Genomic DNA, 72,089 nt, shown 5'->3' with positions numbered 1-72,089 from the left:
TGCTGTGTGATTAACCATAATATTGAGATATTTAGTTAATTGTACCTGGCTAATTTGTGTTTCGAATGTTGTAGGTAACCATTTGCTTGTAATTATTAAACTATCAGCTATGTGACTTCCTGCACGGTTCCACTTATTTTGTATCATTTCCATCTGTATCCCATTCATTATTCCCATTCCAGTTCCTGCAGCTCCCAGAACTGTATCATACCATTCTCGGCAATACCTACATTCTGGTAGCTGGGGAAAAGTTACATTAAATTTGATTTTTGTTTTCTGTTGTGATACCGAAACATTTATGCAAGATCTAGGAATAGGAGTTAATACAGAGGATTCGAAGATGGTGGGTAGAGCGTCTTCTATTTTTATATTGAAACCATAATGTTGCCATTGTATATATCCTCCTGTTGTGTTTTCCCATTTCCTTACTAGTACAAAATACCATTCGTAGTAATGATATTGTGTTATACTCTTATCCTGATTTACCCATCTAAGATCAGTACTATTTTCATGAACTGTTACATTGATACCCGGAGTCCATGTATAAACAAACATTTGAAAACATTCAAGCATTATTATCATAGAAGAATCTTCATTCTGTTTCTCTCGGTTCAAGACTCTTTTTGCAGTGTGATGCGTGGATCCAGGCTGCTTTTCCTTCCAATTTCACTGAAGTGGCTGTAGTCAAAAGCACTTGATAAGGACCTTCAAATCTAGGTTCCAATGTCTTTCTGGTGTGTTTCTTAACATATACATAATCTCCTGGTAGCAGTGTATGTGTACCTGCTATTGAGTTAGGGTCTGGAAGAGAAGAATACACACTTTTGTGGATCTTAGTTAGACGTTGTAATTGTATCACATATGCAGTCAAACTATCACATTGCAATTGCATACTCTGTGGAAAGTATAGACCTAATCTAGGTGCATTCCCAAAAAGTATTTCATATGGGGATAATCCTGTTTTCCCTGTTGGAGTGTATCTTATAGAGAACAAAGCCAAAGGCAGGCATTCTGGCCATGGCTTGTTTAACTCTTGCATGGCTTTTTGTATTTTCAACTTTATTATCCCATTTACTCTTTCCACTGATCCTGAACTCTGTGGATGATAAGGGTTTGGAAACTTTGTTGAACCCCTAACATGGTCATCACATTCTGCATGATTTCTCCTGTAAAGTGTATCCCCCTATCTGATTCTATTGTTTCAGGAAGACCAAACCTAGGTATTAACTCAGTAATCAGTTTCTTGGCTGTGACTTTTGCTGTAGCTGATTTTACTGGATAACTTTCGGGCCAACCTGAAAATAAATCGATACACACGAGGACAAATTCAAAGGGGCCGCTCTTAGGCATTTGTATGTAGTCAATTTGCAGTCTCTGGAAGGGGTATTGGGCCCGAACCTGGTGTTTCCGTGGGGTTTTTACTCTCTGTCCTGGGTTATTCAGGAGACAGATTTGGCAGGCTGCACAGTAGTTTCTTGCAGTACTACTGAATCCAGGGGCGAGCCATCCTTGGTTCACAATCCTATACATGGAATTGGAACTGACGTGTGTGGGTAGGTGAACTGCCGCTGCCATTGCTGGGTACAGAGAGGCAGGCAGGCATACTTTGCCCCCTTCCCTCCATACACTGTCAAGGTCTGGTGCTGCTCCCATCCTGACCCACTTATCTTTCTCGCTCTCCCCTGCTTGCTCCTGTAATTTACTCAGCTGCTGCCATGTTGGTTCTGGGATACTCACCTCTACCGCTGCTAAGGTCTCAGGGCTTCCTTCCCCTAGAGCTGCCTGTTTTGCAGTCAAATCTGCAAATGCATTTCCTTTTGCCTCAATTGTTTTTGCGCTCGTGTGTGCCGCTATCTTCATAATGGACACTCGTTTAACCTTTTTGAAGATTGTTCAGAACTCTCTTAATCCCTTCTCCATGTTTTACAGGTGTACTTGCTGCTGTCAGATAACCTCTAGCCTTCCATATATGGCCATAATCGTGCGCTACGCCATAAACGTAGGCAGAGTCAGTGTAAATATTCCCTTCTCGTCCTTTTAAGTATTCTAGGGCTTGTTCTAAAGCTTTTAATTCTGCTTCTTGTGCTGACATGTGGGCTGTTAAGAGCTGTGTTTCAATCACCTGTGTCAGTCACTACAGCATACCCTGTGTGATATTTACCCTTGTCATCAGCAAACCTACTACCATCTATGTACAAAGTGTGCTCAGCATTTAAGATTGGTGTATCTGTAACATGTACCTTTAAGAAAAAAAAATGTACTCTGTCTTAATTATCACCAGATGTTCCTTCTAACTAGAATGATGCTATTGTAGGGATGTTTAACCCTTTCAACTCTGAAAATACACTATATATGAATGTAAAAAATGATGTGTAAAAAAATATCTCATCTTGATATAATAAACATGTCCTGTCACATAAAAATTATATATAAAAACTGCAACATATCTGATGGATAAATTATTTCATCAGTAGTCAAAAAAACTAAAAAGTCCATTGTTTTTAGAATGTCCTCTCTTATCAGAGGTTCTCGAGAATTTTTTTTTTTTCTTCCTCTTCTTCTTCCTTATTAGCACTATTATTCCCCCTTGCCAAATCTGGTGACTGAAGAGGCAAAAAGGTAGCCAAATTTAAAGTTGTACAGCGCTGAAAAGTAACATTTGGAGGTAATAGTAAAGTACACTGTAACCTTAGTTGCCTAGCCATTGAAATGTGTTTGGGCTGTACCTGAGACAAGATTGCATGTATCTCATGTGTGGTGTGCACTACAACTGGATTGTCTAGAACAATTTCTGATGACTTATCTAGGATTATCGACACCGCTGCTACCGCCTGTACACAAGACGGTGAACCTCTGGACACTGGATCTAATGCTGCTGAAAAGTAAGCAATAGGTCTTTGTTTTACATGTGCCTGTGTCAAAACACCTGTGGCGTGTCCAGTGATTTCAGCAATGTACAAATAAAATATCTTGGTGTAATCTGGAATATCGATAGCCAGGGCAGAAATCAACAACTTTTTCAAAGTGACAAACGACTCATAAGCTACTTCTGTAAGCATATACGGTACAATTTTCAAACAATCGTATAATGGCTGCATCAAAGCGCTAGCATGTGGTATCCATTGTCTACAATATGACACAATACCTAAAAACATATGCAATTGTTTGAAATTCCGTGGGGGTAACATTCCCTTTATCACTTGAACCCTCTCCTCAGTGAGATGTCTCGTACCCTGTGATATACAATGTCCCAAAAAGATAACTTTTTCTGACACACTTGCAACTTTTCTTATTAACCTTGCAACCTTTTTCTGCCAAAAATCGCAACAAATTAAGGGTGGTATGCAGGCTTTCAGTCTTTCACTTATCTGTGGAATTAATCCTTCCATAAACTGTCTATTGAAGGCTCAGATCGTGACTGGCAGCTCTAAATCCATTCTCTCATCTGCCATCATACTTTCCATAGATAAGTAAAATTCTGATACAGTCTGTCCTGGCATTTGTTTCATGAGTGATATTGACCCTCTCTCCTGTTGTTTTGCCTGAGAGAAAGCTTCTAATCTAGCAATAAAAGGAGCCCTTGAGTCTATGTGTCTGACCTCCTGTCTCTAAATTGCCATCCCCCCTCAGCTCGGTCTGCAGGTCGGTCATAAACTAGTTAAACAGGGTCAGAGTCATTTTATGTCTGCATAAATCCTCCCCATCCTGCCAGGTTGCTTCATGTGTATTCATTAACTGTGTCACAAAAAAAAAATCTACAGAAAGCAGCTGGCTTTGCTATACAAAACCCATCCTCTACCCTCAATTTCAGGATATATCTTGTGTAGTTTACGTACTATGTCAGTATATGGGGGTGGGATGGCTGAACTAAGATTATTTAAAATTTCAACATTTTTTTTTTTTTTTTTATTCTTCTGTCTTTCATATCCCAACCATCACAATCTGAATTATATTTCCACCCCTCTTCTTTTGCTCTATTTGAGACCTTAATTAAGCATTGAACCTGACGCATCCATTGCTTCTCTAACACCTCTCCTTGTCTGTCCCTTTTTATTTCACTCCATACATCCAGGTCTAAACCCGCTGCTCCTTTCACCTTAAATTTACGAAGGACATCCTTTAAGTCCTACGCTTCATCTTTCCCATAGATGTTCTTAATTATCTGTGGCACCGTATAATGCACCACAATTCCCTGACGGGGTTTCGTGTTCTGCTGGCCCATTCTGACAGTCCGTGCCTAGGTAGCGTGTGGGACACTTAGTGTACAGTACTAAATACTAAAAAAGCTACACTAGTTCCTCGTTGCCTTCCTCCTAGGGTGCCAGAATACTAAAAACCTCTCCAGGATGAGATTTCTGAAATCGAATTACTTTATATGCTAGCCAACTCACAAATATTATGACCAGAATGGCAGCTACACATATACAAGCATTCCTTTAAGTGACCAGGTATCCGACTAGATCTCCGGGCTTATGGAGACCTCATTCCCCCTATATCTGGGATCCCTCTCATACACTCTTATCCCTGCTTTATGGAGCAGACAGGGCTTATACTTTCAACCCGTCTATGGTTTATGAATTAAATTGAATATCAAACTTAAGCGGCAGACCCCCAAAGTCCTCTTGCGAGGTTAAGGACGCATTCTACTGCTCATTGGGATGATATTCTTTCAATTCATACCAACCTAGGCAAGGCTCATTCACTTTCTCAACAAGACAGACAGAAAACAAAACAACAATTAATTCCAGCAATATAAACCACAATATGCAGTAATTCTAGACTCACCACTACAGAGGCTGGTGTTTTAAAACCAGGAGAACCGTAACTGACAGAACGGATAGGCACAAATCAGGGGAGCACAGAATATAAGAAAAATAAAGCTTTTTCTTACCTGCGCAGGTTTTCAATCTGTGGTTCCCGGAATGCCTGACCTTTTGTTCCGTCAGTCCAATTCATCCACCTCTTGAAGTGTCATCGGTGTGTCCCTGTTCGGGCGCCAGAAATGTTAAGTGCAGTTTTCAACTTAACTGCTTCTAGTTTATATTGCTTTGCCAAATTTAGCTCTATTAAAGAAGTAAGACACAGAATCAGAAAGTTTCTGTATATCAGCTCTGAGCCTTAAAGGTCCCGTACTATCAACTGAACCTGTCGGCTCTTTATTGGGGCTTTTTATAAGGCTGGTTACACAAGCATCAGTTTGAGCAAATTTCCATATAAGGTAACAAGCAGTATAATTTCAACATACATGACGCTAGACTTACACATCTGGAAAAACTTAAGCTACGTCTTACAACTGACACGCACACATTATGTAGAAAAATGAAAAACAACTTAAGTAGAACTCCAACCTATTATTTCCAACCTTATCACTGTCCATTGTGCCGAGGGGGGGGGCATTCCATCGTTTTTTCACTGTGATAATTTAGATGTTCCCGGCTGCATTCTATTATTCAGCTAAGATATGGACATCATTAAGGTCTTTCAATTATTCTCCAATAGGAAAGGACACCTCCTGGATTCAGATGGTTTTATTAAAGCTCCTTCAGTGAAAGCTCTGAGTAATACTCAGCGATGGTTTGTACAGGCAGATCGTTTCCTGTGATGAGGTGTCTGCTCCGGATTAGTGACACACTTAGCAGCCCTGATGGATTATTTCTGCAATTAGAGTGGAAAGCTGGATCTTCAGATGGCCCGGCATGTGTATATGTAATATATACTAATCACATAAAAGAAGAGCGGCTTACAGCCCAATGAATTTACACTTCCTTCAACCAGCCAGTCATACGAAGAGAACGGGCCCAGACCACTAATCTGGCTGTTGTGGCTTTTACCAGAAGGAGGGCTGTCTGAGAATATTTCTGCTGCTAATCTGCAGTCAGACCTGTTTAATAGCTTAACCCAGGGTTGCTGATAAGGGGGTACCATCGGTCCTCCTGTACGGGGCCCAGGCAGCAGGAGGAATCGAATCCTGGAAAGAAAGGGGTGACTGGTACAGCAGGGGGAAAATTACAGGAACTGATCCCCTGTATGCCTCTCCCTGCAGCAGCTGAAAGCTGGCTTCTCCTCCTCTCCCTCCTGCTGGCTTTCAGCTGTTGCAGGGAGAGGCATACTGGGGATCGGTTCCTATAATTGCCCCCCCTCCGCACTGATCACCCCCTCCTGTCCACGATCAGTTGTGTCGGCAATTCTCCTTTACTTGCTTCAGGCTGCCATCCTGCACACACCATACAATCCATACTAGGAGGTGAATTTATTAGAGCCAGGAGGCATTGTTCCACTTCTGAGAGCTTTACCCGGGAGTGCCAGCTGATTGTTAGTAGATTTAGGGAATGTGGGTATAAAAACTGGTATATTGACAGGGGCAGACAGATAGCCTAGACCAGTGGTCTCCAAACTGCATCCCAGGGGCAGGATGTGGCCCATTGCTTGATTTTATCTGGCCCTTGGGGCATTATTTCCCCCACTGTCAGCAACAGTGGGGCATAGTTCCTGCCTCTGACACTGACGATGGGGCACTAGCCCATTGACACCAACAATGGAACACTATGCTTCCCATTGATACCAATGATGGGGCACTTTTTCTTCCACTGATACCAATGATGGGGCACTATTCCTTCCACTGACACCAATGATGGGGCACTATTCCTCCCACTGACACCAATGATGGGGCACTATTCCTCCCACTGACACCAATGATGGGGCACTATTTCTCACACTGACACCAATGATGGGGCACTATTCCTCCCACTGACACCAATGATGGGGCACTATTCCTCCTATTGACACCAATGATGGGGTACTATTTCTCCCACTGACACCAATGATGGGGAACTATTTTTCCCACTGACACCAATGATGGGGCACTATTCCTCCTATTGACACCAATGATGGGACACTATTCCTCCCACTGACACCAATGATGGGACACTATTTCCCCCACTGACACCAATGATGGGACACTATTTCCCCCACTGACACTAATGATGGGGCACTGGGGAGCTGGGAGCGGGGCTATGCAATGGAGCATGAGGGGACAAGTGCCTTGATTTTCTCCCTGGATCTGCAATCTAGCCTATATATTTTCCAACATTTCTCGTAATGAGATTCCTCTTGAGGTTGTCAAGAGTGAACACAGTAGTCATATCCATTCCTCCATTTTGACAATTAGGGCCTTGAGTTTTTGTGGCCATTCATCTCATGAGACAGGAGCCAATTCCCCTTGGCACATATGCAGGCCGTGGCTGCAAACAGGACAACTAATAGGGGAAGCTTGAGAACCTGACCTGCTCCAGGATGATCTCTACCTTGTGGAGTGTGAGAAGGCACTTTACTAAGAACATCGATGCCAAAATCTGGAACAAGTTTACGTCATTTCTCAGTAGGGTGAGATATTGATACTACTGCACCTCCAGTGACCGCTGCTCTGGACTTCTGGTAGACCAGATTAGACATGAGCCTTAGCCCATATTCCTTGAAATTTCTCGTGTCGACTAGGTTGGCAATAACAATGCTTAAATGTGCCGGAAATCTTTTCGTTTGCACAAATTTTGAAGACAGTCGGGAGGTTTCGACAACCACCACGAAAGGGGATCTTTCCAAGTGGATTCTATCAGTGTTGCTGGATTTCATATCAGTTCGACCATTTGCTCCAACAGAACAGTGTTCAGTTTGTGACATTACCTACTAGGCAGTATCTATCGCAAGATCTTCAAGCAGAAGGATGTCTGAGATTCAAGCTCGGAGAACTTCAGAAAAAGGTATTGTTTTCTTCCCAGGAGTAGACTTGTGTCCGGTAGATCATCTTGTATCAAGGTTAGCGACAGCCCTCCATCTAACGGTCAGCTGGGCATTGCCTAACTTCCCAGAGGACCACCCAGAAGGGTCACACAAAATGGACGTGTCCAGAACCTGAAAGAAGTTCCTATCCACATTTGCCCTTTTCAGATCATGTAATAAGCCTTTTATCTTTCCAACTGGAATTCATCATGGAAAAGAGGCTACCTCCTGGACTCTAGTAGGATTGGTCGTGCATATAGGGAGAGGGGCTGTGGACCTCCTTCAGCAGTGGATACATACTCTCCCAGAGTGGTTTCGGTCTCATGGGCTGCCCACTGGAAGACGTCCATAGAATCCATCTGCAGGGAAGTATCATGGTCACCCCAGGATACCTTTTCAAGTGGTATGGAGTAGATCAGGGTGTCTTGTCATTGGTGGACTGCGGAGGAAGGACTGTTCCGTCTTCTGTCCTGTTCTAATTAAAAATGTATTCAACAAGTAGAACCCACCCTGTCAGCTAATTACTTATCACTAGTATGCTGCCATGTTGGCGTCAGGAAAACGGAAAATTGTATCAAATACTTACCGTAATTTTCCTTTCCTGACGCCAATCCATGGCAGCATACAGACCCACCCTTGTACGTTTCGGTATGTGGCTAACTACAAAGAATGGGGTGGGGCCTAACTAGGCCTTTAATTTTATGCTATTCAGTGGTCCTGAGGGAGTGGAAGAGAGGTGGAGCCTATCACTAGTATGCTGCCATGGATTGGCGCCAGGAGTGGAAGATGTTTCTTGACCTCAAAGCTCCTCATACACGTTTTATTCAGAATGGTGAAAATGTTGTGGTGCTTTACAAACTACATAGATGACATCAGTCCGGGGCCCTCACAATTGAATGTCCTTATCACAGTCATGTATTACCGTCACTAGAAATGGCTTTGTACTCCCCGTTCATTGGGACTGTTGGGTGGGATTTACTCAACAAAGATGAAATATTTATTCCGTCAGTATAGCAATTGAAGGCTTTCATGAGATGGAATCATTTAGCATTATGTTCCATTATTGGTCTTTGAAAGCGTTCATTGAGCTAAGCGTCATCTCAGTAATTATTCTGTGAGGTTTTATTTACAGTCGTCTCCCATGTCCTTCTGTGACCGATGTCTTCTGTGCCGGGAGGGGATTTAGGCCTATGCATTTTTTTTAAGTGCGTTTTCAGATTTACAGAAACACACTACAGTCCCTGTAACACGGTCTCCTATGGATGGAGTTCACATCTGTGCGTTTTATGGAAAGGGTCAGGGAGCAGCAGGTTGTATTTTCGGTTCCATAGACTTCAATGGATCAAAAATGTGTATGTTAAAAACGCAAAATGTACCTGGAATATGCAAACTGGAACCTGCATAGGTGTGAACCAGACCTTACTTTATCTATATTCATTAGAAAACAAACAGACAAGGCCAGGAAGATGATGATCATCTCCTCATCCACAGCCATAACTGTGAACTTATTACATAATAGTCCATTGCTTGCAGAAGTGCTTTCACCTCAGCTCGGTTGACCTACACTGGATGGAGGGAGATCAACAAATGAGTCCCAGAGTTTGGATGGTGCTTGCAAATAAGGCCTCCTAGATCCTAGAGGGGGATCTAGGCCTTCATCCATTAAGCCTCTATATCACGTGTGTCAAACACAAGGCCCACCAGGCCATTTCATGTGGCCCTCGCACCTCTCCCACAGCTGCGGAACCCCTTCGTCTCTACCCCCACCTTGTCTTCCCAGTTGGCAGCAGAGAGGAGGACAGAACTCCTCCTACAGAACTCGCACCTCTCTGTGCATCCGCAGCGCCCGCTCGTCTCTACCTCCCCTGGTCTCAGCAGACTCTGGCAGCTGACTCCAGCCCTCTGGTCCTCCTCCAGACCCTGCACTTTTTGCTTTTCAGCTCCGCCCTCAGCTTCTTCCAGGCAGCAGCACAAGGTAAGGGCGGTGCACTATGATGTAAGGGAGGGTGGGGGACTGTTGGCTTCTGATGGTGGGGGGACCTCTTGACGTCTGATGTTGGGGGGGGGGGATGCTCTGAACATCTGCTTATAATTATGAGAATAATACAATTCTATGCTAATTGAACAGGAGGGTCGCACACCACTGGTATCAAACATTATTAATAAAAACCAGTAATAACTGAAAGCATAGACAATTATTTACTATGATAAAGAGTAGATACATTTATATAGTCTTAAAAATACAACCGGCCCTTTGAGGGCAACCATAATGCTGATGTGGCCCGCGATGAACGTGAGTTTGACACCCCTGCTCTATATGGTGGAAGCTTCTAAAAAGGTTCTCCATAGCAGTTAGTCAAGCCCTTACTTCCATTGTACCATACTGAATTGCATACTGGAGGATTTCCTTGGCTGCAACCGTTTTTTCCTGTAAGCAGATGCCACCATGATGTCTGAGTTCTTGTAGTTATCTAGGCTTCAGGTTACTTAAAGAACAGGAGGCTCCTCTACACGTAAGCAGTGGGTGTCACACGATGACATCATCACTTTACTCTAATCATAGAGTCCTTGCATCCAAGAATCCTTCATAAGAATTGTCTTGTTTTGGACTGAACCAGAACCGTCCGGTACTTTTGTTTCTGTCCCCCTGGCCAAACCAACCTTCAATGAAATGTGTGCACACTTGAAGTAAATTACTGAGACAGTTCAGTAGATTGATACTTCTCCTTTATTACTTCCTGGACTCCGGCTAATATACCGTGAGCCGGATATTTTGTTATCAAATATCAAATAAGACAAGCGCATGCCGACCGCAAGATATACATATTCATTATTGTGACAAAGTATAAGCTTTCAGCTGGGTTATATCTATATAAGGGAATAGCAAACTATCATTGCTAAATAGGGTGTCTTGTTTCCAGTTCTTTGAAAACAGGCGCAATCTTCTTTAACTTGTTCTTAACTCTTGCGGTTCTGTTCCACATGAAGGGGGAGGGTAAGCTGGCAGACATCTAATTGAATATGGTTAAGGCTGATAGCAGAGGCTGAAGTGAGCACTTATATCTATAGGGTTATATTGGAAATAGGCATTTCACCATAACACTCATAGGCACATCCATTACAGTTCCCCCCTTGAAATGCTTATTTCACAAAACTGTCCCTCACACTGAAAGTCCTACACCCAGCCCATCCCCCTCTGCAACTCTTTTAAGCCGTATGTAGAGAAAGAGCAGCGACTAGTTCACTACCCCCCTCGATACAGCTGGAGGAGTGCGGCCAAATGCTATCTGTCCCTATAGCCCTACGGTGTTGCATCCCGGGGGAGGGTGACTGTAACGGAGTGTAACACATAATTGTCATCATAATTTTCATCAAGGCCTCCAAGAATCCTTAATACGAATTGTCTTGTTTTGGACCGAACTAGAACCGTCCAGTACTTTTGTACCGGACGGTTCTGTACTGGACGGTTCTGGTCACCATCATCCGGTATCTCTTGGTTCACGAATGTAGGGGGTAGTTTGGTCAACAGCCTTCTCCACACACCTCCTGATACAGGGGAGAAAACAGCAGATTATAGCCGCCATTACCAGGACAGCTATTCCTATCTGGGTCAATAATCCCTGCCATCCTCCCTTTATCCAGGTAAAATACTGACCCCAGGGGTTGGTGAGCCCTGAATTCTGTTTTAGTTCTTTGGACAAGTCCTCAAGTTTCTGGATGGCTAAAGTCACTTTACCGTTTGGGCCGGTGTTGGCTGAGATGTAAGTGCAGCATGTGCTTGTCTCGGGGATCATTTTACATACACCCCCCTTTTCAGCTAGGAGCATGTCTAAGACCATACGGTTTTGGAAAGTCGTGTGTGAAGCTGCTTCCAACTGTTGGGCTAAACCTTGGAGTGCATCTCTGGTGTAATTGACAAATCTTTGTTGGTTATAGTAGATGTAATTTATCCAGTCTACATTTTTATTTACAGTGATAATGGGAATCAGTGACTCAAAACCTGCTGCTACTTGGTCTCTTGCTTTGAACTCATCTGGGACCCCCCTTGGGACCCCTATGGCATCTATGTATACATGAGGGTCAAAACCTCCTGCTGGGGCACTCCTGCGTCTTCTGTTTGGTTTGGGTACATCACTTGCTTCTGGCTCTGGGTCTTGTGAGAGAATATGCAGGGGCATTATGGATTTAGCCATTGCACATTCTCCTGTCCACTGTCCTGTCATTCCACTTCTAATTTTCATGTCTCCACAGATCCAGTACACGTCCCCTAAGGACTGAACTTGATTTTGCGCTAGATCTGCAGACACCTCGCTGTAAGACTCACAGTAACCTTCGGTGAAATGTCCAAGGGGCTACATACATACACAGTCATGGGACCTATTGCTCTCTCATTGGACCGGACACTGTAATCAGTACCTGGAAGTATCTTATTATAAGGGGATATGAAAGTGGCAACATGTGTATTGGATGAGTTATAGCAGAATTGAGTTATACCATCTTTCAGTTTGATGGCCACCTCCTGGGCCTGAGCAAAAATCACAACAAAAAGGATAAACAGGATCATGGCTTGGTCTCCTCAGCCTCTTCTTCGGGCACAGGAATTTTCTTGCAGTGAGAGGCGTGTATCCACGAGTTCCTTCCAGCCACTTTTACTGATGTGGTGGTTCTCAAAAGGACTTGGAAAGGACCATCATATCTGGGTTCAAGGGTGTGTTTCCTCACAAACTTCTTTACCAGGACCCAGTCACCAGGAACCAGCTTGTGCTTTCCTGTATCTAGCTCAGGATCTGGAATGGAAGAAAACACTTCCGAATGGATACAGGTTAACTCTCGAGATAAAACAGTCACATAATCAGTTAATACATCAGATTGGAGTTGCAACTGTTGTGGGAATAACAACCTAGACTGAGGGCTGAATCAAACAATATCCCATAGGATGACAGACCATGGTTTCCCCTTGGAGTGTACCTAACACTGAACAAGGCAATGGGTAGGCTATCTGGCCAACTCATTCCTGTTTCCGGAGACATTTTCAGCATTCTAGACTTTATTGTGCCTTTGAGTCTTTCCACCTTCCCACTGCTCTGAGGATGGTATAGGGTGTGGAAAGCTAGTGTGACCCCTAGGGCTGTCCATATCTCTTTGGTTACTGAGGCCGTGAAAACCGGCCCCTGGTCACTCTCTATAACCTCTGGGACACCATATCTGCACACTATTTCTGTTAAAAGTCTTTTAGCTGTTGTCTTTGCCGTCATGTTGGTAACGGGATAGGCTTCTGGCCTGCGTGGCAGACACAGTCTCTTGTTTAATTCCATGATTCCTTCAACTTCTGTGGCTCCTTTTTTGATCCACACTTCTTTTTCTTCTTTGTCAGCTGTCTCTTGTTGCTCCTTGAGATGGGTCCTGTTTACAGGAGGGTTTTGTAGAATCATAGTGGTTTCTACAGTATAATCCAGGATAGGTGCATTCACTCTGCTGACCACTTCTCGCGTTCAATCTGCAGCTTGTTTCGCAGCGGTATCTGGCAGGTGATTGCCTCGTGCTTCTTGGGAAACCAGCTTGCCATGCGTCTTTACCTTAAGTATAGCCACTTGTGCTGGGAGGAGTAGGGCCTCTGGTTTTCCAGATGATCCCAAAATGTCCTTCTGCCAATTTGCATGCCATAGTTAGGGCCTGGAGTTCTGCTTCCTGGGCAGACATGGAGGAGGGTAATTCTGAAGCTTGAAGAACCGTATCTTCGGTGGTGATTGCATATCCTGTGTGGTACCGTCCAGTATTGTCAAGTCAGGATTCTCAAGGGCTGTCATCACTTTGAAGCAGTTATGAGTAGTGAGATGAGGATTATTCTCCAAAGAGGTTCCCCCCTCGAGAAGAGGAAGCAGAGTGGGTGGGTTAAGGTTATCACATGGGAGGACGGTGATGTTATCGGGGAGAAACAAGGCACACTGGAGTCTAAGGAGGTGTCTTGCTGGGGACAGGGCTGTACTTGATACTATCTGAGACAAACAGTTTGAAAGTCTTTTAGTCTGGGAGGCCCAAAGGGCTGTTGAGAGGATCTCCTTCAGAGTTTCAAAATTGTCCACAGCTTCTGGTGAAAGCAGGAAAGGGTCAGATTTCAGGGCATCATAAAGGGATTGCATCGAAAGGGAGGCTTCTGGAACTGGGATCCAAGAACGGCAGTAGGAGATTAATCCTAGAAAGGCATGAAGGGGCTTTTGACCTTGAGGCAAGAGGATGCCCTTGATTGTAGAAACTCTTTCTTCAGTGAGATGTCAGGTACCTTGGGAGATGCAGAGGCCTAGGAAAATCACCTTCTTTCTGGACTTTTTGCTTTAAGGCCTTGCAACCTTGCTCAACCAGGTAGTGGAGGAGGCTTTCAGAGAAGATTGAGGCAATCACAAGCAGGAGGTCATCTACATACTGAAGGAGTACAATGTCTGGGTGTAACTTCATCCAGGTGTCCAGAATGAGGGCCATTGCCTTGGCGGATTGGGAGGGGGAGCTATGGACACCTTGTGGCATAACAGTCCAGGTGCAGCTGGCAGGTGACACAGGCTTGCCTGTCATGTCCCTGGTACTGGGCGCTTTCATGTGGACCACGGTTGGGACTTCGTTGGGTGAATTTCCATGGGCTTCGGTATTCCCTTCAGGAGTGGTCGGGTCTTCCGCAGTTGTAGCAGGCACATGGAGTTGATACTGGTGGGCGCAGATAGGGTATGTCAGAGGCCATCATGAGAGGAGCTACTCTCTACTGTTCTGTGAGGATTCTGGACCTAATAACTACTAATAACAACGTCTCAAGCTCCATTACTCTATACTCAGACCCTTTCGAATTGACTCTTTAAGACCTGAAATAAATGCGGCAGCTAACATGTGTCTATGCACTCTGTTCAACACGCTAAAACCCAAATCAGTAAACTTCTTGTGCTATTTCTGAACAGATTTGCCTTTTCTTGTGTGAACTCTTGTACACATATTGACTTCAGGTGTTTTAGAGTGGATATATGAATACATACAGAATAATTGTTTTTTTTTTTTCAGACTACAAAACGCTCAGATGTGAATGGGCCCTAAATCTAGATATAGATTTAAGCAAGGAAAGCACTTCCTCTTTTGTTCTTATGGCATAACGCCCAGAATACATAAACTTCCTCTTTATTTATAATACTCTTAAATATTAAAATTGAACATTTTAAACTACATTTTAAACCAGTTATTGCTAATACAGCTTAAACACAATTAAAACCATTTGCATAAATATAAACATGTGGCTGGGTTTCGGTGTGGGCGGTTTAGGGGGCGGTGGCATAGGGCGTGTTGCCACAGGGGGAGGTGTCACTTAGAACAGAGGGGCGGTAGACGAAGGGCGGTATCTATTTCCTGAAGACCAGGCGCCATCATAGGGCGGTGGCTGTCTACTTAACTTCCTCTTTTCTGGTTTCTTGTTTCTTGTTCAATCCAGCCTTCCTCATGAATGGCTTTTGCAACCTTAAACCAGGAGTCTGCTGCGCCTAGTAGGCCGTGGTCTGACGGCAAACCCCTTTTTCTCTTTAAGAGAGTGCGTCATTCGTCTACTTGTAATCTCCCACCCAAATGCATATCAATCCCACACACTTTTGGTAATTTCTTTCCCATTTTCACAGCTTCCTCTCCCTCCCGTTCTAAAACCAAATCACAGGCCAAACTGCCCTCTTTTGGCTTCGCTAACTTGTGTCCCATGTTACAATTCTTAGGTTTGAACAAGAATGAGATACAGGAGAGAGTGAAAAAGAGAGAGAGAGACACAGCTGAGTAGAAATACGCAGTAGTGATTTGGAGATGAGGAACTGAGAAGATCTCCAATAAGACACTTAATGAGCAGACATGAAACACCAGCATTTGATATTTAACGAACCACTTTAAACATCATTTACATGTCCCAACACTAAGCCCAAATTTCTCACTCTAGTTTTCTCTATCTCCTCATTAATGCCAAATAACAGTCCACAGACACACCTAGGACATGACATTACCAACAACAATGAATATGACAACCGGAGTGAAATTTGGGATTGTTCAGATCCTCACGGGATCCCAACGCCACCGCTGGGCGTATATGACGCCCCCTCCTGGTCTTCCCGTACTTCACAGTACAATTATTTATTTTCCCCCAGGAGGAGTTTGACCACGTCACTAATCTCCGTCCGTGATTATATAATCAATCCCTTTTTCCCAACAGCCGTCACAAGACAGACTCCAACTAAACAAAACACTCCAAATACAGGCGGGTCAGAAACAATTGCAGGTTTGTACTATATAAATAGGCTCGAGACAAGATATATACCTGTCTTTGTGGACCGCGGGAAGCTGATGTGGAGACAGAAATTCACCAAATACGGATGCGAATCAAACAGCAGACAAATTTTAAAGAAAAATGTCTTACCATTTTCTCCAAAGTTGATCAGGCTCCGGTCAGCCCGTATTGGTCCTCTTTCAGTGTCCTCTAGTTCGGCTGTCCTTTTGGGCCAATCTCAAGCCCCACGTTGGGCGACAAATGTTTTGGACCGAACCAGAACCGTCCGGTACTTTTGTTTCTGTCCCCCTGGCCAAATCAACCTTCAATGAAATGTGTGCACACTTGAAGTAAATTACTGAGACAGAGACAGTTCAGTAGTTTGATACTTCTCCTTTATTACTTCCTGGACTCTGGCTAATATACCATGAGCCCGGTGTTCTGCCGAGAAAGTTCCTCTCAGCGGATAAGGACCCCCCTCTACTGCGCAGGCGCAGCGCCTGTGCAGTAGGAGCCGGCGGAAATAGCCAAAGCGAAATAGAGAAGAAATCAGCTGTACACGGCGCCTGTAAGAGGGCCCCTCGCTTCGCTCGGCACTTTTTTATTCCCCCTCTAGGTCCACTTGGATGGTGGGGCTTCAGCCTGGACCCATGGCGCAGGCGCCGTGTACAGTTGATTGCAGATTTTCATCTTCGGCTATTTTCAGCGGCTCCTAGTCATTCGTACTGCGCAAGCGCAGCGCTTGCCAGCATCAAACGGCCAGGCAGCAGATGAAGTAGTACATAGGAGAGTGAAGGTTGTAATTTTTTGCAATGGCCACAACGACCAAGATGTTCTCCAACAAGCTGAGAATACACAAGAATAGGAAAACCCCTTTAGGAACTTCGATGTGGATGATGGTTGTCTCATTGGGGTTTGGCACCAGTGCGGTGGGAAGACTCTCATTGACATCACTCTGTAGGGCTGTAAAGTTGAGCATTGTGACCTGTGGAGGTAAAATAACAGATATTAGATAGGATACCTTTTCTTGTTAACATTCAGAAATTTCAAAATAAATTAAATTAAATAAAGCCTGGCTCCAGGTTATCTTTCGAAAAAGGTACCCGAGCAGGTGATAAAAACAAAATTACATGTAGCACCTCTCTGATACCCCAAAGGCAAGATAGCACCTCCATAGGCAGGGGTGGGCTAGCATTTAACCCCAGGGCTTAGTCCATAGCTAAAATGGGGGACAGAGGAAGGATATTGGACGCCAGTCACTTTTGTCTTGTTAAAGTTTAATTGCAGAACGGTTAAGGAGGTGAAGGTTGGGGGGGGGTTGGGGGTTCCAGAGACCGTAGCAGATCTCTTACAGACTCTCCAGATCAATGTCCAGTTTCACAATGTCAGGACCTTTAAGCTGACCTGGCAACGCTGTAAGCACATTCCCAAATGTCAGTGTGTCCTCCAAGTGAGTGACCATGCCCTTCTGAGAGAACCAGCCTTCTTCCTGGCTCTCTCCAGCATGGGGCCTCCCTCGGGTCTCTTCCTTGGCACAGCTTCCTCCAGACCAGACAGGACAGCTTCAGGACCACTTCAGCACACGTTAGGCCCCAAACTAGGCTATTGGTGTCCTCTAGATCTCCACCCAGTGGAAGAGACAGAGAGAGAGCACAGGGCCTGTCCCAAATATTTATATCTTCCCAGCATGCACCAGTGGCCTAAACCTCCTACTGGATTGGCTGAAGAAAATATAAATATTTATAACTTAGTTTTGTTTGTGAAATCTCATACTATGACCAGCGATACCAGTGACATCTACTGGTGACATCAAGAAATCACAACCCAACTAAAGCTTAGGGAAAACCCAGGTAAAAAAACATACAATCAGTCTGAACTATGTACAGCCCAGTCAAAATTGACTTTAGTATAGGATAACAAGGGGGCTACATACAGCTTTTGCAGCAGCACTTAGTCCTTAGCCTGGAGCTATTGACATCTGCAGTATTTCTTTTCTGCCACAAGAGTTTTTCCAGATTAAATGATATCCAATGTCATTCAAACCTGGATGACTGAGGAGTGGAGGACATACAGTGAGTGTAGGACATTGAGGACTTGCCCACCATGAAGTGTAATGATGCAAAGAAGACAAATGATCAGTGGCGGCCCGTCCATAGGGGGCGCCTGGGCGCTGCCGCCCTCCTGTAGTTCAAAAAATAAAAAAAAATAATTTTAAAACGGCCCCTTTAAGAACAAAAAAAAAGTCCTTTAACAAAGTGCACTGTGGCGCCGGACGCAGTGCACTATGGGAAGCGCCACGTCAATGCAATCACGAGATTGCAGATGCGGCGCTTCGTTTGCGGGCTTTTAACCCACCTTGCGGCGGAATCGAAAACGCTGATTAGCTTCCGCCCGTAGAATCAGTGTGATTCTATGGGCGGGAGCATTGCTTTTCAAATCTCGAGGTCACTTCCGGCTTTCGTGAAACAGACGAAAGCCGGAAGTGACGTTGGCAGCTTTGTTCTTTGGCCCGAGCGGAGCTGCAGGAGGAAGGTAAGAGCGGCATGAGGGATGGGTTCCAGTCTGGTCTATGTAGCGGCCGCAAGGAGGGTGAACTCCAGCACAGCACAGCTGCATCTGTCCCTCTCTTCCCCATTCCCCCCCCCTCTCCTGTCTCACTAACACATGGACTGAAGACACCTCCGAGTGCCTTCCTATACACAGACAGAGGGGGAGGAGAATGAACCATAGGCGTAAGCACAGGGTGTGCCGGGTGTGCCTGGGCAAACCCTAATTACCCCATGTGCATTAGCATTATCCAGGGGTGGCACCAGGTGGGTGGTTGGGGTGCCGGTGGCCAGTGTAAATGCCCCCATTATATTAAAGGCTAGGTTCAACTGTAGGAACATATTACACCTATACTTAGGATTTAAGGTAATAGCCTCCCAATCAACTGTCTCCCAGCATCAGAGCCTCCTCCCTGTGACAGCATGTGGCGTTCATGTGTATTTGAGCTTTGGGGTGCACAGCACTCGCGTTTTTTTTTTTTCTATACTTAAAAATACACATGTTTACAATGTCACACTCACTTTTTGCAGTCATTTCCTCCCGAGATGTCCGTTTTTGTTTCAAACAGTTAGTTATATAAAATATGTACTGCCGTTTTCATCTTGCTTGTGGGCATTTGAAGCCGACAAGCAATCACTTCCTGGTTCCAGTATTGCAGATCTACCAGCATTCCTTGCTGGTTCCCGCGCATGCTCAGTTGTAACAGCGCGGAGCGTCGCAAAGATCCTTGTTGCCATCACAACGGGCAGCGTCAATCCGCAAATCCCACGAAATTTCGCGCCGGGCCTCTGCACTGACTCCTGGGAGCATCCAGGAGATCCCAGGAGACAGTGCAGTGAGGCAGGAAATTATGCAAATACCCGCAAAATACCCGCCCACAGCCGCAGAGCGTGTATGCAGCAAAGAAAAACCAAGGCACATATATACAGGTACACCCGGGGAAAAAAAAAAAATTCCATTTTGCATTGTATGCTGTATTTAAAAATGACTGAGATAAACTTTAAAAATTGTGTGAACAACCGCTTTAACTTGTAAGCAACAAATGTCAGAAATAGGCTTAGGCATGAAAGGGTTAAAGTCAATACCAAGACATAGAAAACCCAACTGAAAATGTACTAGGATGCAATATATACATGTGTGCATTTTTCAAGTCATGTGTCCATCTTTCCCATGTGCCTGCAGGAAGAAAAATTGTATATTGTAAGAAATCTGATGTGTAGAGAGGAGATGGACCCTCAAAAGAAGAGCATGGCTATGGATGGTGGAAGAGAGGCAAGTGGGTGGACAATCCATGTTTGAAGTAGAACTATTTATGAACCTTGTGAGGGAACATCCAGATGTCTATGACCCTAAAATGCCAGTTATGAAAATTGTATAAAGAGATGAAAAGCCTAGGAGGACGTCACTTCACAAGCAAGAGGAGGATGGGAGAAGCTCCAGCAGAGGGAGAAGAGATAAGGAAGTTATATAAAGGATTATGAAATGTTCTGCACATGCACTGTTATGGTGTGATCTGATTACCCCGTACTTCCCATTTTATGACCTCTAAAATCTTTGGAAGATGCTCAAGTAAATGAGTAGAGTAATAATAACACATGAGACGGACATGAGACGGAAATGAAGCAAACATTCAAGCGTTGGAAAAAGTCTTTTATTTGACATGGCGGCTTATCTTCAATACAACCCATTCATTGTCAGTCCCTCGGGTGGTCACCACACTCGATGTCTGGGGAAAATGCCCAGGTGCTCATCCACAAAGAAATCCATACAAATCCAACACTGGTATAGAGGCACTCATGGAGGTCTTGCAGAGGAAATAGATCAAAACAGCAACGTTTTTATTGTTCATACTCTGATAAAGCTCAGTCCACCATACTTATGCCCCGTACACACGATCGGACATTCCGACAACAAAATCCATGGATTTTTTCTGACGGAAGTTGGCTCAAACTTGTCTTGCATACACACGGTCCCACAAAGTTGTCGTAATATTCGAACGCCAAGAACGTGGTGACGTACAACACGTACGACGAGCCGAGAAAAATGAAGTTCAATAGCCAGTGCGGCTCTTCTGCTTGATTCTGGGCATGTGTGGAACTTTGTGCGTCGGAATTGTGTACACACGATCGGAATTTACGACAACGGGTTTTGTTGTTGGAAAATTTGAGAACCTGCTCTCAAATTTTGTGTGACGGAAATTCCGATGGAAAATGTCCGATGGAGCCTACACACGGTCGGAATTTCCGACAACAAGCTCAGATCGAACATTTTACGTCAGAAAATCCGACCGTGTGTACTGGGCATAACAGTGGATCTTCGAGGCATCTGAGCACCACAAACCAAAAACACTGTTTAATTCATCTTTTATTATTCAAAGCAAACTCCCCAATCCATCCATCCATCGATGTCTACATCCATCCATGTCTCCATCCATCCATCGATGTCTACATCCATCCATGTCTCCATCCATCCATCGATGTCTACATCCATCCATCCATGTCTCCATCCATCCATCCATGTCTCCATCCATTGATCCATCCATCCATGTCTCCATCAATCCATCCATGTCTCCATCCTTCCATCCATCCATGTCTCCATCCATCCATGTCTCCTTCCATCCATCCATCCATGTCTCCATCCATCCATGTCTCCATCCATCCATCCATCCATCCATCCATCCATGTCTCCATCAATCCATCCATGTCTCCATCCTTCCATCCATCCATGTCTCCATCCATCCATGTCTCCATCCATCCATCCATGTCTCCATCCATTGATCCATCCATCCATGTCTCCATCAATCCATCCATGTCTCCATCTATCCATCCATCCATGTCTCCATCCATCCATGTCTCCATCTATCCATACATCCATGTCTCCATCCATTCATCCAAGTCTCCACCCATCCATCCATCCATGTCTCCATCCATCCATCCATCCATCCATCCATCCATCCATCCATCCATCCATCCATGTCTCAATGCTTTATTTTGGTGAGAAATCTCTTTGAAAACACCCCTCTAGGATTTCTGGCCGTGGCCATAGTTACATAGTTAGTCAGGTTGAAAAATGACACAAGTCCATCTAGTTCAACCATAAAAAAAAAAATATATCATACAATCCCATATACACAATCCTATACCCACAGTTGATCCAGATGAAGGCAAAAAAAAACCCCAGCAAAGCATGATCCAATTTGCTACAGCAGGGGAAAAAATTCCTTCCTGATCCCAGAGAGGCAATCGGATTTTCCCCGGATCACCTTTACCTCTAAATGTCAGTACCCAGTTATATTCTGTACATTTAGGAAAGAATTCAGAACTTTCTTGAAGCAATCCTACTGAGCTGGCCAGATCCACCTCTGGAGGGAGTCTATTCCACATTTTCACACCTCTTAGCCATCTTGAGTAAGGGCAAATTAATAATGTACCATTTATTTCCTGCCCTTAGCTCAGGTATGCATACAGAAGGGTGTGCTTAGCTGAGAAAACTTAGCTTGGTTTCACTGCTCCCTATATTGCTTTTACTTGTGATCACATTTTATCCTATATGCTGTCTTTTAAAAATAAAAAAAACACCTTTTTGATCTGCACCATTTGAAGCCCCCTTTTTTTTTTCTGTACATACCTTCCTGGATGTGAGTTTTTTGGCCTTTCCATCTGGACAACAACTTCTCAGTTGCTGTTGTCGTCATCGAGACCCTATTGAGAGATCTCTGGACCTTCCTGGATCCCTTGGATCGTTCCTGCTGATTTGGGTATCCATGCCTGATTGACCTGGTGTCGCTGACATCCAGGTCCACTGGTTCCGGTAAGAGTAGATAATCTTATCTTACATTGGATGTCATATTTCCTTGGATGTTGTACATACTTAGCCTATCATCTGCTTCCATATGAGAATAACCATTCGTCCGGGGTGGATTTCGCCTTCCGTTTGGACCGAACTACCTTGGACTTGTTTTGTTCTCTCATTCACATATAGATGGGACTCAGAGTGTTATAGATTTAAGTTGTTCACAGTTTTTCATTATCACTGTTTTTTTCACTTTCAGCGCTACATTTCACATCCCTCTATCTGATGAACTTTTGTCACATTCATATGTAGCCGCTCACTTCTCCCTTCTCACTGGTTAGCGCAATAATTATTTGCACTTCGCTAGGCCCGGTAAGCTAAAAAATTGCTCCGGGCTTAGCCAAAAGACCTAGCTGGTGCAGAAAAAATGTAAGGTGCCATGACCATGTGCCCGCTCACACAAGTGGGGTTCCACACCCATGCACTACTAAGAGCACCTCTGGGGTGACCAACTCCCAGGGGGCACTGACACCGTGGATTCTCTGCCTTCCCAGTCCATTGCCAGATAAGGTATACCAATTCAAATCAGGAGGAACTGGGCCCCTTCAGCCTTCCCGGGGGGAATTACTCCCATGTCCCACATCCTGGTTTCTGTTCCTGCCGGTACTAGCCTTGAGAAGCCCCATCAAACCAGGAGAGATACTGTACAGCCAGCCATTCCTACCAAACGCCAAGAATGATGGCTTAGCGCCCCTACTGGACACTGATAAGAACATATACTACACTTGATCTTAGCCAAAAAGCGGCATTATGTAAATCGTTGCTCCAGTCAATCCATCATAGTTGTTGTGGAAACTTAGCCTGGTATTGTTGGTGTTACGAAAACCGCCTTTCAAGAATTTTAGGAGATTCCGCTGCTCTGAAATTGTCATTCCTAGTAGCCATTACTTCTACATGGAGAGTCTCCGAACAGTCTGACCCAAAGGGCACTACAGACCCCGGAGTAGAACATTCAGTTGTAAGCTTCTATAGGGGTCAAGAAGGCTCTAAATAGCTCTGTGTACTTTTTAACAGGCTGTATAATTAGCCAGAGCTACAAAAATATGAGAAATAGATAATAAATCATAAAATAGGGTGAATAGGCCATCCTGTATAAAAATAAATAAATACATTTAAAGCCATAAAAAATGTGCCCCCACTGGTCCCCTCCGAGATCTAGGTCCTCATTGGTCACATTTTCATGCTCTGCGGTGTTATGAAACCCAACACAGAGCACATTTATGTTATATAGCACAGCAGATTATATAAATGTTTTACGTGACACTCTGTGGAAATCCATCAAAAAAGCAAGTTTAGTTACACTTAAAGAGATTCTAAAAATATATAAGAAAATCTACAGATGAAAAATGTGTTCAAGGCTTCTATTAAAGTGTATATAATAAGTGGTGGGGGTGCAGCAAATGTTCCAGGATCATGCACATGGTGTTAATAATGATGATTTTCCAAGTTGTGTGACAACATATGTGCCTTGCTGTGCAGAAGCTGGAGACATGGCCAAAGTCTCCATTCATGTAGTGTGATGGTTATGTATAAAGCATAGGGATCACAGAACATCCTGTACAGGGAGGAAGTCTCCTTTTACCCCAGAGCTTCTAGCACAGCCTTTCTCAACCTCTGGACCACAGAAGAATTCTTCAATTGATTTTCAGGTCTCCAGGGAACCCTTTGCAAAAATGAACTCATTGGTGGTCAGTGTACAAGTGCCCCTTTCTTTAATGGTCAGTAGATAGAATTGCCCCCCCCCCCCCCACCTTGCAGTGGTGGTCAGAATGTCACCATTACAGACAGATAATAAGATCATCGGGTTCATGCAGTTGACTCTGTCAAGTGGAATTTATCTCAGATCCATGGAGGCACCATGAAACGGAAAGTCAATCAGCTACATGACTAAGGCATTCCAGAGGTAGTAGAAATAAAAAAAGGAAAAAGAAACCTGCGCTGCAGAGCAAGAAGGATTACAAGACTGCAGCTGCACCAAAAAACACCAATATCTGTGTAATAAACTGCAATAAGGAAAAATAAGTGCGCTTGCAATCAAAAATTCATATGTTACTTGTAAGTGAATATGAATAATAAATACTTAATAAGGTGAAATATCCTTAAATGAAATTGAATAAATACAATCAAATAAAAACTAAATGAATCAATGGTGAATAAATCAAGTGCTCAATGTGTAATCAAACAAATAAAAAAAATCATAATTAGGAGTCAGACCATGTTATAAGTGAAGGAGGTCCACCATTTCGAGTAAGAGTCCATCCTTAAAGGGGTTGTAAAGGTAAAAATTTTTTCACCTTAATGCATTCTATGCATTAAGGTGAAAAAACTTCTGACAGAACCGCCGCCCCCAGCCCCCCCGTTTTACTTACCTGAAGCCTCGAAAGTCAGCTTCGCGTTCCCGACATCTGTTCCTCCGCTCACCCTGGCCGCTGATTGGCTGCAGTGGATGGATTGAAAGCAGCGCAGCCATTGGCTCGCGCTGCTGTCAATCACATCCGATGACGCGGCGCGCCGGGGGGCGGGGCCGAGTGATACAGCGAGCGGCTATAGCCGCCGGCTGTATCACGGGAGCGCGCCCGCAAGCACTCACCACCGTGCGAGGGAGCTCGCATTAAGGTGGTGAATGCTTGCGGGGAGGAGCTGAAACAGCCGCCGAGGGACCCCAGAAGACGAGGTTCGGGGCCACTCTGTGCAGAACGAGCTGCACAGTGAAGGTAAGTATAACATGTTTGTTATTTTTAAAAAAAAAAAAAAACACCTTTACAAACGCTTTAATGTTTTTCGGATTCACTGCTTCTATGGGATAAATCCTTACATCTTCCTCTCCTCCTTCCACTCATATGGCTGTTTTTGGTGAATTGTGGATTTGTATTCCTACCTCCATGGATCTGATGCACTTTTACTGAACTTTTTGAACTTTTTTCTTTGGAAATGGACTTCACTTGTTTGATTACACATTGAGCACTTGATTTATTCACCATTGATTCATTTAGTTTTTATTTGATTGTATTTATTCAATTTCATTTAAGGATATTTCACCTTATTAAGTATTTATTATTCATATTCACTTACAAGTAACATATGAATTTTTGATTGCAAGCGCACTTATTTTTACTTATTCCAGAGGTAGTGCCAAATGTACTCCCGTAGACCGCTATAGACCTCTGAACCCCACTTCCAACTTATAACTAAAAAGATACGACCGACACTCTTTTTGGAGTAAAATTGGCCATAGCGGCCATTTTATTAACCATAACAACATACAAACATTCCTGAGAACAGAAATATAGAATAATAACAATAATGACCCTCAGGTTGCCGATCCTTGGAGGTACTACTGAACCAACACCAACTTATATCTGCGGAACTAAGGGTCCTCAGCCGCAAAACACCGTCTCGAGGACAATACCAAATTTTCTGCTGACACCTCCATTTCCACAACTTCCTGTTAAACCACTGTTAACTGGGATTAACCATAGGACGCAATACCATAGACGGGTCCTTACTCTGATATTACACAGAAAATCTTGGACGCCTCCAAGGACCCCAACCGCCAGACCACTACAACCCCCAACAAGTCCAACATCCACAGGGGGTGGGAGGGTGGGAAGCTTCTTCTTTGTCCGCTTCTTCAAAGTGCTCCTCTGACTTCACCTCCATTGCCCCTCCCTACCTTACATTTTACCCAATCACTGTCTCCACAGGTTGTACCACGCCTGACAATATTCTATTAACCCTCAAACTGCCAAACTACCCTGCTAGCCTAGTCATGCCTGCCCTTCGCCTATTTTTATTACTTTTTTTGCTTTGGGCCTTTCTGCTCTCAGAACCTCTAGCACCCCCTGGAGGAACCTGGGCTGAGAATAGCCATTCTAGTGTTTCCAGTAAATTGGCCTCCATCCTGGCCAACAGATCCCCTCCGATCATTACAACTCAGCCCCCAGCCGGTCGATCATTACAACTCAGCCCCCAGCCGGTTGATCATTACAACTCAGCCCCCAGTCGGTCGATCATTACAACTCAGCCCCCAGTCGGTCGATCATTACAACTCAGCCCCCAGTCGGTCGATCATTACAACTCAGCCCCCAGTCGGTCGATCATTACAACTCAGCCCCCAGTCGGTCGATCATTACAACTCAGCCCCCAGCCGGTCGATCATTACAACTCAGCCCCCAGTCGATCGATCATTACACAATGGCTTCTATGCCAACAATAATATAGATCTGTGCTGAGGTGGAGCTTCTGAAATAAAGTTTCTGGGTACCAGCGTTGCTGTGATGGAGTATCAAACAGAGGCAAGAAGTGTTGCCCTGTCATGTGACTTCCCCGCTCTCCTGCATGGGTGCCGCGCCGGTCAGAGGTCTGGCTTCTACATGCACGGTGTAGGCAGGTGCAGTCTGTACTCCCCACTGCAGGTGGCGCTCAACTGAAGCTGCAATGCAGATGGGGAAGGAAGTTGTTCCCCATTATACTTCATTTAATTCTATTTTTATCAATTTTAAACCAAACCAGATATTTTTATTTATTTAAATTTATTTTTGCTGAGACTTGTGTGTGTTTTTTATTTTTATGTTTTCTTCATATGTAAGTCATATAGTTAAATCTAAAATGTCAAATACAAATATATAAACCAGACAAACAAATAAATAAATCATTCTTGGGTCTTTATATTTTCAATAGTTTGTCACTAACTTGTGACTAATATACGGCCAGATTAACTCTATCATCTGAGATTTGGATTTTAACAGGATTTAAAACTGACATTTGGCAAAAATTCTTTAAAATGTAATTAAATGACATGAACAGACATAGTTTTCCTGATACAGATAGATGTCACACATTTCCCATTAGAAATGATCTCATTTGAAGTATAGTAAAGGTCAGAGTTGTTTTTTTTTTTAATTAACAGGAGAAGACAGAATTGCTGAAAAGAACGGAAGATTATTCAAATGTATTCAGGATTTCAGTTAGGAGGAACCCCATCTGTAAACTTACATAGCATTATAGCTGTTTGCTTTTCCACTTTTAGCTTAAAGTGGAGAGCCACCCTGAAAAAAAAAAATTTCCACCAAAAATCCTAAAAAATTTAAAAAAAAAACATTTGGAAAAAATTTTTTTTTATACTTACCTAAACCCTTGTTGCTAGGCAGTCATCCTAATCTGCCTCTTCCTATTCCGCGGCGTGTTCTGCTCCTCAGTGAGCAGCCCCGTTGTCTTCTGGGAACTGTGTGTGTTCCCAGAACACCACGGGGCCATTCCCAGATCGCTGCGCCGCTCGCACATGCGCAATAGGAAACTGGCAGTGAAGCCGCAAGGCTCCACTGCCTGTTTCCCTTACCTAGCATGGCGATGTCGGGACCCGAGAGCCGAGGGAGGGGTTAGCCTCGGGCGGCTGACATCGCAGGCACCCAGGACAGGTAAGTCAACTTATTTAAAGTCAGCAGCTACAGTGTTTGTAGCTGCTGACTTTAAAATTTTTTTTTAGCTGGAATCCGGCTTTAAACAGCAAGTTTGAATGTCAAAGGTGTTCTATCGGGTTGAGGTCAGGACTCTGTGCAGGCAAGTCAAGTTCCTCCACCCCAAACTCGCTAATCCATGTCTTTATGGACCTTGCTTTGTGCACTGGTCCAAATCATTTGGTGGTTTTTCAGGGGTTGGGCTTGGCCCCTTAGTTCCAGTGAAGAGAACTCTTAAGGCGTCAGCATACCAAGACATTTTGAACAGTTTCATGCTCCCAACTTTGTGGGGCAAGTTTGGGGATGGCTGAGCGAGTTTGGAGTGGAGGAACATGACTGGCCTGCACAGAGTCCTGACCTCAACCCCATAGAACACCTTTGAGATGAATTAGAGTGGAGACTGTGAGCCAGGCCTTCTTGTCCAACATCAGTGCCTGACCTCACAAATGCACTTCTGGAAGAATGGTCAAACATTCCCATAGACACCCTCCTAAACCTTGTGGACGGCCTTCCCAGAAGAGTTGAAGGTGTTATAGCTGCAAAGGGCGGAGCCAACTCAATATTGAACCCTCCGGACTAAGACTGGGATGTCATTAAAGTTCATGTGCGTGTAAAGGCAGGTGTCCCAATACTTTTGGTAATATAGTATATTTGTCTGTAGCACCCTCACAGTTGCTAGTGTAGGTAAATTTAGTTTGGCTCCCCTGTAGATAGAGGAGCCGAGATTATTTGTGTTTAGGAGACTGGGCATGGCTTCACATGCTGCGGCTCTGTTGCCTCCCCCTGTCTTCTGCAGCTCACTAGCGACTTCCAGAGCCTGGTGGGTGGAGGGACAGAGACTGAAGTCTGAATATTTATGGAGCTTTCATTAATCCCTGGGGAGGCCAGGCCCAGAAGGTGGGGAAACAACCCATAAATACTCAGAGGCCTGGCCGTCTGGAAGCAGAGTCCAGCCACCTGGAGGGGAGCCTTGTGCTGGATCAGTGGAGAAAGAGGAGGAGGAGGAAGAAAGCTCCAGAGCCTCACTCAGCTGGGCCTAGCTGCAGATTTCAAACCAAGCCAGAAACCGCCTGAGAGGCCGGTGCAGCAGCTTTATGGATTCTAGGAGCTACATAAAGGGGATGGAGTGAGTACACACCAACCATCCCACCCAAACCAACAGAGAGGACAGCATAGTGCTGCATGTGTCTGGGACCAAGAGAACAGCTGTAATGGAGTGCGAGACGGCCAGGAGCACCCCAACATCTCCAACTTTGGGTCTAGAGCAGCCAGGTGCTTTTGAACTTTTATCTTCCTCGGCTGCACCATTACTCCCACTGGTGTGCAGAAGAGTTCAGTTGGACTTTAACAGCCAGAGACACGAGCAGTTCCTCCCATCCAATTTCAACGTTCCTTCAAGCTGTTCTGGGATCTGCCTGTTCTCCTTCAATGATCAGACTTGTCCTGACACCCCCGGAAGCCATGGGGGGTGGGGAATATCCCCTTCACTACTTCAGTCACTGAAACTGAACTTTAAATTCAAATGGACAGATACAGCTCTCACATGTCTTGGATCACATATCCCTTCCGATCTGTCCCGGATCTTCAAACATAACTTCCCCCCTCTTCTCACTAGAACCCGCATTTTACTAGAGACCTGTTATCGGGGATTGCATTCATTGTTAGGTAGATGCAATCTCCTTAAGATGTGTATCTTACCCAAATATTTTCACCTCTTCCAAGCCTGACCGATCAAGATAAGGCTTGGAAGAAAGCAAGGAAAAGAGGAAGCCGCAGGGGCTTATTGGAGGCGGTTAAGCGATATGGCTGAGGAAGCAGGCCTTGAAATAGAGGAAGAGAAGGCAGGAGAAACTGCAAGTCCATCTACACAACTGGTGAAACAAAAGTTTCTTGATGGTTTAAAGAAACCAGTTGTTCACAGCAAGGCCTGAGGCAGGCAATATGTCTATTTGAGACGTCCTGCCTATCCTGTTGTCCATAGAAAACAGGATTAACCAGAAAGACAGCAAACCCAAGGTAATGTACATGGGGAAGCAGAGAGGAAGAGGAAGAGGCAAGTTCAGAAGTCATGGCAATCGGGGACCAATTATATGCTACAATGGTATAGGGGAAGGACACATAGCCAAATTCTGCCATCTTCCTGACCGTAGACTGGAAAAGAGCTTAGAGGCCCCCATGCTGATCCCAGTTCTCTGCCAAAAGCAGTGGATCAGGCCTAGGAAAATGGAATGCCAGTATCAATCATGTTAAATAGGGGAGACAATGGTCCCAAGGTCAGAGTAAAAGTATTTTTACAAGAACTCCCTTATCCTGGAGGAGAAACAGAATGATCCCGTTTAATCGACACTGGTGCAAGCCGAAGTGTTTTTAATCTAGAGGACTTACTTCCAGGATTATTATCTACAAATGTTATCTCTGGTGTTGGCCTAACCGGGACCTCTACTGATTTGGTTGAGTCCAAGCCACCTAAACTCAGGCTAGGACAGCAAAACAGAAATGGTCACTAAAGTGTTAGTTTCAGACACAGTTCCTACCGATCTTTTTGGGAGCTGACATTTTGAACCCAATTTTAGAAGACATAGACTACACTCCTACCGGAGTCCAAGTGGTCAGTAGTCTGTCAGGAGAAGTTTTAAATTCTGCCTGTGGAGTATTTTTAATCCAGGACTCCACTCCACCATTTCCACCAGAACTGAAAGTGATTCCCGCTGAATTATGGGCCACCAGCAAATATGATGTAGGTCTGCTGGATTGCACCCCAGTCATGATAAAAATTAAACCAGGAGCCCATCCCCTACAGATTAAACAGTACCCACTGAGTAATGCTCAGACTGAGGGGATAAAGGATCTGATCCCTCAACTGAAAGCAGAAGGGGTTATTGTACCAATTAAGTCCCAACCCAATACACCCCTGTTCCCATAACAATGTTCAAAACAAACAATTCAAAATGTTTTTGTTATATTTGTTCAATAATTGTACAAAATATCTGCTGGTTTTGCCAGAAATCTTGTGAATTGATAACTTCCTGTGCTCTCTGTGGACCAGGAGGGGTGATGGAGATGGGGGAGGAGATGTTTTCTGTAATCGATCATAAATAAAGTAGGCGGAGCTGACAACACATGCTTAGAAGTTCAGAGCCGTGTTGTGATGTTACAAAGGACAGTAGAAGCACATTAACATTACATCAACAGGGATTTATCTGTACTTGCAGCGTGTTTAAAGCAATCCATTTCTATTCAGCCTATGACATACAGTGAGAGAAAAAAGAATTTGATCGGCTGCTGATTTTGTACGTTCGCCCGCTGACAAAAAATCGATCGGTCTATAATTTATTGCTCGGTTTATTATAACAGTGAGAGAATAACAATAAAAATATCCAGAAAAACACATTTTAAAAAAGTTATAAATTGATTTGCATTTTAATGAGTGGAATAGGTATTTGATCCCCGATCAATCAGCAAGATTTCTGGCTCCCAGGTGTCTTCTATACTGGTAATGAGCTGAGATTAGGAGCACTCTTCTCTCTCTCTCTCTCTCTCTCTCTCTCTCTTAAAGGGAGTGCTCCGAATCTCAACTTGTATAAAAGACACCTGTCCACAGAAGCAATCAGATTCCAATCTCTCCACCATGGCCAAGACCAAAGAGCTGTCCATGGATGTCGGGGAGAAGATTGTAGACCTACACAAGGCTGGAATGGGCTACAAGACCATCGCCAAGCAGCTTGGTGAGAGGGTGACAACAATTGGTGGGATTATTCACAAATGGAAGAAACACAAAATAACGGTCAATCTTCCTCGGTCTGGGGCTCCATACAAGATCTCACCTCGTGGAGGTTCAATGATCATGAGAACGGTGAGGAATCAGCCCAGAACTACACGGGAGAATCTTGTCAAGGATCTCAGCTGGGACCATAGTCACCAAGAAAACAATCGGTAACACACTACACCGTGAAGGACTGAAATCCTGCAGCCCCCGCAAGGTCCCCCTGCTCAGGAAATCACATGTACAGGTCCGTCTGAAGATTACTAATGGAGATCGAATGATTCCGAGGAGAACTGGGGGAAAGTGTTGTGGTCAGAGGAGACCAAAATCCAGCTCTTTGGCATCAACTCAACTTGCTGCCTATGATCCCAAGAACACCATCCCCCACCGTCATACATGGAGGTCCTATGACCCCAAGAACACCATCCCCCACCGTCATACATGGAGGTCCTATGACCCCAAGAACACCATCCCCCACCGTCATACATGGAGGACCTATGACCCCAAGAACACCATCCCCCACCGTCATACATGGAGGTCCTATGACCCCAAGAACACCATCCCCCACCGTCATACATGGAGGTTTTATGACCCCAAGAACACCATCCCCCACCGTCATACATGGAGGTCCTATGACCCCAAGAACACCATCCCCCACCGTCATACATGGAGGTCCTATGACCCCAAGAACACCATCCCCCACCGTCATACATGGAGGTCCTATGACCCCCAAGAACACCATCCCCCACCGTCATACGTGGAGGTTCTATGACCCCAAGAACACCATCCCCCACCGTCATACATGGAGGTCCTATGACCCCAAGAACACCATCCCCCACCATCATACATGGAGGTTCTATGACCCCAAGAACACCATCCCCACCGTCATACATGGAGGTCCTATCACCCCAAGAACACCATCCCCCACGGTCATACATGTAGGACCTATGACCCCAAGAACACCAACCCCCACCGTCATACATGGAGGTCCTATGACCCCAAGAACACCATCCCCCACCGTCATACATGGAGGTCCTATGACCCCCAAGAACACCATCCCCCACCGTCATACGTGGAGGTTCTATGACCCCAAGAACACCATCCCCCACCGTCATACATGGAGGTTCTATGACCCCAAGAACACCATCCCCACCGTCATACATGGAGGTCCTATCACCCCAAGAACACCATCCCCCACGGTCATACATGTAGGACCTATGACCCCAAGAACACCATCCCCCACCGTCATACATGGAGGTCCTATGACCCCAAGAACACCATTCCCCACCGTCATACATGGAGGTGGAAACATTATGCTTTGGGGGCGTTTTTCTGCTAAGGGGACAGGACAACTTCACCGTATCAAAGGGACGATGGACGAGGCCACGTCCTGTCAAATCTTGGGTGAGAACCTCCTTTCCTCAGGGGCAAACATACTAAATCAGCAGCCAATAAAATACTCTTTTCCCTCACTGTACATCTTCATTTTGGTTAAAGTATTTATACCAACACAAGCACATTTTTTGCTGGTGATATACTGATGACATATTGGTGATATACTGGTGATATACTGGTGATATACTGGTGACATACTAATGACATACTGATGATATACTGGTGATATACTGGTGATATACTGGTGACATACTAATGACATACTGGTGATATACTGGTGATATACTGGTGATATACTGATCGCAGTCCATTTACCAGCAGAGAAGACTGGGTGATTGAATTCTGATGGGCAGGAACAAGGAGAGGGGTTTGTTCACAAGTCGTTCAATGTTTTGCTTTGGGGGACATCCAGTGATGTGGATTTGCTATATTTATCGGGGAAATAAATGAAGCTTTTGTAGCAAAGAGTAAAAATATCACATCTGATGTTTGACATGGGTGAGAAGATTTTAACCACTTGAAAACTTCCACACCACAACAAGGAGGCTGATCTAAGTGCCGGTCAATGACCTCCCTTCCCATGTAAGGGACTCCGGGCTTTTTCCGAAATGCAATACGCAGTAGTGGTTATTCCATTTAGTCCTGGCCAAAACAGAAATATACCTACCTGACAATTCCCAGGGTCAAGAAAATTGTTATATAAGAGTTATCAATAGGATTGCCCTTCTCTGTGAAGGAATGGTCCTGGAAAAATATGGCAGGCTATATTTCTATATTATCTTAGTGAAGGTCGGTCCACACTTTTCCAGCAGGTTCCTTTTCAAGAGTATCTAAATAGGTTCTAAATATATCCATAACACCTTTATCCTTTCCAACCGGAGTCTAATAGCATGCAGATTTTCTGAAAGACCCAGGTACTCCCATTGCTACCAGAGTACTCTAGTTCCTGCGCCATGGCCCTCTGTATCTCGGGGCCTTGTACGATACCCTCCCAGTTGTGCGCTGTGTTACCAGGGCCTTGGATCTCTCCAGCTGTTCACCTGTGTTACCAGGGCCTTAAATTCTTCCAGCTGTTCGCCTCTATTACCTGTTATGTACAAAGTACAGGGATATGTAACATACTGTGTGCAGGGGTCAGGAAAATGTAACATGCAGAGTGCAAGGGACAGGAGTGTGTTATGAACAGACTGTAGAAGTCAGGAGTGTTCTATCCCTCTTTTGAGATTTTTGTGCTGTTTTTAGGCCCTATAAATGTCCTCTGTTTAATTACCTCACACGTTCTGAGGCCGACACTTGACCCATGAGAGGGCACCCACCTTTTCAAATCCCGCATTTAGCCGTGATAGTATTTAATGGTGTTTTGGGTGCCTTCTGGTATGGGGGCTGGGTGGTGGTATCAGAACTCCCAATATTTCTATATGATGGTTCTTGTATGCTATTTGTGTAATGATGCATTTATTCACCCAAATCCCACCACCCAGCACTCACATTTCTTTGAGAGTATCCCCTCGCCCTATTATTATATATCCCCCAGAAAATACGTTCTCCAAAACCTCCTCCCTTTATCACCTGAAGACCCTGTGGTGGTGGACTATACCATTCTTTCCTTTACCTATAGTCCTCCTTCACTGCTTGGCGATTGCCAACCCCCACACAGCTGTGAGTCACGGTGCTGTTACACCCCTCAGGGTACACACATCGTGCCGGAACTGTACCTTACCGATACTGTACAGTTTAGAGGTACGGGAGCAAGTCACCCCCAAACCTCATCGGTTTCACCCCAGTTACCTCAACATTACACTTAAGCCTGCCATTACACTGAACAGACCCACATCCTGATCACCTAGGTCATCCCTCTCCCTTCATTCGTACTTATGGTGGATGACACAGACCCCCGGGCCTCACCGCATGACCTACATAAGCACCTACAGGCACTCAAACTCTGCTCAATCAATATACAAGGCCTTAACATCCCAGAGAAAAGGTCTAAACTGTTCTATTTCCTACAATGATCGAAAATACATGGAGCACTTATACAGGAAACGCACTTCAGGATGGATAGCATCCCTAAACTGTATAATCACCAATTCCCACTGGTGTACCACGCTTCCAACACCGAGGCTAAATCCAAAGGGGTCTCAATCTTAATTTCTAAACAATGCCCCCTGCAGGTGACAGAAGTCCAAAGAGACTCCCAAGGGAGATTCCTATTCATTAAAGGCACTCTGCACCACAGGCCTGTCACAATAGCTAACATTTATGCCCCTAACTCGCAACAAGTGGCCTTTTTTAGAGACACCTTCCAGCAACTTCTCAGTTTCCAATCAGGTACTCTGATAGTAGGAGGTGACTTCAATGTCGCTCTGAATCCTTCCCTTGACACATCCAATGGTTCTTCCTCCCTAACCTACAGAGCCCAACGGGCTATTAAATTGCAACTCAGCAACCTGATACTTCACGATGCCTGGCGCACATTACACCCCAACACTAAGGACTTCACCTTCTTTTCTGCACCTCATAAAAAATACTCAAGAATAGACCACTTTTTTTTATTCCAAAATGATCTCACACACCTCTCAAAAGCCACGATTGAACCCATGGTTCTTTCTGATCACAACCCCATATTTATAACTCTAATCCTCCTGACGACCCATGGTAGGTCCAACATATGGCGACTTGATAATTCTCTACTGACCGACCTGGACCATATTCAACAAATTACCACGAGCCTCACCCAATACTTTGCAGAAAATACAACAGAAGACACCTCTCCTATCTCCGTTTGGGCAGCACACAAATGCGTCATAAGGGGGAAATTTATCTCCCTTGCAGCAAAACGAAACTTAGAAAAGCACGAATTAATGAGCTGACCGACTGCATACTAACACTTGAACAAGCACACAAAGCATCGCTAGCAGCTTCCACATTAACGGAACTGACTCAGACCAGAGAAGAGCTTCTAGAGGAACTTAACCACACACTAAAACGTAACTACGCCATGACCCAAAAATTATTCTATGAATTCGGCAACAAGTCGGGTAAACTTTTAGCAAGAGCGCTTCAAGTTAAGAAAGCGGCCCATACCATTCACAAAATTACAACACCGACTGGCGACGCCCTTGCCACTACGGATGATATCTCTGACCATTTTGTTCAGTACTTCTCCAAACTATACAACCTACCCACCACGCTCCCCCCTGCAGCCACCTAGGACCGAATTACATCCATTACCGACTTCCTTGCACAATACTGTCCCTCCCCCCTCTCTCCTGATGAATCCTCGGACCTTGATCTCCCACTCTCAGGAGAAGAAATTTTAACTGCATTAAAACAAATGAAACCTGGCAAAAGCCCTGGCCCAGATGGCCTGACAGTTAGCTATTATAAGTCCTTCCCAGACACCCTCATTCCCCACCTCACCAAAGCCTTCAATAATCTCTCACCAACCTCTAATACGATGAGGGACATCCTTGAAGCACACGTCACTCTCATTCCCAAACAAGGCAAAGACCCCTCATTGGTCTCTAACTACCGCCCGATATCACTTCTGAACGTAAACCTAAAGCTCTACGCCAAAGTGTTGGCAAACCGCATTCTCCCTCTGCTACCCAAATTAATCTCCCCTGATCAAGTAGGTTTTGTCCCTGGCAGGGAGGCCAGGGACAATACTATCAAGGCTCTAAATATCCATCACTGGCTCTCCAAAACATCCACACAAGGTTTTTTCCTATCTTTGGACGCGGAGAAGGCGTTCGACAGGGTGGCCTGGGACTATATGGAAGCGACTTTAAGAGTAATGGGTTTCCCATCGCATCTACTCCAAATGATCCTGGCGCTATACTCTGCACCTACAGCCGCCTGTCGAACGCCTTCTCTGTCTCAAACGGAATCCGTCAGGGATGCCCCCTATCCCCGCTCATATTCATCCTTACTATGGAACCAATGCTTCGCAGATTAAGAGACAACCTGGACGCCAAAGGCATTAACATTGGTGATAACCACTATAAATTAGCAGCCTATGCGTGACCCTATAGTCACTATCCCCAATCTTCTTAAAGATTTCTCATTATTCAAAACCTTGCCAAACCTTCACATTAACTTTACAAAATCGAAAGCACTGAACATCTCCAGCCACACTGGTCACCCAATGCAAACAGAACTTCCTCTTTACATGGGAATCACAGGACATTACATACCTGGGCATCAAAATACCTACTAAACTACAGGATCTCTACATGAGAAACTTCCAACCCGGGCTTCAAAACATACAAGCTGATTTAAATAAATGACATTTCAGGTCCTTTTCCTGGTTGGGTAGGACAGCCATATTAAAAATGAATGAAAGGAGGTCTGATTGTATTAACAGCTTCTGTTTCACTGTATATCCGATAAATGTGACTTGTATATCTGAAAAATTTTAATAAACGTTTATTGAAAAAAAAAAAAACGTTTATCTTTCCAGCTGGAATTCATCAAGGAAAAGAGGCTACCTCCTGGACTCTAGTAGGATTGGTCGTGCATATAGGGCGAGGGGTCGTGAACCTCCTTCAGCAGTGGATACATACTCTCCCAGAGTGGTTTCGGTCTCATGGGCTGCTCATTCGAAGGTGTACATAGAATCCATCTGCAGGGAAGTATCATGGTCACCCCAGGATACCTTTTCAAGTGGTACGGAGTAGATCTGGATGTCTTGTCATTGGTGGACTGCGGAGGAAGGACTGTTCCGTCTTCTGTCCTGTTCTAATTAAAAATTGATTCGACAAGTAGAACCCACCCTGTCACCTCATTACTTATCACTAGTATGCTGCCATGTTGGCGTCAGGAAAACGGAAAATTGTATCAAATACTTACCGTAATTTTCCCTTTCCTGACTCCAATCCATGGCAGCATACAGACCCACCCTTGTACGTTTCGGTATGTAACTAATTACAAAGAATGGGGTGGGGCCTAACTAGGCCTTTTATTTTATGCTATTCAGTGGTCCTGAGGGAGTGGAATAGAGGCGGAGCCTATCACTAGTATGCTGCCATGGATTGGCGCCAGGAATGGAAGATTACGGTAAGTATTTGATACAATTTTCCGTTTTCATGCATTTCAGATAAATGTTTCTTGAATTCAAAGCTCCTCATACACGTTTTATTCAGAATGGTGAAAATGTTGTGGTGCTTTACAAACTACATAATTGAATGTCCTTATCACAGTCATGTATTACCGTCACTAGAAATGGCTTTGTACTCCCCGTTCATTGGGACTGTTGGGTGGGATTTATTCAACAAAGATGAAATATTTATTCCGTCAGTATAGCAATTGAAGGCTTTCATGAGATGGAATCATTTAGCATTATGTTCCATTATTGGCCTTTTTTTTATAATTGTAGTTTTTATTAAGAGTTTTCAGAGAATATACAAATCGTACAAGTAACTGTATACAAGCAAGGTGTAAAAAAAAAATTAAACATTAGAAAACAACAAATGTCCATGTTTACAGAGCACAGAGGTGTTCTGTAGATCATATCAAAAAGTCAAGAGCAACTCAAAGAATGTAACAATAGGTGTCTAGAGGGCAGGCGGAGGAACAAAGAAATTCTTTGAAAAGTATTTATCTGCACACAAAGCATACCCACAAACGCCAAGGAGACTTTCTTCATGGTTTACTGGGTAGCGGAGGTGTACCAAATTCGGATCGATCCCAGAGTTCCCAGATTTTGTTAAACTGGGGAGTACTATCATGTACAGAGGCTGTCAAATGCTCCATCCCCCGAATCTCAGCCATTAAAGCGGGGGTCCACCTACATCAACCTAAAAAAAAAAATATTAAAAGCCAGCAGCTACAAATACTGCAGCTGCTGACTTTTAATACATGGCCACTTACCTGTCCCAGAGTCCAGCGATGTCGGCAGCCGACCCGCTGCTGCCGACAAGGCTGTATCATGGAACATTGCCAAAAGATATGGAATAAAGATCCAATTTCAGATCCACAGCGCCAGCAATTTGCCGAAGATGAAGGATCGAATTTGTGAATAACTTTGGGAGTTTTGTACCAAAACATGAGTATCTTAATGGACGTTTCCCTATGTACGACACATCTTGAGGACTTGAAAGTGGAAGACCAGATTCTATCCCACATTTGGGAACTAATAGGTCTGCCTATTAAGTGAGACCATCTACTCATGTATCGATGAGTGTTCTCAGTAAGAGGTGTTGACTCATGGAGGATATGGTGTATAGAGGATATTAGATGTAATTGTTGGGGACCTTGTGCACATAGATATTCAAAGGGGGTGGGTTTATTTAGGGTCAGGAGCGGAGACTGAGAATGGAAAAAATGTCTAGTCTGTAGGTAAAAATGGAAAAGGCGTGTTGGGATACCAAATTTCTCACGTAAAATATCGAAACTGTGTAACCTACGGGAGATTGGATGTACCAAGTTCAGTAGCTGGAACAACGAGGCCTCCACCCACGGGAGTACTCTACCCAGGGACAGACTACCTGGGATGGAGGAATTAAAGAGCACATTCGCTAGGGGAGAGCAGGGTGAGATAAGTGGAAAAATTTTAAGACATTTGCGCCAAATACTCTCCATTATTGGTCTTTGAAAGCGTTCATTGAGCTAAGCGTCATCTCAGTAATTATTCTGTGAGGTTTTACTTACAGTCGTCTCCCATGTCCTTCTGTGACCGATGTCTTCGGTGCCGGGAGGGGATTTAGGCCGGGTCCAGAGTTTGGATGGTGCTTGCAAATAAGGAGTCCTAGATCATAGAGGGGGATCTAGGCCTTCACCTACTAAGCCTCTATATCACGTGTGTCAAACACAAGGCCCACCAGGCCATTTCATGTGGCCCTCGCACCTCTCCCACAGCTGCGGAACCCCTTTGTCTCCGCCCCCACCTTGTCTTCCCAGTTGGTAGCAGAGAGGAGGACAGAACTCCTCCTACAGAACTTGCACCTCTCTGTGCACCCACAGTGCCTGCTCGTCTCCACCGCTTCCGGCAGCTGACTCCAGCCCTCCTCTGTTCCTCCTCCAGACCCTGCCCTTTTTGCTTCCCAGCTCCACCCTCAGCTTCTTCCCGGCAGCAGCACAAGGTAAGGGCGGTGCACTATGATGTAAGGGAGGGTGGGGGGCTCTTGGCTTCTGATGGCGGGGGGACCTCTTAACGTCTGATGTTAGGAGGGGTGCTCTGAACATCTGCTTATAATTATGAGAATAATACAATTCTATGCTTATTAAACAGGAGGGTCGCACACCGCTGGTATCAAACATTATTACTAAAACCAGTAATAATTGAAAACATAGACAATTATTTACTATGATAAAGAGTAGATACAATTATATAGTCTTACAAATACAACCGGCCCTTTGAGGGCAACCATAATGCTGATGTGGCCCACGATGAAAGTGAGTTTAACACCCCTGTTCTACAGTCAGGTCCATAAATATTGGGACATCGACACAATTCTAATCTTTTTGGCTCTATACACCACCACAATGGATTTGAAATGAAACGAACAAGATGTGCTTTAACTGCAGACTTTCAGCTTTAATTTGAGGGTATTTACATCCAAATCAGGTGAACGGTGTAGGAATTACAACAGTTTGTATATGTGCCTCCCACTTTTTAAGGGACCAAAAGTAATGGGACAATTGGCTGCTCAGCTGTTCCATGGCCAGGTGTGTTTTATTCCCTCATTATCCCATTTACAAGAAGCAGATAAAAGGTTCAGAGTTAATTTCAAGTGTGCTATTTGCATTTGGAATCTGTTGCTGTCAACTCTCAATGTGAGATCCAAAGAGCTGTCACTATCAGTGAAGCAAGCCATCATTAGGCTGAAAAAACAAAACAAACCCATCAGAGAGATAGCAAAAACATTAGGTGTGGCCAAATCAACTGTTTGGATCATCCTTAAAAAGAAAGAACGCACCGGTGAGCTCAGCAACACCAAAAGACCCGGAAGACCATGGAAAACAACTGTGGTGGATGACCGAAGAATTCTTTCCCTGGTGAAGTCAACAATCAAGAGAAGACTTCACCAGAGTGAATACAGAGGGTTCACCACAAGATGTAAACCATTGGTGAGCCTCAAAAACAGGAAGGCCAGATTAGAGTTTGCCAAACAACATCTAAAAAAGCCTTCACAGTTCTGGAACAACATCCTATGGACAGATGAGACCAAGATCAACTTGTACCAGAGTGATGGGAAGAGAAGAGTATGGAGAAGGAAAGGAACTGCTCATGATCCAAAGCAAACCACCTCATCAGTGAAGCATGGTGGTGGTAGAGTCATGGCGTGGGCATGTATGGCTGCCAATGGAACTGGTTCTCTTGTATTTATTGATGATGTGACTGCTGACAAAAGCAGCAGGATGAATTCTGAAGTGTTTCGGACAATATTATCTGCTCATATTCAGCAAAATGCTTCAGAACTCATTGGACGGACCTTCACAGTGCAGATGGACAATGACCCGAAGCATACTGCGAAAGCAACCAAAGAGTTTTTTAAGGGAAAGAAGTGGAATGTTATGCAATGGCCAAGTCAATCACTTGACTTGAATCCGATTGAGCATGCATTTCACTTGCTGAAGACAAAACTGAAGGTAAAATGCCCCAAGAACAAGCAGGAACTGAAGACAGTTGCAGAAGAGGCCTGGCAGAGCATCACCAGGGATGAAACCCAGCATCTGGTGATGTCTATGCCTTCCAGACTTCAGGCTGTAATTGACTACAAAGGATTTGCAGGCTTGAATGGAGGAGAGGATTTGGATGCCGCACACCGGATGTAGTCAAAAAACTTCACTTTATTGAAAAAATGGGATCATCAAAATAACAAGACTGTCATGCAGAAAGTACAGGTAAACTGACGCGTTTCGCACTCAGGACTGAGTGCTTACTCATGAGCTATGAGTAAGCACTCAGTCCTGAGTGCGAAACGCATCAGCTTACCTGTACTTTCTGCATGACAGTCTTGTTATTTTGATGATCCCATTTTTTCAATAAAGTGAAGTTTTTTGACTACATCTGGTGTGTGGCATCCAAATCCTCTCCTCCATTCAAGCCTGCCTTGTCTAGCATTCAGCCAGCACCTGGAACTCTTCTGCTCTGAAACTTTTACTTACACCTGGGTCAGTGTCAGCCTGAGCGGTGGAAACACTTTCTTTGCTTGTCTACAAAGGATTTGCAACCAAGTATTAAAAAGTGAAAGGTTGATGGATGATTGTTAATCTGTCCCATTACTTTTGGTCCCTTAAAAAGTGGGAGGCACATATACAAACTGTTGTAATTCCTACACCGTTCACCTGATTTGGATGTAGATACCCTCAAATTAAAGCTGAAAGTCTGCAGTTAAAGCACATCTTGTTTGTTTCATTTCAAATCCATTGTGGTGGTGTATAGAGCCAAAAAAATTAGAATTGTGTCGATGTCCCAATATTTATGGACCTGACTGTATATGGTGGAAGCTTCTAAAAAGGTTCTCCATAGCAGTTAGTCAAGCCCTTACTTCCATTGTACCATACTGAATTGCATACTGGAGGATTTCCTTGGTTGCAACCGTTTTTTCCTGTAAGCAGATGCCACCATGATGTCTGAGTTCTTGTAGTTATCTAGGCTTCAGGTTACTTAAAGAACAGGAGGCTCCTCTACACGTAAGCAGTGGGTGTCACACGATGACATTATCACTTTACACTAATCATAGAGTCCTTGCATTCAAGAATCCTTCATAAGAATTGTCTTTATTGCCCCACAGACGCCAACCAGATTTCATTTTCCAGGACAGCATTGAATTTTATGGGTTAAAGTCAGACAAAAAGTCAAACTACATAAAGTTCTATCACTTCCTTGGCATCTTTGTCATTTACATCTGCAGGTTTGGAGTTATTGCTTTTTTTTTTTTACATAAGTCATTATGAAATCATTTAGTTTCATACTATACGCACATTATTGGAGGAAAGGGAGAATTTTGAAGAAGTTCAGATCTTCGCTTCTAAGCTTCTATTCCCCCTAACCTCCTCGTACCATCATTGGGAGCAGAACACAATGTCCCTCAAGGTTTTCCTCAGCTCCTGACTCCGAAAAGCATAGATTATGGGGTCAATAATGGAGTTAAAAATGATCAGGACATAGTTGATGTTAAAATACTTGAAGTACTCCAGGCAGAACGGGTGCTTTGGACAGGAGATGATTAAGGTAAGATGAAGGAAGAACGGTCCCCAGCAAAGGAAGAAGATGCCGAGTAATATTGTTAGGGTGATGGCTCCCCTTAGTTTGACGGCCACTTGATTCAGGGAGAGTCGTCTTCCTACCCCCTTCTGCTGGGCGGAAATGCTCTGTGAGTGGCGTCTTGCCAAGATAAACATATGGATGTAGAGGCCCAACATCAAAACCAACATGAAGATGAAAAACACAATAAGACAAAAGATGACGACGTGGCTGTTGGAAAACACGATGAATGTAATGCTACAGGCGGTACTGGCCAACCAGATCCCAGCGATGGCGTTGACTACTCTTCGTTGGGTAATGATGTTGTGATATCGCAAAGCATAGAAGATGGTGACATAACGATCTACAGCAATGGCTCCAAGAAATGACAGCGACGTCACCAGCGAGCACAAGATCATGGTGTCCACAATGTTGTCCATCATTTTGATCATTGGTTCGTTGTAGACTATGATGGCGTGGCCTAGTAGGATCAGGATGACCGTCTCTATGAGATTGCTAATGCTGACAAGCATGTCCGAAGCGGCCAGGCAGCAGATGAAGTAGTACATAGGAGAGTGAAGGTTGTGATTTTTTGCAATGGCCACAACGACCAAGATGTTCTCCAACAAGCTGAGAATACACAAGAATAGGAAAACCCCTTTAGGAACTTCGATGTGGATGATGGTTGTCTCATTGGGTTTTGGCACCAGTGCGGTGGGAAGACTCTCATTGACATCACTCTGCAGGGCTGTAAAGTTGAGCATTGTGACCTGTGGAGGTAAAATAACAGATATTAGATAGGATACCTTTCCTTGTTAACATTCAGAAATTTCAAAATAAATTAAATGAAATAAAGCTTGGCTCCAGGTTATCTTTCGAAAAAGGTACCCCAGCAGGTGATAAAAACAAAAATACATGTAGCACCTCTCTGATACCCCAAAGGCAAGATAGCACCTCCATAGGCAGGGGTGGGCTAGCATTTAACCCCAGGGCTGAGTCCATAGCTAAAATGGGGGACAGAGGAAGGATATTGGACGCCAGTCACTTTTGTCTTGTTAAAGTTTAATTGCAGAACGGTTAAGGAGGTGAAGGTTGGGGGGGGTTGGGGGTCCCAGAGACCGTAGCAGATCTCTTACAGACTCTCCAGATCAATGTCCAGCTTCACAGTGTCAGGACCTTTAAGCTGATCTGGCAATGCTGTAAGTACATTCCCAAGTGTCAGTGTGTCCTCCAAGTGAGTGACCATGCCCTTCTGAGAGAACAAGCCTTCTTCCTGGCTCTCTCCAGCATGGGGCCCCCCTCGGGTCTCTTCCTTGGCACAGCTTCCTCCATACCAGACAGGACAGCTTCAGGACCACTTCAGCACACGTTAGGCCCCAAACTAGGCTATTGGTGTCCTCTAGATCTCCACCCAGTGGAAGAGAGAGATAGAGAGAGAGCACAGGGCCTGTCCCAAATATTTATATCTTCCCAGCATGCACCAGTGGCCTAAACCTCCTACTGGATTGGCTGAAGAAAATATAAATATTTATAACTTAGTTTTGTTTGTGAAATCTCATACTATGACCAGCGATACCAGTGACATCTACTGATGACAGTAAAAAAAATAATAGATGCTCAAATCCTCCCCCATCCAAAACTAAAATAAATGTTTTGATTGGAGTTGGGCTTTAACTTAAATAGCGTTTGGATAATTGGGATACATTGTAACATTTATATTGGAAGTATTTCTGATACTTGATACTGTTTTTCAGCAATATTTATTGATTCTGAATGACAGATCTCTTTATCGGCATTACTTTCAATAGGAAACCAAAGTGAGAACATCGGAGTCATAATTCTATTATTGGTTCCTCTTCTATTTCTTGCTCACTATTTTCATCTACGGGTCTCTCAGAGCTCCCTCTTGTGGTCATGGGTGGAATTGGGATTGGCATCTCATACTAAGCAAACATTTTATTAAATGGAATCTATAAAAGATCCTCTTCCCATTTATCCAGGTCCTTTTAGCCCATTCATAGTGACAATGGGAATGGACTTTTTTTTTTTTTTTTAAAGCAGCACACTACAAAACATGGCATGTGCATTGTGGTGTGCTGCCATGCAGCTACACTCAGGTCCATAAATATTGGGACATGGACACAATTCTAATATTTTTGGCTCTATACACCACCACAATGGATTTGAAACGAAATGAACAAGATGTGCTTCAACTGCAGACTTTCAGCTTTAATCTGAGGGTATTTACATCCAAATCAGGTGAACGGTGTAGGAATTACAACAGTTTGTATATGTGCCTCCCACTTTTTAAGGGACCAAAAGTAATGGGACAGATTAATAATCATCCATCAAACTTTCACTTTTTAATACTTGGTTGCAAATCCTTTGCAGACAATTACAGCCTGAAGTCTGGAACGCATAGACATCACCAGATGCTGGTTTCATCCCTGGTGATGCTCTGCCAGGCCTCTACTGCAACTGTCTTCAGTTCCTGCTTGTTCTTGGGGCATTTTCCCTTCAGTTTTGTCTTCAGCAAGTGAAATGCATGCTCAATCGGATTCAGGTCAGGTGATTGACTTGGCCTTTACATAACATTCCACTTCTTTCCCTTAAAAACTCTTTGGTTGCTTTCGCAGTATGCTTCGGGTCATTGTCCATCTGCACTGTGAAGTGCCGTCCAATGAGTTCTGAAGCATTTTGCTGAATATGAGCAGATAATATTGTCCGAAACACTTCAGAATTCATCCTGCTGCTTTTGTCAGCAGTCACATCATCAATAAATACAAGAGAACCAGTTCCATTGGCAGCCATACATGCCCACGCCATGACACTACCACCACCATGCTTCACTGATGAGGTGGTATGCTTTGGATCATGAGCAGTTCCTTTCCTTCTCCATACTCTTCTCTTCCCATCACTCTGGTACAAGTTGATCTTGGTCTCATCTGTCCATAGGATGTTGTTCCAGAAGTGTGAAGGCTTTTTAAGATGTTGTTTGGCAAACTCTAATCTGGCCTTCCTGTTTTTGAGGCTCACCAATGGTTTACATCTTGTGGTGAACCCTCTGTATTCACTCTGGTGAAGTCTTCTCTTGATTGTTGACTTTGACACACATACACCGACCTCCTGGAGAGTGTTCTTCATCTGGCCAACTGTTGTGAAGGGTGTTTTCTTCACCAAGGAAAGAATTCTTCGGTCATCCACCACAGTTGTTTTCCACGGTCTTCTGGGTCTTTTGGTGTTTCTGAGCTCACCGGTGCGTTCCTTCTTTTTAAGGATGTTCCAAACAGTTGATTTGGCCACACCTAATGTTTTTGCTATCTCTCTGATGGGTTTGTTTTGTTTTTTCAGTCTAATGATGGCTTGCTTCACTGATAGTGACAGCTCTTTGGATCTCATATTGAGAGTTGACAGCAACAGATTCCAAATGCAAATAGCACACTTGAAATTAACTCTGGACCTTTTATCTGCTCCTTGTAAATGGGATAATGAGGGAATAACACACACCTGGCCATGGAACAGCTGAGCAGTCAATTGTCCCATTACTTTTGGTCCCTTAAAAAGTGGGAGGCACATATACAAACTGTTGTAATTCCTACACCGTTCACCTGATTTCGATGTAAATATCCTCAAATTAAAGCTTGTTTCATTTCAAATCCATTGTGATGATGTATAGAGCCAAAAAGATTAGAATTGTGTCGATGTCCCAATATTAATGGACCTGACTGTATATCCAGAGGGTCTCTCTGATGCATAGTTTTTTTTAAACGTTCAGCTGCTGTCAAGGATTTTGAGATTTGTTCAGTTACCCACACTGTTAGGCCAATGGTTGATTTATTGTGGAACACGGCAAAATGCCGTGGCACACTGTGCATGTCTTTACCCCCTTCAATGAGTCTTATATGTTGGCCAAACCATTGCCTGAGAGGGCAGATTGTGCGGCCAACATAGATGAGTCCACAGGGGCATGTCAGACCATAGACCACAAATTCAGATGTAGAAATGGTCAAGCTGATAGTTTTTTCTTTTGAGCAGAAAGATTTTTTGCCTTGTTGGACAAAAACACAGGTTTTGCATCAAGCTTTTTTACACTGGTACATGCCCACAAAGGGTATGAGAGTGATAGGGCTAGGACTGGTGTGGATGGTTTTTAGTTTACTGGGGGCAATTTTATTCTTAAGGTTGGGTGCTTTTCGATAAGTGACTTTGGGTAGCGGTGGGAGAACGGTTTTGAGATGGGGGGTCCTGTTGCAAAATATTCCAATGTTTGGTAAGTATTTTTTCCATTTTTTGTTTTGAAAGTGGAAAGTTGTAATAAATCTGGTTGAGTGGCCTGTCTGTTGTCTATTTTGGCAGGCTTTCCCTTGGAGTAGAGGTCACATGCTTTATTTACCAGATCTTCTGGATATTGTTTGTCCATAAATTTCTTTTTGAGGGGGATACTTTGTAAGGCCTAATCTGTAACCAAAGTGCAATTCTGTTGCAATTGGCAGAACTGTCCCTTCAGTATGTTTTGTATCCATTTCGGATAGTGACAACTTTTGTGATGCAGGAGGGAATTACCAGCAGTCGGTTTAGTATAGATTTTTGCAATAATAGTGTCACCTGCATGGCTTAGTTCTAGATCCAAAAAAGCAACATTAATGGGGTCAAAAACGTGGGTAAATGATAGACCTTAGGGGTTGCAATTGCAGTGATCCACAAAATAAGTAATAAGTTCAGAGGGAACATCCCAGATGACAATTATATCATCAATATATATTGTCCAAAAAAAACGATATTAGCAGAAAATGTATTATGTTGCCAAATATAGTTGTTTTCCCAATAACCCATGGATTAGTTGGCATATGATGGAGCAAAGTTTGCTCCCATGGCGGTTCCCTGCACCTGAGGGTAAAAATCGCCATCAAAACAAAAATAGTTATGGGTAAGACAAAAATTTGTGGCTTCCAGAATGAAAGCAGCTTGTCTGCGATTAATAAGTGCGCAAGGAAAGATTTGAGTGCTAGTAGACCAAATTGGTGGGGAATGGACATATAGAGGGAGTTGACATCTAAACATAACCATATGTAGGAGGATTCCCATCTATATGGTGAGAGGAGTTCCAAAAGATGTGAATCATCTCTAATGTAGGATTGAATTTGATGAACCAGAGGTTGCAGATATTGGTCGATATATTGGCTGAAACCGGTAGTCGCACTCTCCATAGCTGCCACAATTGGTCTGCCCGGAGGAGATGTCAAATTTTTATGGATTTTTGGCAGGTGGTAGAAATATGGGACCTGGTAAAAGTCTTTATGGAAGAAAGAAGCTTCTATTTTGTTGATGATTCCTTTTGTCAAAAGCTGATTTCACCAAAATGTCAACCTCATGGGCAAAGTCCGACGTGGGGTCCTTTTTTAAGTTTCTCATATGTGGCCCTATTGAAGAGAAGTCTCTGAGCTTCTATGATATAGTCAAGTCTACTCTGCAAGAGTATCCCTCCACCTTTATTGGCAGATTTTATGATAATATCTGCCGTGTATGTCAGAGAGTCTAAAGCTTTAGTCTCTAAGGCAGAGAGATTATATTGACTGGATGACACTGTGGAGGATGACTGACAAAGCTTGAGAAAATCAGTGTAAATCACTCAAATAAAACTCTCAAGATAAGGGCCTTTTGATTGAGCAGGATAAAAAATTGATTTTGGCCTAAAAGATGAATGCACTATAGGGGGAGAGGTAGCAAGGTGCTGTGTGAAGAGGATCAATGAGCCATCTTCCTCAGCTAAGGATTCTAGAGCATCTATGATGTCACCATCATATTCAAAGGAACTGGGAGAAGGAACAATTTTCCTGGCAGTTGTGGCTGAAATTTTAGTTGGTCTACCTGACCGTGGTTTGGTTTCACCAGAACCCCTCATTTTCCACTTCTTGATTAGAGTTCGAACACTGCTGATTGGCATTCTCAATTCCTTGGATATCTTTTTATATCCCTTTCCTGTTTTATACAGTTCAACTATCTTTTCCCGCAGATCTTTTTGACAATTCTTTTGCTTTCCCCATGACTCAGAATCCAGAAATGTCAGTGCAGCACTGGATGACAGATGCAAGGGTCTGTCAGGAGTCCAGAAACTCATTGACCTTTTATACACACACACTAATTACAAACAAACAGATCACAGGTGAGGATGGTTCCCTTTAATAGACATTCAAACCCCTTTGTGTCACCTTGTGTGCATGCTATCAGTCCCAAATCACCGGGGTATGTAAACTTTTGATCAGGGTCATTTGGGTAGTTTCTGTTGTCATTATGATTTTAAAAAGAGAAAACACAGCTGATTGATAATAAATGGCTTCAGCCAAACACTAACCATGAGTGACAGAAAAGTTTTGTGTTATCCTTTATATTCTCTGAAAAATGGCCAAGAAATCTTAAATTATGCCGGGGTATGTAAACTTATGAGCACAAGTGTATATTTGTGATTCTGCACAGAACGGCCGCTCTGTAGCAGAAAATGGGCTCTGGGTCGATCGGGACTTGGATACATTTATTACAGGATGTATTACTCTGAGAAGTATGGTTGGTCGGTATTCTAATGAGAAAGCCCAGCATTGGCTTCATGCACTTTGATTGTTGGTGTCTCCTATGGAGGGAATATCTTCTTCTCATTTAGCTGTGTGTATAATCTGATATCCTGCTGGACAAGTCACAGCACAAGCTCTTCACAGCATAGCGAATCTCCCCTAATACTAAAAACACAACCAGAATAAACCCAATGCATTCCGGCTGCGATTGGTAAATTATAATACGTCTGAAATGAATTAACTGGAATAAAAACGAAATAAAATGAAATGAAGTCAAAAATATGTTTTGTCCTAAGAAAAGTCCACAGATAGAGAAAATCCATAGAAAACACATTACATTTCCTCTTCCCGCTCCTAGTCCTGTGACTGGAAGTTACATGACTCCAATTATTGATCAGGAAGCTGGGATTCGGCTTCTTTATGCAGAACGAGGTGAAGATGCAGAAAAGTGAATTATTGTTGGGGATTGGAGGTTCGCGGTGAAGAGGAACTTCGCCCTCTTTTTACTGTTTTTTTTTTTTAACCTCTTGAGCCGCGTACACACGAGCGGAATGTCCGACAGAAAAAGGCCGACGGAAGCTTTTCATCGTCTATTCCGATCGTGTGTGGGCCTCATCAGACTTTTTTCTTTCGAAAATTCTGACGGACCTAGAAATGGAACATGTTCTAAATATTTCCGACGTCTGTATGCTGTTTCGACGGACCAAAAACGACGCATGCTCTGAAGCAAGTACGAGACAGAAGTTATTGGCTACTGGCTATTGAACTTCCCTTTTCTTGTCCCGTCGTACGTGTTGTACGTCACCGCGTTCTGGACGGTCGGACTTTGGTTTGACCGCGTGTATGCAAGACCGCTTGAGCGTAATTCCATCGGAGAAACCTTCGGAGTTTATTCCGATGGCAAAACCGTCCGTGTGTACGCGGCATTACTCTTTTAAATTGACTCAAAACCACAACCAGGGAATCCAGTGCCGATCAGTATTGATCTTCCGCTGCACACCTGGGCCAGCACTGCCATCTTCCTCTCTGTTGCCATTGGGAGCCAGCTGTGTTTTCCAGGCAGGACCAGGACAAGGGGGAGGCAGGAGGGGCAGCTGCCCTCCTTCATTTCTATTTTACACTGAATGGGTTGTTTTACGAGGAGATCATTTACAATCACTTTACGGTCGTTCTGTCACATAAGAAGTCACAAGCAGCTGCCTGTAAAGACGGAATAATTACCTCTCCAGCTCATTGCTTAGAAATTGTCACACACCGTTCACTGGAAAACTGACCCTTCCAGGAGTGTCGACCTCCAGGGCCCTCTGCTGCTCTCATTGGTTCCTCCCGCTGACCTCTATGTCACCACTATGTGTTGTACTGTACAGAGGTCAGCAGGGGGAACCAGTGAGAGCAGCAGGAGGCCCAGGAGGTCGACACTCCCGGAAGGGTCAGTTTTGCAGGACACTTCAGAGGACATTTCCTCGGAGGTGAGGCAGCTGGAGAGGTAAGTGTTCCGGGATTCTGCTCCTTCTGTTTGCTTGAGACCTAAGGAAGGTGAAAACAGACAGGCAGACAAGATGCCAATATGATTGGATCGTTCTTAGGACTAAGCAGCGGACAGCTTGTTTCATTGAAGGCTGGAGGGTGCAGGAGTGACGTTCACACAGAGACATTCAGCGACTTTACTAAAGGCAAATAGACAGTGGCTCCAGAGCTTAGTAAATGAGGTGAAGCTTCACTTTGGAAAGAATACCCAATCACATGCAGGGAAAATTTTTTAAAAAACTGCATTTTTTTTTTTATAGGCAACACTATTAAGCAAGGACTACATGCCACGTTACAGGCTTCTTTAACGACTAAAGAATCTCCCCTGACCCCGATTCTGGGGAACCCCAAATTTCCCTCGGGACTCACACCTGGACAATTCCAATCATTAAAGAGCTCTAATTGTACTAGTGCTTCACATTTTGTGATCCAAGAGAAATGGCCCTCCATTTCAGAATTAGTAGACTCGACGGGTCCGTTTAATCTGCCTTTTTGGAGTGCGGTACAAATACACCATTTTCTTCAGACCATTCCAAACCCTAAATCTTATTCTAGACCTTTGACTACGTTTGAAGAAATTTGCGTAGACACAGAACCATTACCACAGGTCCTATCTAAGATGTATACCTTATTAAACACACCCCCACAACTGCCTAACTTGCCATGCATTACTAAATGGGAAACTGACCTTCAACGATCTTTTACGACAGTACAGAAGCAGAACATGATTGCTCTCTCCCTTAAATCCTTAATATGTACTAAACTGCAGGAATCAAACTATAAGATCCTGACTAGGTGGTATTTAACACCCAGTCGCCTGCACTTGATGTTTCCCAATACGTCAAATATTTGCTGGAGGTGTCGCAAAGAGGTGGGAACGATACTTCACATGTTCTGGTCCTGTTCTAAATTGACAGATTTCTGGTCCAAGGTCCGTTCTATCTCCCAAAAGTTCACGGACTTTCAGATTCCAAATGACCCAGCATTTTTCCTACTCCATATATCCTCCATACCACTTAAAACATATAAAAAGTCCATTCTACGTCACTTAATAAATGCAGCCAAAGCCTGCATCCCCATGCTCTGGAAACAGCAAACCCCACCGACCACCTCAATGTGGCTACAGAAAGTAGAAGATATTAACAAGATGGAAGACCTCATATTGACAGCTCAAGACAGACAAGCACGTTATACAAAAACCTGGACATTGTGGAATATGTTTAAATATTCTGAGGAAGGGAAAGCACTTTTCGGTAATCCAGACCATTAAAGAATCACATAACATTTCCGACATAAAATATCTATTTAAATATGGGTTTCCGCCGATACTCCCCCCCCCCACCCCCACCCCATCCCCCAATATCCCTCAATACTTTCCCCTATTTCCTTCCACACCTCCCCTTCTCTACCCTCTCACTCCTATCTATTTTTTCCCTCTTTCTTATCTACTACTAACTTCTCTACTTTTCTGCCTTCCTTTTGGGTAGCTACCTTTTGATTAAAATAAATAAATATCTAAGAAAGACTTGGAATTCAGCTAGAAAACCTACTTAGAAGACTTCTACATGTCTTTACAGGAAAATATACCTTTTAGTAGCAATCACATGTTAACGGATTGGATCTCCTAAGTCCTTCTATATATATGTTATCTTATGTAATGCTATACTGTCGGGAGGCTGCGACCCCCTTGAACTGTTATATACCGCTCTGGTATGTTCGGGGCTTTGCCCCTTCTCTCTTTTATAAAACATCAATAAAAATTATATTTGCAAAAAAAAAAAAAACTGCATTTTTTCTTGCACATGATTAGATGATGGAAGTCGGCAGAGCTTCCCCTCATTTAATAGTTTGTTAAGCGCAGCGCTAACTATTAGCGCTTTATAAATCCTCAGTAATAATAATAATTTACTCATCTCTGGTGCAACTGCTCTTGCAGAGTCTATTGGCCTTTAGTAAATGAACCCCCTTTGTCTCAAGGTGATTTATAGTGATTGGAAAAGTTTAAATCCGTCCAATCAAACTCTCCCTCCAGAGTTGGGTATCTGTTGCTGCCATACACAGGAGATTGTTATCTGTAGCAGCTTCCCTCTCATACATCAACATTTCTACACTAATGACAAAGGTCCATTCATTCAGACTCCTATCCTGACACCCCAAGATTTCAGGTCACCCCAGTGCAGACTCCTATCCTGACACCCCAGGATTTCTGGTCACCCCAGTGCAGGCTCCTATCCTGACACCCCAGGATTTCTGGTCACCCCAGTGCAGGCTCATATCCTGACACCCCAGGATTTCTGGTCACCCCAGTGCAGGCTCCTATCCTGACACCCCAGGATTTCTGGTCACCCCAGTGCAGGCTCCTATCCTGACACCCCAGGATTTCAGGTCACCCCAGTGCAGGCTCATATCCTGACACCCCAGGATTTCAGGTCACCCCAGTGCAGGCTCCTATCCTGACACCCCAGGATTTCAGGTCACCCCAGGTGCAGGCTCATATCCTGACACCCCAGGATTTCTGGTCACCCCAGTGCAGGCTCATATCCTGACACCCCAGGATTTCAGGTCACTCCAGTGCAGGCTCATATCCTGACACCCCAGGATTTCAGGTCACCCCAGTGCAGGCTCATATCCTGACACCCCAGGATTTCTGGTCACCCCAGTGCAGGCTCCTATCCTGACACCCCAGGATTTCTGGTCACCCCAGTGCAGGCTCATATCCTGACACCCCAGGATTTCAGGTCACCCCAGTGCAGGCTCCTATCCTGACACCCCAGGATTTCAGGTCACCCCAGTGCAGGCTCCTATCCTGACACCCCAGGATTTCAGGTCACCCCAGTGCAGGCTCATATCCTGACACCCCAGGATTTCAGGTCACCCCAGTGCAGGCTCATATCCTGACACCCCAGGATTTCTGGTCACCCCAGTGCAGGCTCATATCCTGACACCCCAGGATTTCTGGTCACCCCAGTGCAGGCTCATATCCTGACACCCCAGGATTTCTGGTCACCCCAGTGCAGGCTCATATCCTGACACCCCAGGATTTCAGGTCACCCCAGTGCAGGCTCCTATCCTGACACCCCAGGATTTCTGGTCACCCCAGTGCAGGCTCATATCCTGACACCCCAGGATTTCAGGTCACCCCAGTGCAGGCTCATATCCTGACACCCCAGGATTTCTGGTCACCCCAGTGCAGGCTCATATCCTGACACCCTAGGATTTCTGGTCACCCCAGTGCAGGCATTTAGAAGAAATTGGTGCCTTAGTGATTGGATGGTACCTGCTGACCCTAAGAGGTCCTTAGCATGCATCCTAAATACACTAGAGGGCATAGGTGTGCGCAGCCTATTGCATAAGGGTGTGCACCTCAAAGCTCCAACACATATGCATTTGTGACATATTAATCGGCCTCTTCCCCCGCTTATCATTCTTAAAACAATGGGGGGGGGGGGTGGACCAGGGGGACCTGGGCAGCAGAAAGAAGAGTAACTGGGACAAGAGGGGTGGCATACATTGGTACCAATCCCCTGTATTTTCCTCCTGTGGCAGCTGAATGTCGGTGAGAGGAAGAGGAGGAGAAGCCTACTTTTAGCTGCTGCAGAAGAAAATACAGATCGGTTCCACCAATTTCCACCCCCGTCGCCTATCCTGTCCAGGTTATGGGGGTCGGCAAGTAAGGATCGCGGCTTACCTGTCACCTGCCCACGATTGATGGGTTGCCAACTCCCGGATTAGGGTGTGCCCGGGCACACCTGGCACACCCCTTGCGCACGCCTATGCCAGAGGGGCTCATTCCCTGTCTCATTTGTATTATTACAAGAATATGTTCCTCACCCTCAGACAGAAGTGGAGTTCCCCTTCCAGGGCTGTCAATCCTCTTTAGTCATATAGGTGTCATTGTGCCCCCCTGTAAAGCTGGTCATAGGTGGGTAGAGTTGTGAAAGAAAATTTCCAGGAAAATAATGTTCTGACAGCTTTTTTATACCTGGTGGCAGTGCGTTAAGGTGAGATAATTTTGGATACATCCCTAGAATCTTATATACTCTCTCACCCAAATAAATCTTAGACAATCCCCACTTCTGTGTGGCCAGGTGGAGGAGACCCCCGAGAGATCGGAGGAGGTAAATCAACCTAATATATGTGGCAGAAAATATCTCCATCACCAAATCCCGGAGAACACCATCCTTGGATCAAATACCTTACAGGGGGAGATATGACGGAAAGCAGGCGGTGAGCTCCTGGATCAGACGGGTCATACGAGTTCTATATACTCTCTTCCTTTACTCTCTCTATGGTTATCCCTCCTGCTGCAGGTAAACTTTATAAGGAGCACAAGGTGGATGATTGGCTAAGATCGTGGGATGAATTACCCCCCCCCCCCCCCCCCATACAAGTCTCTTCGAGAACTATATGGCACTTAGTATCCCTCCAAACTGAAATTGTTCCCATTTGTATGGGGCAGAGGGGTGGCCCCTCCGAATAAGGTTTGTGATGGGTCACTGCAAACCTCTGAATACCCTGGAGGCCAAGGCATTAAACTGTATAGAATGTTATGTCTTATTTCTAACACTTTTCTTAAACTTAACTGTATTGACATGTTTTGTACTGAGATATCTGAACTTTGATAGGATTTTTTTGTATCTCTTTTGAAATACACTCAATAAACACATTGGGAAAGAAAAGAATGTTCTAAGAAAGTCTGTTCACTTTTCTAATCATTAGCGGGGTCAACATTAGTAAAAAACATTTGGTCAGCCAGAGGTCTGGGGAGCAAGGCACCGCATCCCAAAAGTTAAAGAATACAAATAGAACACAAATTGGGGACTTTTAAGTTGCCAGACAGAAACAATGTACTACATCATACTTTAAAATCCATATCAAGTTTTATTATGTACATTAAAAATACTTTGTTATAAAAAGAAGATTTGAATAGCAGTCAGATGCGATCCAGGTACATAGTACATTATGGCTCAACATGTTTCACCAAAAGATGGCTTCTTCAGACTTTTTAAGAGACTTTGTTGTTCTTCTATGACACACTGATATCCCTATGATGGTAGTTTTGTGGCTTCTGCACTGACATATACTTACCTGGTGGCATCTCTGGGTGAATATCTGGTACAGTAATTAAAAAAGTTTCCTGAAGAAGCCATCTTTTGGTGAAACATGTTGTGCAATATTTGCTGCACTATGTACCTGGATCGCATGCCAGACAGAAACAATGTACTACATCATACTTTAAAATCCATATCAATTTTTTTAGGTACGTTAAAAATACTTTGTTCTAAAAGAAGATTTGAATAGCAGTCATATGCAATCCAGGTACAAAAGATGGCTTCTTCAGCTGGCTTCTTCGCTGTACTATGTACCTGGATCGCATATGACTTCTATTCAAATCTTCTTTTAAAACAAAGTATTTTTAATGTACCTAATAAAACTTGATAAGGATTTTAACCTTCTCTCGCCCACGCTGTAACCGTCACCTTAATTGCCGGGAGGCCATCATATGACGTCCTCCTGTGCATGAGCTGCCTGCGTGCCCCCAGTGGGGTGCGCGCGCCTCGCTTTGTAATCACAGAGTCTGTGAGACTCGGCTGATCAGTGCCTATCAGTGCCATCTATCAGTGCTCTTCAGTGCCACCCATTAGTGTCATTAGTGCCCATTAGTGCCCCCCATCAGTGCCATCTTATCAGTGCCCATCAGTGAAGGAGAAAAATTACCTGTTTTAAAAATGTTATAACAAACTATGAGTCTATTTTTTGGGGGGGGTTTCAACACTTTTGGTCTTTTTTTGTTTTTTTAGCAAAAAAAAAAACCTGTGGTGATTAAATACCACCAAAAGATTCACCAAAATTCTATTTGTGTGAAAAAAAAAATGCTAAAAATTTCATTTGGTACAGTGTAGCATGACCGTACAATTGTGATTCAAAAAGTGAGAGCGCTGAAAGCTGAAAATTGGTCTGAGCAGGAAGGGGGTTTAAGTGTCCGGTAAGCAAGTGGTTAAAGTATTATGTAGTACATACATTGTTTCTGTCTGGCACCTTTAAAAGTCCCCAATTTGTGTTCTATTTGTATTGGGCTCAAATTGATATTTGTTTTCAATTGCAGTGACGGGAAAATTGGAAGGAACAGGATTTGGTTTTCATTTGGTAAAGTTCATTCATTCCAAAACCAAATGTTAAAAGCATATGAAACCTTCCAAACTACATTCAAATGTTCTGAGAATCTTCACATTTTCCTAAGAGTTTTTGTTTGAAGTTCTCTCCATCGATGGCTTAAGGTGTTATACATGGAGGAGACGACACGAGCTAGGCAGAAACAGGAGCCGCCCCGAGATTTATCATTGTAGAGGAGATTCCTAGAACTACAAGAGGTGGGGACAGGATACCGGCACTCAGAAAGAAATACGTTGCACCAAGATGCGTTAAACTGCATCTTGGTGCAATTTTTAATTTTGGCGCGATTTTTGCAATTTTTTCTGTTTTTTTGGTGCAATTTTTTTTTTTGCATTTTTTTTTTGTTTTGTTTTTTGCATCTTGGGTTTATACACCTTGATTTTATGATTGGGACACTATATGTATACACACATGTTTTTGGATATGGTGCCATAATTACAATTTGGTGCAATTTTTTTTAATAACTTTTTTGTTTTTTTGGTGCGATTCTTTGCATTTTCAGTTGGATTTGGTTTTTGGGTTCACTTACATCCTGTATTTTGGGTTTGGACACTATATGCACTGTTATAAGGAGAGGATCACTATACTATCATGACATTCATGTTTGGATGTTTTATGCACTGATATAAGGAGAGGATTTATTTTTATTTTTATGTTACACTAATTTGTACGCTATTACATTTTTGGTGACAACTTCTCCTGTGTAGGATTGGTGCCCACACCTAGAGGGCTTTAGTACTCACCTACTGGGGTAGGTGAGGTGTGATAACTATCATACTATCACCTTTATGGTAACTGTTTTGTTATAATTTATTCTACAATAGCACTGTGTCTTTTAATATTTAGCCACTATAGAGTGATTTGGTAGGGCACTATTTGACATATAGGTAGCGCCACTCGCCCACTCGCCCACTCGCCCCGTCATATCTTCTTTCTTTTCAGAAACAAATACGTTTGGTGGACTATCAGACTTTCCACCTTACATACTCATGGACTCAGTAGACACGAGAACGGACTATTGCTGTACTATTGGTTCCTGGGGATGATGATGATGTGTTTAATCTCATCTCAGTATAAATGTGATTCTTTGTTACACATGTGCGCCCATTTTAACTAAAACAAAAAAAAAAAGGTGTGGTAAAAAAGCTAAGTTGCATATTGAATTTGTGTGCAGCATCCCCCTTGTTGTATTTTGGACTTTAGGGGTAGAGTGAAGCCCCCTTGAAGCATGCACCCATATGCAAGGAACTACATGCAGCTCACCCATTGATTTCATATATATATACATTATATATTATATATAATATGCAGTATAAATGTATTATATAGCCAAAGGTATGTGGGCACCCCTCCTATTTATTGAGTTCAGGTGCACAAAGCCGGCTCCATAAAGACATGGGGTGACCAGTTTGATGTGGAGGAACTGGAGTGTCCTCTACAGAGCCCTGACCTCATCCCTACTGATCTTCTTTGGGATGAATTGGAATGCTGATGGTAAGCCAGGTCTTCTCATCCAACATCCGTACCTGACCTCACAAATGGCATAAATTCAAACAAATACCCTTTAAAATCACATGGAAAGACTTTTCAGAAGAGAGGAGGCTGTTATAGCCACAAAGAGGGACAACACCATATAGGTGTGATGGGTGGAAGAATTCAAGTGTCCTGCACAGAGCCCTGACCCCCAACCCTACTGAACACCTTTGGGATGAAATTAGAATGCCAATGGTAAGCCAGGTCTTCTCATCCAACATCAGTACCTGACCTCACAAATGGCATAAATTCAGACCGATCCACTCCATAATCACATGGAAAGACTTATCAGAAGAGAGGAGGCTGTTATAGCCACAAAGGGGGATAACACCATATAGGTGTGATTGGTGGATGAACTCCGGTTTCCTGCACAGAGCCCTGATCCCAACCCTACTGAACACCTTTGGGATGAATTGGAATGCCAATTGCAAGTCAAGTCTGCTGTGTACAAAGCCAGCTCCATAAAGACATGGTGTGACCAGTTTGGTGTGGAGGAACTCAAACCTGATAATAAATACTCTTTTATGGAGTTCATGGTCAGGTGTTCACAAATGAATGGCTAGTAAAGTGCCATTGGATTTATAATATATATAAAATAAAATAATGGCACTTTCATTGGTGATTTGTTTTTAGAGGTGCCAGTTCCAGTACTGCCATTAGATCACCGGCTCACTAGGGTGCAATGCACAAATAAATGTGAATGTCCAAGAAGCCTCGTAAAAACAAGTCAGCAAAGACATTTCACGTGTTTCTCCTCAGACAGGTTCACGTGTGAAATTTTGGCAACTGTGACTGACTTCTAGTACTGCAAACATACCTTATTCATGTAACAGCATCATTATCTATTAGTATTTATAAAGTACTCCTATGCAATACTACACATCGATCGATCCCATTTGTAGGACTCTTTCCTGGTCACACAGACCCCCTACAACCAGCTTCGTCAGAAACAAATCAAATGACCACCATGTTTTTGGATGGACCAGGATGAGAGAAATGGAGAGTTTTTTCGTTTCCCATGAAATTCTAACAAAATCCAAAAGATTTGAAATTCAGATTCAGAATCCGAATACTTTATTCATCCCAAGGGAAATGATTCAATGCACCTTTGTGATCTGAATGGGGTCCATGGTGAAGGTTGAGTTAGGGTAGTTCTTGGTGGTTTACAAGGGGGCAATGAATTTTACTTTCAAAATATTTTATTTTCAAAGTATATAGAATACAATTTGATACATTTAATGATTGTTTTAAAGTTTCGTTAAAACTAAATCCTGGATAATGACTAGTTCATAAAAATAAGTTTATAAACAACTAGAAACATAATGAGAAGGGATATTCCATTCCTGCTAGGCCGGGGGCAATGAGTTTTATGTGGCTTCTGAGGTTTACTGAAGCTCCTTTCAAATATCCAAGATATGACCGATCATCAGCTTCATTATTTTAGGCTTTTTTTTTTTCACAGAAAAAAGTAAACCTGACAATTTTCACAACAGTAAAGAAAAAATGATCAAATGTATGAAAAAGAGGAACATTTAGATACCTCACCAAACCATTGACTGGTGGTGTCATTTAAAACACATACACCAGGAGGATTCACCTGCAGTAAATGTTTGGTGAATGTCAGATTCATTACTGTGTAAAAATGCCCCTAAGGTAAAGATAAGTACCCTAAATACATCCTCAAAATAAAGAAATAAGGAGCGCTGTTTTCTAAGTATATTCTGCCTAAGAAGCTCCTTGAGAGTTTTTGCCTTGGAGAAATTTTGCGGTGAAATACATTTTTGCCAAAATCACATCCCTCATCCCCAGTGGTGAGAGGAAACCAGGGACAAACTATGAGGCACCCGGAGAGCATGTAACCCCCATAGAGATAGTGAGTACTTCATCAGTGCAACTCAAGAGTTCCCATTATCATGCCACCTTGGCAAGGCAATAGGAAGGAGCAGAGAACACCGCTCAGGTGAGTAGATCCAGGTGAATCAATGAATGAGCTGAAGGACTCCTCCCAAGGGTGTAAGCCACGGCTCGTCCTCCGTACAGACTGCAAAAGGAAGGAACGGCTGCACACCAAGATATTGGATATGATTCCTTAATTCTTTATTAAACAAAACAAAGTGACACACCACAGGAAGAACAGAAGGCAGATGCGTTTCACACAGAATCATATGCTTAATCAGGGCTTAATCATTCTGTGAAACGCGTCTGCCCTGATTGCTGTTCTTCCTGTGGTGTGTCACTTTGTTTTATGGATCAAGAATAAAGAATTAAGGACTCACAAAGGGGTATAGTATGAATGTGCCAATGTCAGGGATGGTTAGATTACCTCTTATGAAGATGAAGATGTCTTGAAATCTAATCCAGCGTTGTATTTTCTCCTGCCAGGGTCCAAATGATGTCTTACTCACAGCGGGCAAGGCTTTTTATTTGTAGTCCTTTTGATGCGCTTTGTACATTTTGATGACCTTAGAATCCCAATGTTTTTTATAGTTCTGCCTTCTGAACAATTTCTTGTGTGAAGAGCAGTTTCCCGCTGTGCTTCTGACATACCAGGCCGGTGTTCTTCTGCTTGATTAGGATTACAGTAGAAGAGATGCTCAGGCTTCTCCCGCTGGTAGCAGGTCTCTCTTCCAGCTCTCCCAGGTTGAGCCTCAAGAGGTCTCAGAATGGAGCTCATTCACCTTTTCCTCTTCCTGACCTCTCTTAAATTTCTTCTTTAACACCGTCCACTATACCGAAGAATATGTTTGTTTCAGATGAGGTTAGGACAAAGAATGAGTCTTTTTTCCCCCCTCTGCTTAGTCTTTAAAGGCATCTTCCCAGCCCCTCCTAGCTCGTAGAATGGACACACATGACCAGGGAAGCCAGAGGCAGTGATTTGTTATGAAACCTCTTAAAAACCATGCAATGTGCAATCCACCACCCTTTAATTAAAAACAAGGAGCTTCTCAGTTTGCCTATTGATACAACAAATATGAACTGATTTCATAATGGTTATTTATGGATCACATCTCGGAGCACATGCTGGTCTACTATGAACATTAGAGAACCCTCCGGTCAAATGGGAACTTTGCAGGTTTAGTTAATGGCCTTTTCACACCAATGCAGGATCACGATGCAATAAACGTGCATGAAATCTAGATACTATTATTCATTAGGAGCTCCTTCACATTGGTGCATTGGGGTAGAGGGCAGTTTGTTACATTTTCTAAGTAGTCAGATGTGGAGCTACAGCAACATGGAGAAGGTGACAAGGCCCTCTGTTACATAGTTTATCTATTAATCAATTAATGTAGGTTTTTATGAACACAAACACACCAATAGGTTCTTTAGCACCACATCCCAGGATTAAATGGTAGAAAAGACACAGAATTGGGACTTTGAAGGTGCAAATATATTGATATCAAATATAGTATAAAAAAATTATTTTATTTTAAAAAACCAAAATAAGAATTCATTCCTTTAAAAAGAGGGAAAAAGGAGATACAATACTGGCTAGTACAATAATTTGTAGTTACAACAACACAGCAGTAATGGTAAACTTCCCAACATGTATCGCCCATAGAACGGGCTTCCTCAGGGGATGCTGGTCATGCGTAACGTACAGTGCCTATATCTCCTAAACAAAGGGGGAGAAATCAACGACTCCCGGGATGACTGAATGTTTGCTGCATTGAAGAAACCATGCGCTAAAGTGGCCGTAGATGGTAATTACAGACCAAAGTAGTAGGTTCAGCAGCTGGCCAAATACCAGGGGCCACACAGCTTCATATCATCAGATAAGGGATATCTGAATGACAAAGAAAAGCATGCATGTGTCCCCTAGGTTCCCGCAGCATTAATCAATTAACTGTATTGTAAGCTGTATCTCCTTCCCTCATTTGCTGTATGGAGTGTTGTATGTTTTTGACTCAGTAAAGATGATTTTATTGAAATGCCGCCATCCAGACATTTTTCATACCATTACATAGTTAACCACTTAAGGACCGGAAAGATTTGCCCCCTTAATGACCAGGCTATTTTGTGCGATACGGCACTGCGTCACTTTAACCGACAACTGCGCGGTCGTGCGACGTATTTAATCCCCTCTGCGTTTTTTTATTTTTTGCGCTATAAACAAAAAAAGAGCGTCAATTTTGAAAAAAAATTTTTTTTACATTTTGCTATAATACATATCCAAAAAAAATAATAATTTCTTTATCAGTTTAGGTCGATATTTATTCTTCAACATATTTTTGGCCCCTTTCAGGACGCGGGACACATGAATTACAATTGCAGGGATAGGCGGGGGCGTGTATTAGAGCCAACAGGCTTCAAAATAGGGTGGGCTCGGGGCGCAGAGAGTGCGCCCTGATCCCACCCAGTTGTGCGACACTAGCAAATGAATATTCGCTATTTTGCCACATTCTCCTCCCGGTCAATCAGGAAGCACCTATTGGCCAGGGAGTCTTATGACTCCCTGGGCAATTGTGTCTCAGGACACACTTCTGGGTTCCAATCGGCCGGAAAGGAGAATGCTTGTGTCCTCGCAGGAGCAGACCCGGCTCCTCCTTCTCCCTGCCTCCTTGTCTTCTCCATGCCTCCCACTAGGATGATCGCCGCTGGCCATGTCCATATCTGTGTCTTTGTCTGGGGTAGTTGTGTTGGTTGTGCCACCCCCCCAAAAATAATAGGCACCAGCCGCCACTATGGGGCGATCAAGGGGTTAAGTGTTCCCTAGGGGGTGTGTTTCTAACTGTGGGGGAGTGTACACTAGGATACTAGATACACTGATCACTAGGAACAGTAGATGTCTCTCTACTCCCCTGTCAGGACTGGGATCTGTCTGTTTACATTTACAGATCCCCATTTTGTCTCTCTCAGGAGCGGCTGCCGGCCATGTGTATAGGCTCCAGCGTCACGGGCGTGCGCACGCTCCCTCTATTACTCTTAAAGGGGCCGACGTACACCTACGGTGATTCGTGCAGCTGTGCCAACCTGCTGCAGTATAATGACAGCAGCTGGTCGGCAAGCAGCTAATCTGGTTAAAAAAAAACAGAAGTCCATCCAGTTCAACCAACAGAGAAAAAAACACAAACACACACAAATAGAGAACCTCCATATACACTATCCCATACCCACAGTTGATAAAGAGGAAGGCAAAAAAAAACCAATAAAGCATGACTCAATTTGCGGGGGGGGGGGTTCTTACGGATCCCCCAACAGGCAATAGGATATTCCCTGGATCAACTTTACCTATAAATATTAAATGTTGCACTACTTTCTACTATAGTGCTGATATTATGCTGTATTATTCCCGTCAAACCAGCAAGGGGAGAGCAAAGACAAGCCAGCCCATAGACTTCTAAGCAGAGTGGTGAATCATGGGAGTTGCAGTTCAAGTCCACAGCCATGCAGTGGAGCTGGTGAACTCTTTCCACTACAGATCCCAAAACACACTGGGGAGCAGGGGGAAGGGTGAGACGGCTTTTACTGGTTTGCCTGGGAAAGTTCCGCTCTCTTGGCACCAAGGACTTGGGGAGCACACATCTGTGGCCAAGGACAGAGGCTGTCAGGCTGAGAGAGATCAGTCAGGAGGCCCAAGAGGAGAGAGAAAGAGATGCAATATTGCACAATACAGATCACTGTGATCGAGGCGCACCTTGCCACAGAGGGACTGGAGAGACCTCCCATCCACAGCTTGCCACAGAGGGACTGGAGAGACCTCTCATCCACAGCTTGCCACAGAGGGACTGGAGAGACCTCTCATCCACAGCTTGCCACAGAGGGACTGGAGAGACCTCTCATCCACAGCTTGCCACAGAGGGACTGGAGAGACCTCTCATCCACAGCTTGCCACAGAGGGACTGGAGAGACCTCTCATCCACAGCTTGCCACAGAGGGACTGGAGAGACCTCTCATCCACAGCTTGCCACAGAGGGACTGGAGAGACCTCACATCCACAGCTTGCCACAGAGGGACTGGAGAGACCTCTCATCCACAGCTTGCCACAGAAGGACTGGAGAGACCTCTCATACACAGCTTGCCACAGAGGGACTGGAGAGACCTCTCATCCACAGCTTGCCACAGAGGGACTGGAGAGACCTCTCATCCACAGCTTGCCACAGAGGGACTGGAGAGACCTCTCGTCCACAGCTTGCCACAGCAGGTCTTCAGAGGTCCCTCAGAGAGAAAGCAGGCTGACACTTTTCTACTGCAATCATTCAGCTGAATCGCAGGAACTGGTGAGGGGGCTCATTACCCAATATATACCCTGTTAGTTATTTGAGACGGGACACTAAGAGTACCACATCACATCTGTGATTTACCTGCTCTGCAATTATATCCCCCCCCCCCAACCCTTTTGGATACTGCTTCTGCCTTATCTATTACATTGTTACTATCCTACACTACATTCTGGCTCATTTGGACTGCCAACAAGTCCACCAATGCTTTTAAGGGGCCCCAAGGATAGCCGGCAGAAGAATCACCTAAAGTGGATGTAAACCCAATGTCATCCTTTCTAAACTCCTGCCATAGGGGTTATCTATAAGGATATACATGCCTCCTGCATGTATCTTTACCTGTCAAATGTCTCCCCCTCTGTCTGTTATGAGAACCGAAAAACTGCAGATTCTGTGGGTGGGTCTGTTGTCTGGAGCTCGGTGGGTGGAGTCATGATGTCAATAGACTCCCCGCCCACCTCTACACTCCCCTTCAATATGTCAATATGCATTCATTTTCTCCTGTGTATTTCTTACACTGAACTTCTGCTATGATCTCTAACATCCAGTGAAAAGACAGGAAAGTAACCACATGACTTCAGCATGCCCAATCATGCTGAGGTGTGGAACAGCCAATCCTTGCAGAGCTGCTGAAGGAGTGGGGGTGGGAATTACAAAATAATGCATGTCTCTTAGGCTAGCGCACAAGATATGTAAATCACCTGTCACTCACAGCAAGGGGGAGGATTTGACAAAGTTTTTCTCTGTTTGTCAAGATTTATCTCACTGAACAATAAAAGAGGATTGCTCAGAGCTGGGTTAACTTTTTGTGGCAATACTGGGCTCAAATGATAGGAAATCTTATACTCTACATTATGACATAAAAAAAAAAAAATTGGGGGTTTACATCGACTTTAAAAGACTGGCCGTCCCATTGAATCACCCTACACATTACTCCTTTCCCTTTTCCATTACTACTATTTTCCCATGGACAGTGTGTACCAGTTAGCCTAGGCTTAGCACAACCGCCATTAATGCTCTCTGGCAGTATAGACATGCATTTGGTAGTTCATGTTTCATTACTGTCCACTGCTGCATCTAAGGTGGCTTTGCTACTGTTTATGCTGATCTGAAACCCAACAGTTACTTTTATATATAGTCCTATATACTACTCAACATTCTGTAGGCCAAGTGTGTTACCACCATTGTTGTTCCAACCCTTTGTTTGCTTTATTGTCACCTCTGCTCAGTGACAATATATTAAGATGCTTTACTGACTTGCTTAAAGAGGAAGTAAACCCTGATGCCTTGACCTTCGTTCAGGGCTTTTCTTTTCATTCTTTTTCTGAATCCGCAGTGAGGCTCAAAAACAGAAACCTGTATGTGAACAAAAAAAAGTGCATGTAAACACTCACACACAAAAAGTGCACTTAAGGGTGTGCTTTTTGTCCACCCTCGAAGGAGTAGGACCTTACCCTGAACACCTGATGCGCAGACAGGGACAAGGCTTCAAACATGGTCCACCTAGTCAAAAGGCCTGGCAGGACCCCTCTCCCCATGGTCAAATGAAACAGCCCGAGTACTGGGTTGAGGGACTCTCCCAAAGATAGACCCCCTCCAATTCAGGGGAGGAACCTGTCACGGAACGTCCCACACTCCGCTTGAGTGCTTCCGTCATATACCGCTTCCTAAGTTCTGAAACACGAGTCCAATGGATCTGGCTATAGGAACCCCAAGAACTAGACAACACCAGTCTTGGAGTACATCAGAACTCCTTTGAAAATCCAGGGCCCATAATCAAAAGGCAACAGGCTAGCGTTCAGTCCCCTCCAATAGCCTCTATCTCGGGTGAGTCTGTCACATTTCTCCCCCATCAAAGGTTGACTAACAAGGTCCCAGACCTCCACCTGGTCTGGACATGCATTAGTCAGGCAGAGTGAACCCACATAGTCTTCCCGCATGATCTCCATTCTTGGCTGCAAGGAATAGTTGACCTCAGTAGGTGTGGGGCAGAGGTCATTTACTCTCTGTCTGGCTGCCAGGGCTTCAGCTGGATTGTTTTTAACATTCCTGGGCTCAGTCTGCTGCTGGGCAGAGGGGCCAATCACCCCTGCTTCTTGAAGCTGTAGAGGGACACTAGGTGCTAGGTAGAGGCCAGCGGTGCTCTGCCCTGTTGCCAGCGATTCAGCTGGGAGTAGCAGCTCCACTACATCAGCTTGTCGTTGGAGAGAGGGGCCAACTGCCCCGTCTCCCTGGAACTCCACAGTTGTTGCCGGTACTGGGAAGAGGTTGGTAGCACTCTGCTCTGTTGCCAGCACTTCTGCTGGGGACTCTGCATCCTCCGCTCCAGCTAACCGTTGGGGCAGGAGGCTGGCTTCCTCCACTCCCAAACTGTGTAGTTGCCATTGGAAAAGGGAGCCAGCTGCTTCCTTTTCCATTCCCTCATCTGGATGCTGGGACGACATGTCGATGGTACTGTCTCCCAGGTGCACGGATCTTTGCTGGGGAGGAAAGTCCGCTTCCTCCACCCTGGCCAACTGTTGGGGAGGGACAACACACACCTCCTCTCCCTTCTCCCCCTGTATCTGCTGCTGGGAAGTGATTGCCACCTTCTCACCCTGAGCCTCCGAAACTGCCACAGGTGTGGGGCAGAGGTCTTGGACCCTCTGTTCAGTTACCAGATCTTCAGCTGGAGAAGTTTGTTTTAACTCCATAGATGCTGCTGGCAGAAAATCACATGTCCCTGTCAGTGTTGTGGGAGAAAGGCTGACTACCTCTTCTCTCAAGAAGGCCGAAGCCACTGTTGGTGCTGGGCAGAGCACAGTGAACTTTGGCCCTGATAGCAGCTCTTCTGCTGGAGGCTCATCAGGTTGTTCTTCCTCAGCCGAAAAGTCTATCAAATCCCATGTCTCTGCAACTGATGTCTGGGGATAGAGGTTCACCATCTCCTGTCCATGGAACCCAGAAGATGCTATCATTTCTGGGCAGAGATTAGCAGAGCTCTGCCCTGTTGTCAGCACTTCAGGTTTGGGGACGGCAATCTCCAGATTTTCCACTGCCGATTCTCTGGCATGCTGCTGAACTTGTTCTAGCAGTTTGCTGTATGCCCTTTCCAGATGCTGTTCCTTCCTTAGCAAATGGTCCAGATCAGGTTTGAGCTCTGAGACCCCTGCAAGACCGAGCATAGACTCTCTATATTCTCTCAGGTCCTCAAGGTCAGGTTCCCCTTCATCGCCAAACATAAAAAGATCTGTAAGGCTCTCCCACAGCAATCCAGGGCCGCCAAAGTCATATCCCTCCGGAGAGCATTCTGTTGTCTCCCCTAAATATCCCTCCTCTGCGTGCCATTGCAGAGCCCGATAACGATTGTCCAGCTCTATCTCCTGCTGGACCAACCTGTCCAACTCAGTCACCCATTGCTCCTGGGGCCGCTCTCCCAGGAATGCCATCCGCAATGCCTGTTGGTCACTGGCCCGTTGCTCTTGGGTTGGAAAGCACTTGCCCTGTTTTATACCAGCGAGACGGAGGGCTGCAATCCAGAGCTCCACCTGAATTTGCTGCCTAAGCTCCAGGTATTCATCCTCAGACACAGTCCTGGTGTATGTTGAAAGGATGATCCGCAGCAGCCCCGGGAATTCTGATGCCAGGTCCATATCTCCACTGGGGTGACTGAAGTCTGCTATCCTGATCTTGGATCCAGGTGGAGGCTTAGATTTCCCAGACTGCAGGAAGCTTTCCCGCTGCTTGCCACCAATGTCACGGAACGTCCCACACTCCGCTTGAGTGCTTCCGTCATATGCCGCTTCCTAAGTTCTGGAACACGAGTCCAATGGATCTGGCTATAGGAACCCCAAGAACTAGACAACACCAGTCTTGGAGTACATCAGAACTCCTTTGAAAATCCAGGGCCCATAATCAAAAGGCAACAGGCTAGCGTTCAGTCCCCTCCAATAGCCTCTGTCTCGGGTGAGTCTGTCACAGAACCTAATGGCCACTCATCCTCCCCCTAGACTGCAGGTTAGGCCCGAGGACCCACACCCTCCATCCAATAAAAAAACACACACTAAAGTGAAAAGGTGACAAACTTATTTAGAGATAAAATCATTTAAATAAATAGGTGCCTGTGCTAGTACATAGGAAGGCCCTAAGGCCCGGTAGCTAAAAAATTGCCTCGGGCTTAGCCAAAAGACCTAGCCCAAAGAGGCCTGGTGAAGAAAAAATGTAAGGTGCCATGACCATGTGCCCGCTCACACAAGTGGGGTTCCCACACTAATGCACTACTAAGAGCACCCCTGGGGTGACCAACTCCCAGGGGGCACTGACACCGTGGATTCTCTTTCTTCCCAGCCCATTGCCAGATAAGGTATACCCATTAAAATCAGGAGGCACTGGGCCCATTCAGCCCTCCCAGGGGGAATTACTCCCATGTCCCACATCCCGGTTTCTGTTCCTGCCGGTACTAGCCTTCAGAACCCCCATCAAACCAGGAGAGATACTGTACAGCCAGCCATTCCTACCAAAATCCAAGAATGATGGCTTAGCGCCCCTACTGGACACTGATAAGAACATATACTACACTTGATCTTAGCCAAAAAGCCGAGAAGCGGCATTACTTAAATCGTTGCTCCAGTCAAGCCATCATGGTTGCTGTGGGAACTTAGCCTGGTATTGTTGGTGTTACAAAAACCGCCTTTCAAGAATTTTAGGGAGATTCCGCTGCTCTGAAATTGTCATTCCTAGTAGCCATTATTCTACATGGAGAGTCTCCGAACAGTCTGACCCAAAGGGCACTACAGACCCCGGAGTAGAACATTCAGTTGTAAGCTTCTATAGGGGTCAAGAAGGCTCTAAATAGCTCTGTGTACTTTTTAACAGGCTGTATAATTAGCCAGAGCTACAAAAATATGAGAAATAGATAATAAATCATAAGATAGGGCGAATAGGCCATCCTGTATAAAAATAAATAAATACATTTTAAGCCATAAAAAATTTGCCCCCACTGGTCCCCTCCGAGATCTAGGTCCTCATTGGTCACATTTTCATGCTCTGGGGTGTTATGAAACCCAACACAGAGCACATTTATGTTATATAGCACAGCAGATTAAATAAATGTTTTACGTGACACTCTGTGGAAATCCATCAAAAAAGCAAGTTTAGTTACACTTAAAGAGATTCTAAAAATATATAAGAAAATCTACAGATGAAAAATTTGTTCAAGGCTTCTATTAAAGTGTATATAATAAGCGGTGAGGGTGCAGCAAATGTTCCAGGATCATGCACATGGTGTTAATAATGAAGATATTCCAAGTTGTGTGACAACATATGTGTCTTGAAAAATGATATATGTAAAGGGCGCAAGAGGACAATATTGAAGCCAATGCTAATAAATAAATAAACAGTGAAAACTCAATAAATGAAGTGCACAATAATGTATCCAACAAAAATGTCCATATTAAACATATATGATCAAATCTTCTTGTGTATGCTTCAACACCGTGAATATAAAAGTGCTTCAAAATCTTGCTTTATAAAAGCACTTCACCCAAAGTGAGTAAAATGAAATGCAACTCACCAGATCACCTCGGCCACAAAGTGACCATAAAGCATGTGTAATACAGTAAAACCTTGGATTGAGAGTAACTTGGTTTGAGAGCGTTTTGTAAGACTAGCTACATTTTTAAATAAATTTTTACTTGATATACAAGCGATGTCTTGATATAGAAGTAGCGTCACAACTGGGTATAAAAGAGAAGAGAGGTGCCTCTAAGTGTAGCAATATGGTTACATTTAATGAAGGTACAACATTTAGCAACATATGTAGCTCCTGCTGGATTTTGCATCTAATCTCCTTGTGGAGGCTTCCATTTATGGATGGACATTTTATGGTTACACAACCAATCACATTGCTATAATCTTTTTATTTGAACTATACACCGAAGGATTTATGAATAAATGGTTGTGGAACGAATCATTTGAGTTTCCATTATTTCTTCTGGGGAAATTCGCTTTGATATACAAGTGCTTTGGATTACAAGCATGTTTGTGGAACGAATTCTGCTCGCAATCCAAGGTTTTACTGTATATGGAGATAATAACCACCATAGGTATCTTCACCTTATAAAATATCCACCAACTTGTATCCAGTTTGTCCAGCAGAAAGAGGCACAGAAGGCAGGATATTGTGTAATACCGCTTAAAATGTGTTACTTATAGTGAGCACTTACATAGTCCAGCATATGTTCAAAAACAGTCCGCTCGTGGGGAAGTATAAGCCGGTTGGACGGCGCTGAGTGACTCGCGGCGTGCGCTGCGTCTCAGCTATCCAGACGAAAGTAAAAAGCACCTATTGGTATGAATATCAGGGCTCGCTTCTATGCATTTAAGAAGTGGCTCACTTCCCGATGACGCGTGCTCTAGTCTGAAATGCATAGAAGCGAGGCCTGACATTCATACCAATAGGAGCTTTTTACTTCTGTCTGGATAGCGGAGACGCAGCGCACGCCGTGAATCACTCAGCGGCGTCCGACCAGCTTCTGCTTCCCCATGAGCTGACTGTTTTTGAACATATGCTGGACTATGTAAGTGCTCACTATAAGTAATTTTAAGCGGTATTACACGATATCCTGCCTTCTGTGCCTCTTTGTGCTGGAGTCATTTTACAGACAAACTGGATACAAGTTGGTGGAAATTTTTTAAGGTGAAGATACCTATGGTGGTTATTATCTGCATATTGGATTGAGATGCAGCTTTCTCTACACTTGATTACCTGATTGGAATATCTGAAGGAGATATACCAGTGAAATGAGGATTTCTCCATATATAACACATGCTTTATG

At 44.1% G+C, this 72,089-nt stretch overlaps 1 protein-coding gene and 1 pseudogene across 1 annotated transcript; both read right to left on the bottom strand.

Moving 5' to 3' along the window:
* Positions 1-42,429: 42,429 nt before the first annotated feature.
* On the bottom strand, positions 42,430-61,825 carry MC1R (melanocortin 1 receptor). The gene is made up of 2 exons (XM_073605968.1): positions 61,377-61,825; positions 42,430-44,023 (listed from the first exon to the last, which is right to left on the bottom strand). Exon 2 carries the CDS (start codon positions 44,015-44,017, stop codon positions 43,073-43,075), a length of 945 nt encoding a protein of 314 aa, XP_073462069.1. The 5' UTR covers positions 44,018-44,023; positions 61,377-61,825; the 3' UTR covers positions 42,430-43,072.
* Positions 61,826-69,740: 7,915 nt separating this feature from the next.
* Positions 69,741-69,861, bottom strand: LOC141113051 (U2 spliceosomal RNA; annotated as a pseudogene).
* Between the last annotated feature and the right edge of the window lie 2,228 nt (positions 69,862-72,089).

Source organism: Aquarana catesbeiana, linkage group LG11, assembly GCF_042186555.1.
Source record: "Aquarana catesbeiana isolate 2022-GZ linkage group LG11, ASM4218655v1, whole genome shotgun sequence".
NCBI lineage: Eukaryota > Metazoa > Chordata > Amphibia > Anura > Ranidae > Aquarana > Aquarana catesbeiana.
The sequence above is the reverse complement of the archived record's forward strand: the minus strand, read 5'-3'. Positions and strand labels throughout refer to the sequence as shown.

Coding starts and splice junctions, on each gene's coding strand:
- MC1R (XM_073605968.1), bottom strand. CDS start 44,017: ATGCTCAACTTTACAGCCCTGCAGAGTGATGTCAATGAGAGTCTTCCC.